Source organism: Perna viridis, chromosome 7 (genome assembly GCF_037379345.1).
Source record: "Perna viridis isolate PV_CMFRI_1.1 ecotype Kerala chromosome 7, ASM3737934v1, whole genome shotgun sequence".
In the NCBI taxonomy this organism is placed as follows: Eukaryota; Metazoa; Mollusca; class Bivalvia; order Mytilida; family Mytilidae; genus Perna; species Perna viridis.
The window spans coordinates 10,665,213-10,737,301 of NC_142451.1; the positions used below are offsets into that span (position 1 = coordinate 10,665,213).

Sequence of the window (72,089 nt, forward strand, 5' to 3'; positions counted from 1 at the left end):
AGCACTATATTGCAGGAGAGACAGAAAAGATAACCATCATGCTGCCAATCTGCATTTACCAAATTCTAAGAGTACAAGCAATATGATTTTTTAGTTAGAAGAAGATTTTTTTCAAGAACCTGTTATCATAAAACAACGTCAAAATTATGTAAGTTGTAAATAGTATATTACGCCAAAATATATCGCTTTTTCCATTCAAACTATTTACGTTATCTGTTGTGAGTTATTTAACCGACTAAATAGTTATGCAACGAAACAAATGGAATATGTCAAATGCTAAATGTATTGAAATAAAAGAATATCTTTTGGATGGGTTGAAATTTGTTATGAAAAACAATTTATAACGTTCTAAATAAATTGCAGTAGATTTTGTTTAGAGTTTTGTCAATAAAAGCAATTGTTTGCAATTTAAATAGCATCTATTTATATGTTTATCTGTTTATTATTTTATAAATATTTGAGTCTTCATGGAAATGTCTGGTAACTGGAACTAATGTCAGTATGATACGACATTAAATATTTAATCTCAGTTTCATTTTTTGTCAATACTAGATAATAGAATCTGAAACAAAACTTAGAATTTGTATTGCCGATTCCTTACTTTTATATAAATCTGCACTCAGGTATCCGAAGAAAAAAACTAAATTAACTAAATTATTGTTAAAAAAACTCAGAATGCCTTTGATACTGATTTTTGCTTTCATATTTTTGTGATTAACCTTTTCCTTTGCAACAATCTTTTGAATGAGGTATTCACTGTTGTTTTTATTACATCTCCTTATTAAAGGTGTCAGCTCCTGACATTTATTTCAATGTATAAATGTGTATTGATTAGAATTTAATTTGCTAAAACCAAACGCAAGGAAGTCAGGGTTATAAAGACAACTAGATCTGAAAACCAGACGCTGTTGAAAATGTGGAAACCCGAAACTGTCAGTTATGGATAAACAAAAAAGCAGGCATTATCGTGAAGGCAACAAACACAGCACAACCTAATAATAACAAAAAATACTTGTGATGTGTTAGGATAATTGCATTCATATGCTTTGAATTTAAAAAGCATGGAAACTAATCGGTTAAAGTAGGTCGTGGGTCAAAGGTACATTTCAACATTTTTATTACAAGCATAACATATCTTTTTACGGAGATGCATTTGTCTTTATCATGATATAAGGACGGTTTAAAGCGTCGGTTATCATGTTACACACATTATGATTCAAAGCATGTAATGGCAGTTTCCTTGAAAACATTTTTTATAAGATCTGAACGTCCTGGTTGCAATATTTTTAAATGGTTTATTTTCTCATCTAATGAAACTGCCATATTTTTTCGTTATATTTCCAAAATCAAATCAAACTCGCAGTTATCAATGAAAGAGTAATCAAGGGAACCAAGGTTATAGCGGTAATTAAAAGAATGTAATCCAGGACAAAGACCAGACATGGAAAACAGACATACACAACAAAGAACATACAGTAACTAAAATCATACATACAAAGTAACAAAAGCAAATGAGCAACTCGGACTCCACTAAAAACTGGGAGCATGGACCAGGTGCTCCAGTAGAGTAAGCGTCCTCTGCTTTTCTAGAAACACCCGCCGAGTTGCTCATAAAAAGTCATGTCCGGGGTAGACAAACGAGGAAATGAGAACTATGACCCGTTGAATAAATCAGTGTTCATGGTGCAGATGGATACACCATAACGATCCACGAGTTCATGATGACAAACCCTTGAAAGTTTTATTATTTGATGATGAAAAAATCTTTCAAAAGTGCAGACTATTTTATAACTGTATTGAAAACAAAATAGTGCATAAATTCCAAAATGGTTTTTTTTATAAAAATAATGAATTTGTAAACGATTAAATCTAAGTAATGTGCACGATGTGTTATTGTATCAAATGCGCCTCCCATTAAATTTAGATTAAATTTATGAACAATACATTATAGCATTTTTTTTCTGTTTGTACAACGCGTTTAATATCTGTTCATGGAACCGACATAATTTGACAAATATTTAGCATATTGAAGAATATATTACAAAGTTGTTAGCATATTTTATTACAGTGACACTTTTGATTTTGAACGGCAAATAGACGAATAAAAAAATCAGTAATATAACTATGTATGAAGCAAATTGTCTTTTGGTTAAATATTTAAGTCAAAAGTTTAAATTATACATGTAAAAGAAATTCGTGTATACATTGTAGAAGCAAAACAGTAAGAACAGTAAGAATAAGGAACAGGATATTCATTTATTTTATTTTATTTAACCTCTATATTGATTTTGACCAAAATCTAAAACACAATTTACACAATGGAAACAATTAATAAAGATTTTGTGAAATTTTCATTCAATTCCATTCAGTGCTACCCTACCGGTGCACCTGGTCCATGCTCCCAGTTTTTAGTGGAGTCCGAGTTGCTCATTTACTTTTGTTACTTTGTATGTATGATTTTAGTTACTTTGTGTTCTTTGTTGTGTATGTCTGTTTTCCATGTCTGGTCTTTGTCCCTGGATTACATTCTTTTGATTACCGCTATAACCTTGGTTCCCTTGATTACTCTTAAGGAGGAGTAGCGGATAAGTTATACCCCGATGTCCCCATATTTACAAATGTCAGCGTCCATGTTTTGCTATGTGAAATCCCAAATAGGATCGGATCTAAATCTTAAATATAAGGTGCACAATGGGAATATGTAATAATGATTCTGTGAAAGTTTCAGCTAATTCAATTCAGTGGTGTTGGATGTGTAATGGATAAGAGATGGGTCCCCCTTTTTAACGGAAGGAAGTACAGACGCCCCTTTCACTATATATCCCCATTTTTTACAGAGACTAAAGAAGTTAGTAATCCTGAGTCAATACTGCCAATAGACAAGGTGCACAAGTAGGGTAAAAAATAACGTTGGTTTCAACGCAACAATAAATACAACAAAACGTCTGATCAATGAAGAGATTAAAACATAATATAAGTTTTAAGTGTTTATAAAGTCTAGAGCAAGCCAAATGTACACGTAGTGAAACATTAAGCCTTTCATGTTGTTTTGTTTTCGTGGAGACAGAAACAAAATAGAAAGACATATTGATGTCATATATATATTTCAAAACACAGAACACGGAAAAGACGAAATATAACAATAGTTGAAAAAGTATTGTAAAAGAAGGAAGGCATTAAATATACACATCCGTATTTAGAGCCATTTCCTTCTTTTTATAGTTTATATTACGTAAATATGGTTGACAATTTAAAACAACGGCGATGTCGTTTATATCTTTTATGCATATATTATGGAATCTTTATCACTGTATTATAGATATATATTTAAGGCCATTGAAGGATTGATAAGTTTTGTACATGTATTATATTACTTGATGAATTGGTGGTATTTAATGTTTTAATAGCTCTTTATTTTGGTAAATTGCGTTTATTTGATCGCGTAAATTTTAAATGCATCTATGGATATAATTTAAACGTCTGTTTATTTCAATGTATTTAGAGGTCTATTGGAAAAACGTTTCGTTGAGGTGGTTGTATTTGTGGTGCATTACTGACAACAAAATCAAAAATAACAGCAGCAGAAAAAAGTCATTCGTCTTCATAATGTTTTGAACAGATTTCATTTTTCAACCGATTTATTTTTGTATTGCGAAACTGTGATTAAGTCTTTCCCTTAGTTTTCGTCATTTTTCATGTAAATTCATATTTCAATTTCTTCCCAGATATATAAATTATTTTATAGTGTCCAGTTGATTTCCTTCAGACTGGAAATCATGTAACTTTAATTCCTTCTTTATGGAAACACAATCAACATATATACATGTCAGTATCCATATGCATGGAACACATGAGCAAACGACCTAAAGCATAAAATGGGCATCTATTTAGGTTTTATACAATCCGACAAATAAAACCTCGAAAGTAACGACCAAAACATATCTGTCTCCAGGGAAGAGAATGACATTATTGAGAAGCGGGTTTTATGTAAATCGGTTATTAAGTCTGCCTAAATGATACTTGCATATTATGCACATATTAAAAGATCATTAAACAACAACTTGTATATTTATTTAATATGTATATAAATAATGCCCTGTTATTTAAATGTTAAATGAAAACAGCGTACTTTTAGTTTATTTCGTATGGATTTAATAATTTACAGAAATTTGTATTTATGATTACACTAGTCCAGCATCCTTCGCCATGGAGTAAAAAATTCCATCCCTATTTTGAAGCAGTTTGTCTGGCTCGTCAAACTCGGCAATCATGCCCTTGTCCATAACCATTATCCTGAAATTTAGTAAATATCACAATTAATCAGAGCAAAACCAACAAAATATTACACTGCATCAGTTTTTATTATTATTAATTAGTAAATGTTGAATCTAAAATCTCTCTTTATTCGATTAAATCTTTTAATTATAGTGCAACACTTAAAAAATAACAGTGGTAATGTACAGTGCATAGTGTTAAAAGTACAATTTTAAAGTTTTATCAATAAATACCATGTGACATAGAATTGATAGTTCCGAAGGACATTTTTTGATATCATCAAAATTAATGACATTGAAATTAATGAAACTTTTATTAAAATTCGCCCTGGTAATTAGATAATTTGTAGGTGAATAATTGATTTGATACTATATTTCAAAATCAATGGACCCAAACAATATGTTCGTTAAATATACAAACAGTATGCAATGTAATTACTGACAAAGCGCAGACGGGAAATCTACATAGCTAATATTATCCACTTGAACTCCCTCCTCTCATTAGTAAAACGTAAAAAAGCCAAGGTAAGCTAAGACTAGCGTCAAATTTAGGATGTCAAGAACACGAATAAAGTAGAAAACAGTAACACACACACACTTTTGACTTAAACGAACTTAAACTTTCTCTTCTAGAAATCATGATCTACTATTCCGTACCCCGTGCATGTCCGGGTGTCAAAATACTAGGCCTGCAGCAGCGCTAAGCTTGTCGTAAAAGGCGACTAAATAGTGCTCAGAACCTTAGCCGGGGGGCTAGGACGCTCTGCTCACAAAGCAACTGGGTTGTGTGCCCCAGGTGGTGGAATGGGGTACCCCTGGTGTGTAACATGGTTGTCAGGCTATAATACGGATAACCTGACCGCAAACCATAGTGGTGCACCGTGTTGGGAAAGATGCCACGTTCCTCGCACGTTAAAAACCCTACTGTGGTATTCTCCCGGAGTAGGAACCATAGGGCTCCGCCACAGGAGGCTTAATTGCCCCACCCTACCCACCTCTACCTATTTCCAGTGGCAATCAAAATTTGTCGATCCCATTATCCTTGTGTCCAATCCCATTTTTCATTTCATTGTTCATTTTACCATCCACCTCATGTTCATCGCCTGAATATAGCTGAAATATTGCTGCTCGGGCGTTAAACCCCAACAAACAAACAAAACAAATCTACTATTCCGAGAACAAACATCAAGTTGTCAGTGTAATGACCCGTTGCATATAAATTTTACAATTATAGCTCCAAATAACAAACAAAAACTTAACAGTAGAGCACGACGCACTCGACAAAAACACAACGGAACACGGGACCCCTGACACCGTCAGTTGACGCTCCACCCCCGCTTACCATTTGTGGTGAAGAATTACTCTACTAATGTATCTAAAGTCTCCTACGTATGAGTGGTATCGAAACGATAATATACCTGTCGTAATCCATCACAGTATTCAGCCGGTGAGCAATTGACAAAATGGTACAATCTGAAAATTGCTGAGATATCGTCTGTTGAATCAGTTCATCTGTTTCCATGTCAACAGCCGCAGTTGCTTCATCCAAAATCAAAATATTTGTTTTATGAAGCAGTGTCCGTGCAAGGCATACAAGCTGCCGTTGACCAACACTTAAAGAATAAAAATACGATTATTAACATATATTTGTTTTGAAAAACTAATATTCAGAGCACACAACTTTTGTTACTTTGTATGTATGATTTTAGTTGCTCTATGTTCTTTGTTGTGTATGTCTGTTTTCCACGTCTGGTCTTTGTCCCTGGATTACATTCTTTTGATTACCGCTCTAACCTTGGTTCCTTTGATTACTCTTTCTTTATTACTGTAATATAAATGGATATAATAAGATAGGCAAGACAAAAAATATTCTTATTGCAATACTTTTTTTACATAAACATCAGTTTCGGAATAATAAATATATGTTATTATGATGCATTGAAGTATTACCTTAAATTATTCCCCCCTTCTCCTAGTTCTGCCAATAGCTGCCCATTCTGATTCATAGCAAAGTCTTTTAAATGTGCATATTCTAAAGCCTTCCAAATTTCTTGGTCGGAGAATTTCCCAAGTGGATCAAGATTGACCCTCAGTGAATCAGAAAATAAAACAGGATCCTATTTAACGAAAAAAAGTATTCCGGACAGAGGCAAATATTTACAACTGACATGACATTGCAGTAAATAATAAATATATAAATCATACAAAATTTGATCGATGAAAATGGCCTTTTTATGAAGATTTTCTAATTATAGGCTGATATACATAAAAGCCCATGCTTCTGAAACTACTAATCATATTTTTATGAATATTTAATACAAGTTAAACACTTTTACTGATGTTTGAAAAAAAACCATTTAGGTCTTCTATATGGATGTTCCAATTAAGTGCAAATCAAAAATTACCTGTGGTAGAATAGTTATTTTACAACGAACATCATGCAGGCCTACTGCTGTAGTAGCTATATCATCAATGGAAATAGATCCTTCAGCAGGTTCAATCAACCTAAATAGAGCCTGTGTTAAGGAAGATTTTCCTGCTCCAGTTCTACCTACAATTCCAATCTGTAATTTAAACGAATACAATTTGGCTTTAGAGGGTACCTCATTTCTGCAGAAATTAGCAAATTAACGAAAACAACATTTACTTGTCTTGGCTTTTGCAACAGCCTTCCAAAGAGGATTTATATTGTTCTACTAATATATAGCTTAGTAATAAAACAAGTCTTAATGTCTTTTGTTTTATACCTCCAACGTTCTATCCGTCCTTCTTTACAGTAGCGAAACTTGGAAAATGAACAAGAAAGATGAACACCTAGTGGACACTTTTCTTCACAAGAGTATCAGGAAAAAACTAAAGATCTACTTGCCACAGAAAGTGACAAATGAGGAGAGCAGGAAAAGAGCAGGAATGGAATCGATTAGCATCCAAATTAAACGAAGAAGATGGACATGGTTGGGCTGTGTGCTAAGAATGGAAAACCCCAGGCATGCAAAACTAGCTATTTCATGGACACCTGAAGGAAGCAGAAAGAGAGGACAACCCAAACAGACATAGAGAAGAACAATAGAAAGAGAGAGACAAGATCTTGGCTTCCAATCATGGACTGACGTAACCACTGTAGCGAGATAGACATTGATGGAGAGGGCTTGTTAGCGACCCGATTTTCCTAACGGGGATACGGAATTAAGAAGAAGAAGATTGTCTTTAGTTTAACTGTTTATCTTTTTTTTCATTAAAAACTACACACAAGGCGTACGTTATAATGACTCCTCAGAGTGCACATTGCTCTTAATGCTTATATAACTTCTTTCATATATACCATCTTACCACTAAATATGCATGTAAAGCAGATAAATTAAGTCTAAGATTATATAAGGTATAAGTTCATATACCTTATCTTGCAATAACGTAGAAAACAGCTTGTGACATGTAAGACTAGTAGATCTGGCCACTGAGGATATCGAGAAGTGTAGTAACCCTCTAGCCATTACGAAAAAAAATAGTGGGTTACCTGTAACTCTCATACCTACCCTCCCGCCACTACAACTGGTATCCTATAACACAAGTTCACCATGTGTACCTACCCTCTCACCACTACGTATAAAACAATTGATGCCGTGTAGCACCAGATCAAGCTCTTGACGGTACCGGGTTTTATAATTGTCAAACTTTATTTTTCCCTTCTGTGGCCAGTCAATTGGAGGTCGATTTTGGTGTATCCAATCAGCCTAAAAGTAAAGAATTGCTCTAGAATCCAATAAAAATTATTTCCAAAATCTCTTCGGGATCATTGGGTGTTGTGCTTTCAGAAATTGAAATGTAAATTTAAGTCTTGTTTGGTGTACTCATGAGCGATTTTGGGGGTTTTGCACTAACAATAAGATATAAAATGTATAAAATATGCAGCTCGATCTTAGTAGGAATTATCAGTGGTGTAGCGTACAACGAGTGTATAATTTTCCATTAAAGATTTCATACATTAATAACTTGTCTATACCTCAGAAGGTAAGTACATGTATTCCTCACAACGTTCAATAGACACTACATTCATCTGCATTTCACTGACACCTCGGACTACTACATTCATAGCAATTATTATCTAAGGAATAGAAAATATAAAATCAACAATTACCAAAATGTATTTCAATTAAAGAAATAATTCTTGAAACTGTCCACTTTTATTCGTAAAAGCATAAAAGATGCTTTTTTATTTTCTACTCAAAATGGCAATTACAAGTTCAAGATAGCCTAAAACAACTTCTGCAGCAATAGTAGCATTTATCCACGTATAGTGTAGAAAGAATTAAATGTATTGTTATGGCAAATGTCTTGCTTACAAGTTTTACGTGCAGTCAAGTTAGAATAAATGATATCCAAGAATAAAAACCAATTCAATATCGTGCACTATATCGACAAATATCTCAAAATATTGTTAACAAAGTATTTATCCGGAACTGAACTGTATTTTCGATCGAAGGATAATGGCTGAAAATATATTCACTCGATAATCATTTTCTTAAATATGATGCAAATTATCATTTCTTCATACATGGCTTATGAAACATTTAATGTACAATGACTGTATTGTTGTTCAAAGGGAAACAATCACTATTTTTACCTGAAAAGAATATGACAATGCTAGACCTATCCCTTCACCTGTGGTACTTGTTGATAGAACACCAATCAAAGCCACGGCCAATAAAATTAGATTTCCAAGGGATTCGATGTATATACCAACCCATCTATAAGAAGTAATGAGTAAGATCATATGAAGAGCAAAAATGAAGAGGTTTCGTTGTAAAGTCAATAGAGAAAGGAAATCTTATTACACTTATTTGTGGTTAATATTAAAGAAAAAATACGTAGGATAGTTTGTATTCTATTTTGACCAAACATTATAGTTCTTCCATTATTCTGATTTCCATTGACTTTTTCACTAAGGCTAGCTTTAAGATCAAGGTAAATAAATTGAAATAAATGAAAATAATGCATGCTAATATTTTTTTTTACAACTGAAACAAAATGCTTGTGTTCAAGACCGCAATGATATTTTGAACAGAAGCGTACCGTATGTGTATCTTAATTATAATTAATTATTATTATTTTATAAGATAACGTAAGCATATATATGGTCTATGCAACCAACCGATCTTCAATGTCAATTACAAGTTCCTTTAGATGTCATCCATATTGAAAAATCTGATTTTTGTGTGTAGAATAGGTATTACAAAAAGAAAATTACATTATACATAAAAAAAATGTACATTGAACATTTACAACACCTCATTTTGCTTGCATAAATACTGGGTTTCATTCCAGATATCGAATATATAATTTATTTTTTAATTTTAAAATTGTGCCAATATTTCATAAATAATATCAACATGTTGTTAAAATTCCGAGTCAATGTACAATTTCTTCCAAATATATTCCAAACACCAATTCGACCATATAGGTCATCGCATGCGGTCCTGACTATACGCGTGCGGTCCAAATATTGTATGGTCTATAACACTTTCTTTTAAAAAGTTAAGTTATGCTGAGTCCACTGATTGGTTTTACTTCAAATACACGAATTGATAAAGCACAATTACCGTGATAATTATCATTAAGGGGTGTCACAAACTACAATTACTGTTGTTTACTATTTTAATTGTCTTGTTACCAGGCTTAAAAATAACATAAAATATTGTAGTAGTAAGATTGTATAAGACCTACCCCATTCCAATATTGGCAGCATAATAAAAGGCAGCATTCAGATCTACACGATTATACAATTCTTCCGTAAATCTATCAACAGCTCTGTATGCTCGTATGATACTTGAGCCCGTTATAGATTCACTGAAATGATTGAACACTGGGGATCTTGTAACAGATTCTATTCGTTTTAATTGTCTAGCAGATGGCAAGTATAGTTTCTGAAAACAAAAATGCACATCATTAATCCTCAGTATTTAATGTTGCTACTAAGTAAAGTTTAAAGAAATGAAACATCTTTTCAAGTGATCTGCCTAATTTCCGGTTATATCCGTTCTTATATTTTTTCTGCGTGAATTATATCTTCGAAAGTTTCAACTATGCTGCAAAACCTTTGATGTGTTATTTAGTAGTTTGTTCTTGTGTGTTTCTTATATTGATATTTATTTTTTTAACATTTTTTATGAATAATATCACAAATATTTGATCACTTACTATGGTCACTGCGTATAACACAAAAAGAGGTAAAATTGCAAAAACAGAAATAGGAGTGGTCACAAGAAGAACAATCAGAGTTCCTAAAAGTACAGATCCCATCATAGCAATCATTCGGAATGTCCTAGGAAATCTATCATCGATAACATCAATATCGCTACTGAATCTGTTCATAATTCGTCCAACTGGCGTCGTATCAAAGAAAGACATCGGTGATCTAAATATACAGTGGAGCCCTCTATCATGAATACTTCCGGTCGCCTTGACAAATCGGGTGAATGTTAATATTCCGAAGAACAGTAAAATAATACCTATAAAATTATAGATTTTATTCTACATAACAAAGAAGTTAAGAGCAAACAAAAGATGAAAAAATCCTTTTCGAAACCCATTTAAAAGCAGCATTGAATATAAAAAAATAGTATTTCTAAAAATAAAGAGAGTCGGTAACATGATTAATTAGATTTGGGTACATTAATCAACATTGGTTGGTCCTAATGATAAAAGAAATTGTGTTAATCTTAAATAGAAAGACCAAAGTACAATACCAATTGAAATGTGACTTTCTTAATATGACTTAACCTAAGTACAGGTTAGAAATTGAAATTATAAAACTAGTACACCTATGACTAAGTACCTAACGATAAAGAACTTTTCATATTAACTGTAGGATAGTCGATGAGCAAGCTTAATATTCTGTTCCGTGAGGAAAAATCTTTTGTTCTACCCATTGCTCTACCCTGCAGTTACCACGAAATGGTCTATACGGATTGAAATGATCATGCAAGTCATTTAAAAGATACGGAGAAAGGTTTATTACCATCATCTCCATTCAACTTACCTTGAACAATTCCTATCAGGCCATACATTCCTAAGTAGTAATATTTCAAATCGTCATATTTTTCTGTATTAACCAGAGTTACATTTTTTAAATATGAATCCTCTGTCCAGAATGTTATCCAAAAATTAGAAAATACATTAAGTCCCTGGTTGGATACTAATGTTATTGTTGATATAAATACTGCAACCAAACCCATTGATTTTATGTATTCTGTTATGGTGGATATGCTGACCTATAAGAACCAAAAACATATGGAACCAAAAACGAACTTTGCATTTTGTTTTAATGAGGTTCAGAAGAAAATATATTATAGGTATTATTGTTCTTCATTAGTTTTTCGACATCGTGTATTTTTCAAATTTGGTTTAAAGGGTACTGTGGTATTTAATAAACCATACTATTGTAAGCGCCGATGACGTAGGGGTTTGTTCAAATATAAAAAGCAGACGTCTCAAAGGGAATGCTTAAAACTAATGGAACCTTGTCAAATTATTTGATTAATTCATAGAAATAGAGGCTCCTATGAGACTTTTGTAGGCCTCATCATAAGGGGCATTTCATCTATAAAAAGATTTTTTGTATCTATTTAAAATTTACAGGTATTGGCTAAAACAGCAAAAAACGTCATTTTCCGCCTTTCAAGAGCAATAATTTTACAAGAAGTCAACCGACGACATCGACCAAAATAAGACCTTGGGGCTTACTATAAAGATCATTTCATCAACAAAAAAGGTTTGTTCTATATTTTGTGGTTTTCAAGATATTGGCTAAAAACTGTAAAAACACCATATTTCGATATATCCACGGACGCCAAGTTACGGAAATAGCTCACATGGCCTTTGGCCAGGTGAAGAAAAACACCTAAAAGCAAATTTCCTCGTAATGAAGGGCAATTTGCCAACATTCACATCATTTGTAGAGTGAACTGATATGTTAGATACCGTATTTGAATTTAAATTGCTATATGTATATATTCAATGGAAATATCATTAACAGTGCAAACAGAGAATATTACAAGCAAATGAAAGATGAAGAGGCAAAATAAATAAGTCAGCAAACAGTATGTATGTTTATGAAATAAAACCCGTATGTCTAATCAAAAGTATGACCTTTGTTTTATTGAAATCAGTTTCTTTCTCAATTTTAAAGAGAATAAATCATTTGAACGTTCTATCTATTTGTCCTTACCGATCCTTCTGCCGTTGTCTCCTCATGTATTAACTGTCCCTCGGGGTTTAAATCAGGTGCTTTATTATCAAAAACAGACATTGCTCTTTTAATGTGAGGTATGGGTTCGAGTGTTGTCAAGGATGTTCTTGAGTTCCTACTTGACAGGAGCCTAGTAGACACATTCGACAGCAATGTTTGCTGTCTATCCATTTGTATCTTGAGCGTTGCAGCAGATAAACTTTGGTCTAATTGTTCTATGCTGCTTTGTCTTGACAAAAGTCTACAGAATTTAAACAACGCTAATATATTTGAACAAAAAAAAATATGAGGTTGTTCCGGTACATTTGTATGAATCTTTTCTGCCATAAAGTTTTTTTTCAATGCAACATTGTTTTGTTTGTTTTTTTAGATGCAACACACTTTTGTTTGTTTTTTAAACTACAACTACTGTGAGCAAGGCTCTGAAACATACCCCATCTACATATTGTCTTCACAAAGTTTCTACCTTTAAATATTAATTTGTTCACTGCTTTCAATATAAGATGGAAAAAATCACAACAAAAGTCCATCAATGGCGGTAAAGCTGAACCTATATTCATTCAAGTGATTTCGGTTACAGAAAACACAGACACAAATTGGGCAAAGAGTAAATCTGTGGCATCTTAAATAATTTTGTATCATAATTTTTGTATTCAAAATTTTCGAAAGACCATTTGTAAAACACACATTGAACATTAACGTTGACTGTGGTGTGATATCATCAAAGAGTAATCAAGGCAACCAATGTTCGAAAGAAAAATGAAAAGATATATATATTCCAAGGATAAAGAATAGACGATGAAAAAAGACACGAACAACAAAAAATATGAAATAACCAAACAAATAACACGTACAAAGAAATAAAAAATGAGCTACCTGGACTCCTCTAAAACCTGGGAGCATGGACCAGGTGCACCGGTAGGGTGACCTCCTCAGCTTTTCTAGAAATACCGAGTGCTCATGGTGTAGATGGATATACCATATAGATCCACAAGTTCTTGATGGCGACCATAAAACTATTTTAATCCTGTAGCAACATAATACTATCCTAGAAGCCTAATTGTAAGAATTCTAGCACAGTACAAAAAACCCGCATAGTTTCGGCAAGCTCTGGCATAACATATGAATTTATATGAAAATTCCATATGCAGGTGCTGAAGGGGTACGACCACAATTTTAAGGAAAATTGTCAATTCATCGCGTTAGCCGTATAATTTGGTCATAAATTTTCCCTTTTGATCGATATCTAAGTGTAGGTCAAGTTATAAGTCTGACTTCATATGTCTATATATCCATGATTTATTCCATTTCGTCCATGGGTGGACATAGGGCGACTACAGTTTCTCTCCATTCGCTTCGGTTTTGGGTGATGGTGTTACAATTCTTCCACGTTAGTCCTACTCTCTTCAGTTCAGAGTTCAAACCCCTCCTCCAGGTGTTCTTTGGTCTTCCTCTTTTTCTTTGCCCTTGGGGATTCCAATCTAAAGCTTGCTTTGTAGTGTTTTTATTGTTCTTTCTTAAAGTATGACCAATCCATTTCCATTTTCGGGTTCGAATGGTGTTTTCTATTGGTTGTTGTTTTGTTCTTTGCCAGAGTTTCTTGTTTGTTATTTTTTCTGGCCATCTGATATTCAGTATATTTCTTAGGCACTTGTTAACAAAGACTTGTATAGATTTCATGGTGTTTTCTGTTTCTCTCCAGGTCTCGCAACCATATAACAGGACAGACTTAACATTGCTGTTGAAAATTTTGATCTTAGTAGTCGTTCTCAGAGTTCTACTTTTCCATACTGGCTTTAGAATGGAAAAAGCCTGTAATGCTTTCATCTTTCTGGCTTGTACATCTTCGTCAGTGCCTCCAGTTGTACTCATGACACTTCCAAGGTACGTAAATTTATCTACATTCTCTATCTGTTGGTTATTTACCAATATTGGATCCATCTGGTTTTGTTGGATTCTCATGGCTTTGGTTTTGGAGTTCTATATATCCATAAATGAGATAAAAGAATCTGGCAAAACGATGTTCTTCTATGGGATCAGAGTATAATTATATGGAAGATGATTTGATTTTTTTTTCTATTAAAATAAAAAGACTCTTTGCCAAATACAACATATTTGTATATAGATGTTCCGTCTTTTTTCGAGGAACGATGCTACATAATGCTGTGGAGTCAGGATTTCAATTGAGTATAGGAAATGATAATATAAAGGATTGAAAAATCATAGGTCACAATGCTATTAAGCTATAAACAATGTAGGAGATTTCAAAGACAAGAAATCATTACGGACAACCTCATCAGTTCAAACCATTTCGATATAATATAAGGGGTATAATACACTGTATTTCTAGTATCTTGCCTATTCTTAACTGTGTATTTTGTTTATTATTCAAAGTATCAAAATTGAACTTACATCAGAGATTGTCTTCTAGACATACCACCGTGGATATATAAGTCGTCAGCCGATGTAACACTGCCTGATGTTACTTCGTCAATCTGATCCCACATGTCATCCTTCATTTTGGTAACTGGAATGTTTCAATGACATGATTCATGTTAAGTTTGTCAGGAATAACAAATTAAAAATCGAATTAAGGTGTACTATATTACTAAAAGTAACATGGTACAAATTGCGTACCATTGATATCAAGATATAATTCTCTATCATAAATCATATAGAAGAACAAGTCTGGTCATTTTTCTGGTGTTTTAACACAACGTTTATATTGTAAACTACATATTGTGAGCACATACTTCATACCAATACACACCCAAAGTTAAAAAAAAATTTACTAATAATCATTAGTAATATTAGTAATAAACATCTACATAACACAATAACATAAACCAAACAAGACATCTTACTCTCTGGATCGGTGTGTTCCATCTCATCATCTTGTAAAAGGTACAGCCGTAAGAACTGTGCAAAATTGCCATCATATCGTATCAATTCTTCAAACGTGCCATGTTCAGATATCTTCCCTTCGTTAAGAACTATAATTTCATCAACCTTGGGCAACCAATGAACACCATGAGTAACCAAAATTCTTGTCTGTAAAACATTAATAAACATCTAAAGATTTATTTCCAGTATATATATATAACATTGATGCGCAAATTATCGATGAAATATCCAAAGTCTCAAAAGGCAATACCGCAGACAAAATGCGGGAATTATGGATAGTGGATATTTCGAAGGAAGAAGAAAAATCGCACAAGTTTTGGAAACCAAAAACGACATTTCTCAACAAGTACGTACAAAATTATGGCGAGGAGCCGACTGAACCTAAACAAAGAGTAAGGAAGCAAAATCAACAAACTCAGCGCAAAGTGCCTACGCACCCGAGAAGCAGACAACGCCAACCAAATACCTTTAATGGTAAAAAGAATATAAAAAAGAGAGGAAATCAAATTTTTAATGAAAACAAACAATCGAATCCGATGACGCAGAACAGATCACGCTCAAGAAGTCAGAAAATATCCTACTCAGATGCCGTGAAAAATGGCATTCAACGACAAAGAAGTCAAAGTGCAAAACGAAAGCGTCAAAATAATGGCACAAGCCAAAGAACACGTCCGCAACGAAGTAACCAGAATAAGGCAAAATCTGGGGACAACTTCCAAACTAAGAAGAGAACCGAAAATAGATTCAGAGGAGCAGTCTATAGGAATCGCAATAACTATCGTGAAACTAGTGGACAAAATACAAATGAAAAATTCATTCATTTTTTAGAGGTGGACCAAAAAACCTGGAAAGGGACAAAGAAACAGAGCAAACAGAACCGAAAGAGATAGACAAATAGATCCCAAAATCATAAATTTATCTAACAGAGATCTTGATAACAATGAATTGAATCTACTGTTGAAGGGATTTAAATTTACTCCTACACCTACACCAAATATTGAAGAACTTGAGGAGGACATACAAATATTTCGTAGAAAATTAAGGTTAGTGGAATTTTTTGCAGACAAGGAGAGCGAAGCTGATTATTCTCTTATAAGGAATAAGTCTAACTTCACTCCAAAAAGAAATCGAAATAATTGTTAGAACAATACATTGATAGCATTGTAAAATTTCCACTCATTTCGAGTCAAAACGTTCGACAAAACATATCGAAACCGGAAAAATTAGCCCTGAAATGATTACAAAACGATAAATATATTATTATAAAACAAGCGGATAAAGGCGGCGCCATTGTCATTGTGGACTCGGATTACTACCGCGCTCTAGCGGAAGAGCAATTGTCCGATATTTCGTTTTATTCCGAAATTCCGGAAAACATAGATACCCGCATAATGAGGAGACTTAAAAATCTTGTGTCACGCCATGAAGACTCATTAACAGAAAAGGAAGCTGATGCATTAATAAATTTTTCGCATCAGACCAGCAATTTCTACGGTCTTCCCAAAATTCACAAATCCGTGGAAATTCAAAACGCAGTGAATTTACAAAACACAGAATATATTAAAGTAACCCCTACCACTGATTTAAAACTTCGGCCAATTATAGCCGGTCCAATATGTCCTACACATCGTCTTAGCAACATGGTCGATATTTTACTTCAGCCACTGTGTACATATGTTCCGAGCTTCATTCGGAATGATATTGACTTTTTATCACATATACCCGATAGAACAGAACCAAATTCACTCTTGGTTAGTTACGACGTTATAAGTCTTTATACCAACATTACGCATGATCTCGGAATAGAAGTCGTAAAATTTTGGATTGAAAAACACAGAGGAGCTATTCCAGATAGATTCGATAATGACTTTATTTTAGAATCAGTCAGACAGTTATCTTAGAAAACAATTCATTCTTCTTTGGTGGTAAAAATTATATACAAATAAAAAGAACAGCGATGGGCACTAAGTTTGCTCCCACTTATGCCACGTTAGTCATGGGTTATTTAGAACAAAAATATGGACTAGATTTCACAAGAGATTTTGAAAAATCATGGAAAAGATTTCTTGACGATTGTTTTATAATCTGGACCCATGGCAATGACACACTAACCGAATTAACGGAAATGCTTAACAACCTACATCCATGCATTAAATTTACTCAAGAAGTCAGTAATACAAAATTACCATTTTTGAATATCTCAGTGCTACTTAAGGATGGCAAACTAACCATAGATATTTACTATAAGAATACAGACACCCATCAATATCTAAATTTTAAATCATGCCACCCATCTCACACGAAACGGAATATCCCGTACTACCTGGCACTAAAAATATGTACTGTAATTGAAGATTCAAACATCAGAAATCAAAGACTTGAAGAATTATCACAATTTCTTCTAAAACAGAAATATCCACAAAATATTATACAAAATGGAATCGAACGTGCGAAGCAAATACCAATAGAATCTTTACGGACTACAAACAACAGGACACCAACATATGGAAATAACGATTGTATAATCCCTTTTGTCGTAACGCACAACCCTGCAAATCCGAAATTTTCAATGTAGCGAAACTTAACCTACCAATTTTTACACAAAGTGAAAAATTGAAAGATTTAATCACTCCTAATACTCTTATCCAAAGTAAGCGACAGCCATCGAATTTATAACTTTTATTAACAAAAGCGAGGTTTGATCCATAAGGAGATGAATATCCCGTAGTGTCACCATGCGAAGATAAACGTTGCGGCACCTGCAAATACATATATTCCGGTCCCGAAATTTCTTCTAGGGATGGAACATAATTTTTTTGCGAATGCAAACATGAACTGCAAAAGTGCCAATTTAATATTATTGATATATATCGGCCAGACTGGAAATGCATTATCGGAACGAATGAGGGTACACTGTCAACAAGTCAGAGATTCCGCATATAGACCAATACTGCTGAGTGCACACATTGAAACTTGTGGCGGTGGAAAATTTTTTATCTTTCCATTTTATAAAATGAAATCTCCGAGAGACACTTTAAGGGAGTTGAAAGAACGAAAGTTTATTGAAAAATTTAAACCTATCTTAAACGGACGTTAAATTTAATTTTTATTATATGTATTAGCTTACACTTTCAGTTTCGTTTAACACTATAACGTTGAATTATTTATAAAGTTACTAAGTCGTTCTATATCTGTAACCTCACTATTGCAGTTTTTCACCTGAAGATCGTTTATGAAGACGTGAAAGTACTAGTGAATTATAAATATGGAACTTCTGGTTGTGTTGGATCTTTATTTGACAAATATATTTCGATCATAGAGATGGTTACAATGACTTACTTTGTGTCTAAGCAATCCTTCGGGACCTATAACCTTCCTAAACAAGTCCTTCCCTACATGTGAATCCACTGCACTAAGCGGGTCGTCCAATAGGTAGACATCACAGTTACTGTATACAGCACGAGCAAGGTTAATTCTCTGTTTCTGTCCACCACTCACATTTATTCCCTGAAATACAAATCATGTCACAACGTATGTTAACTAAATTTTTAGATGATTTTTTTTATCATTTTGAATCTGATCAAATTGATCGAGTATGAGATACACGATATATAAAAAGTATAAAAATATAATTTAAAAGAAAACAAGACATAACTGTCATCAATTACCCAACGATGTATACCAACACTGCAAACAAATAAAGACGACATGAATGGTAAAAAGAACATGGGAAGTGTATGTTAGACGGCAACAAACTAAGCAATCCTAGTAAAAATGAATATACATCTATGAAATCATTATTTCTAACAACGAATCATGACCAAGTAAAAAAAGTTTATTTGAATAAGCTGTTTTCACGATCCAATATTATATTATGGTGTTCTATTTAGTTGATTAATAAATAAATCTGATTGAATTGATTGGGGTTCGAGTTTTACTACATTGTACTACCAAGACAGCAAGCAACGAAGCAATAGCAATTATGTAAAAATAAAAAGATTATCTAAAATATGGTACTATAATCATACCCTTTCTCCTATTTCTGTCATATCACCAGCCGACAAAATCTTAAGATCTGACAGCAGACAACAGCTATCAAGAATTCTGTGATATTTACTGTCATTATATGAATGACCAAACAGTATGTTCTCCTTGACCGTCATATTTTGTATCCAGGCTTCCTGTGAAACATAGGCCACAGATCCCTGCAAAGTGTAAACTACAGTAAAAATTTTGCAATTATACTAAGTTTTCATTTCAATATTTTGCCTAAAATTCACATGAATAAAAGTTTTCCTTTCCTTTTTCGTCTATCTGGACTTGACTTTTTATGAGCAACCCAGCAGGTGTTCCTAGAAAAGCAGAGGACACTTACCCTACGGGTGCACCTGGTTTTTAGTGGAGTCCGAGTTGCTCATTTGATTCTGTCACTTTGTATGTATGATTTTAGTTACTTTATGTTCTTTGTTTTGTATGTCTGTTTTCCATGTCTGGTCTTTGTCCCTGCGTTACAACCTTTTGATTACCGCTATAACCTTGGTTCCCTTGGTTAGCTTAAAACCACCACTGATAACATGTATTGAGCAAACGTGAGAATATTCATATAAGTGCATGTTGATTTGAGCACAATGCAGATTCTCGAGGGAATATATAAAAGAGAAGGAATAATAATTTCAGGAGTAAGCAATTAACTTACTTGTATTTTTACATCTCCTTCAAGTTTCTCCATTTCTCCAAGGATGCTGGCGATCAAAGACGATTTTCCTGATCCTACATGACCAACAACTGCAATAAGTTTTCCTTCTTCAACGTGAACATTAAGCCTATATTGATTAAAAAATATCAGTTTTATAAATTGCAAATTTCGATATGTTGTACACGTGTTTCAATGAGTAACCTCTAATTTGCAGCATTAAAATCAATTAGGTAGGAAGATTACAATCAACATATTAGTTGTATACAAGAAGTACTAAATACCAAAACCATCGAAAGAGGAAGCCAAATCCATCACCGAGGGGGTCAACCATATGCAATGCAAGGAATGAAGCCTCAGTGTTTTACTTATTTATAAAATTTTTGAATACTGCAAGATTTCATAAATAGGGTAGATAAAATATGATATATATTGAAAAAATGAATTACCTTTAATATGTTTACATAAAAATTTAATCATTTACAGTCAAATATGGTAAACCATACAACCATACAAACGAAGGCTAGTACAAATAACTAAAAAAACGAATGATGAACGATTTGAAGGTAGATCAGACGGAGTTACAAATTTAAACAAACAAAACGATGATTTATTGATGTGCAACTAACAAAAACCAACCTGACACACAGTTTTGAATGCATAGATTACTAATTCAAGACAAAATATTACTCCATCTATTCATTTCCTTTCTTTGCTTCAAAATGCTTCACAAATACTATATTCTTTGAAATATCAAAACAAAAGATACCAATTGGCATAGTTCAACACTTTGAAACACAAGAACGATTAAACAAAAGAATGTGTGGTTATCGTCCGGGAATAAATACCACCGAATTCCCGACAGTATATCAACATTTTAATCAACAAGATCATTCAATGTCCTTTATGAACAGCCCCGTTCTAAGTAAGAACTATCGTACGGAAAGAGAGGAGTACTGGATACGCAGACTAGGTACTGCAATACCCTTACGGATGCAAAGACAACATCAAAAGTATAGGAAACCTTTCAAGCCAATATAACAATAGCATAAATGTGATGAAATTATTTGACAAAAATCCTAGACGGGAAAGGAGTCATGGCCATCGCCACTATACGTCACCAAAGTTACATGATGTCTCCATAGATGGTCTCCTTCCTTTCATACAAAAACCTCTTGGACATCATCACATTAGAACCAAACTCTATTCTATACCTCTCACTCTACTACACTCCCTTTACAAAACAAGTATTGACACTCATGTTTGTGACCCTACCTCATCATTATACAGACTTCTTGTCATCATTTTAGATATTGGTTTCCACAGATTCTTTAAACCAGTTTGTGTGAAAAGTCAAGATGAAGAAAAAAGATCATTTCTTCCACTACCGTTTGTCAACAAAGGTGTATTTGCAATTAATTTGGCTGACATCCTCCATCACAAAAACGTTACCAACAAAATCCCCCTACATTTCAAAGACAAATCTTTACCAATTACTTCATATTCCTATACTTCACTCATTGCATCCAAAATTTTCAATTATAAAAGGCTATTGCAGAACCTCGAGATGGAAGACTTCAAGACTAAACCACCTGACTGTTCTTACAAAAACTCTCCATTCAAATATGGTCCTTCCGTGAGGTTTTTAATTTTGAAACGAATGAAATGTTTAAGTAGGTCAATGAGTGCCAATGCTACATCAGTTTTCAAAGACCTGATGTTGCAAAAATACTGTCTACTATATATGATTATATGTTGTCGTACCAGCAGACAAAGCCCAAAACAACATTGTTTTTGTCTGCAAAACGTTTTACATCCAATGTTTATTATCAAAGGTAGACGTAGAAAATAATAGCAGTGATAAGACCTATACTATTACCACACTCCCCAAAGAAGAGATTGTGGAAAACCATTAATCTGTGGTATTATCTTTTGGTCTCTCTTCCAGGGATAATTATTGTGATTTACCGTCTATGTACTGGATTCCTAAAATCCACAAGAATCAATACAAACAACTTTATAGCTAATCTGATCCGAAAGAAAGAATATTGTTTAGCTAGATCCTTTAATCTCAGTTTCCGCTATATAGATGACGTATTATCTTTAAACAATCCTAATTTCGGGGATTTGATACATCGCATCTACCCCAAAGAACTTGAGATAAAGGATACTACAGACACTGCGAAGTCAGCCTCATATCTTGACCTACACTTAGAAATCGACGGTAAAGGAAAACTTTACGACAAACGTGATGACTTTTCATTCAGAATTATCAACTTTCCTTTCATCTGTGGAAACATCCCTTCAGCACCTGCGTATGGCGTGTTCATATCACAACTCATACGTTATGATAGAGCTTGCCGACACAACGCAGACTTTTTATATCGCACTAGAATTCTAACAAATAGGCTTCTGAAACAGGGTTATGTTGCTGCAAGATTGAAGTCATCACTACAAGATTTATGGTCGTCATCATGAACTCGTGGATCGTTAAAATGTAAATATCTGTGCTATGAAAACTTATTTGTTCAACGTGTCATAGTTTTCCTTTCCTCTTTCGACTACCCCGGACTTGAACTTTCATGAGCAACTCGCCGGGTGTTTCTAGAAAAGCAGAGAACGCTTACCCTACCGGTGCACCTGGTCCATGCTCCCATTTTTTTAGTGGAGTCCGGGTTGCTCATTTGCTTTTGTTACTTTGGATATATGATTTTAGTTATTTTATGTTCCTTGTTGTGTATGTTTCCCATGTCTGGTCTTCGTCTCTTGATTACATTCTTTTGATTACCGCTATAACCTTGGTTCCCTTGATTACTCTTTGACAATTCTAAAACGACAGTTACACGTTCAGTTAATCGCTACTGTGCTGCTGCGTCACTTGAGTGATCGGTAAAACATCATTTGATAACAAACAAGTCTTAAAAAATACTGAATAAACAGTACTTTAAGTAAAAATTATAGTTTTATCATACCTACCCACCTAAAGTTGGTCTGTTCGTGTTCTTCTCCCAGGTAAAACTACCGTTGTCAATTGATATGGCATAGTCTAAAAGAAGTGATAAGACTAAATTTTCTTTGTAGCCGGGAAAAGAGAAGTGCTATCAACAGTTCATAACCCAAGGGACTGTAACACAGCCATTAAATAACGGGCATAAAAAAAAAATAAAAACACATAAAGCTAGTATTAAATAAGATATCCGGGCTCCATCAACAAAGTTCTTTATCATTGTACTTTCATAACAACTAACTTTTACCTGCTTGCCTCACACTCTGTGTGTTCTTATGATTGACATCATCTGTCATAAGAAACTTCTGGATGCGTTCAATGGACACGTAAGCCTAAAAACAGCAATGATTTTTTTACATAATGTCATAATAACTAGAATTCCTATTGTTTTTTGCGTGTACAATTTTCGTGGTGGTGGTTGTTCGGTTTTATCACGAAATATTATTATCAACAAAATATAAGGTATAAGTAAAAATGGTCTAATGACTGCAGACAACACGAATTTAAAGAATCTACGAAATAACAAAATTTTAAAAACCACGAAAAACAAAAGCTACGAAATAACATACATTAACAGTATGCCGAATATGAACTGAAAGGAAATTATAACGCTCACTAAATTTTATGGACGGGGAACACTTGATTACATCAGCTACTGCTATGCTTACATATTATTCGTAATTGGGACATTATATCTGCCTTCCATTCTAATTTAAATATACCATTACTTCTCAACGTTTTCAAAGACATTGTTAATAAGTAATGAATGAGTAGAGCAACAAACCATAGAGTAGAGCCAGGAAGAATTTAAAAAATAGATGTTATACCAAAGATTCGGAATTTTTCTGCATGGAAAAAATGATTGGAAGTAAAACTCATCTTCAATAGAACGTACATACGAAAAGCTTTTAGAAAGAAATATATTTAAACCAGACAAGTTGAAACTTTCGTAAATAAAACGACTGTGACCTTACCTGAATAAGACCAGTAAGTACAAATGGAATCATAGTCAATGGAAACCTGAGTATATTGACAACAGAAAGTGCCAAAAATGCTGTACCAGCATCAAAAGGCGTTGTTGTTGCCATCAGTGCGTATATTAACAAAATGGCAAAATTCATCTACAATTAAACATTTGTTCATCGTTTATATGATCTAACGGTTCGTAGATTAAAGAATTGTTATATATGCAGTCTGAATATATAAATCAATTAACATAAGTATTCCGGATATAAAACTTAATATAAAACATTAATTTGAAAGAGATAGTAAGATTTAAATGCGAGGCAGAACGGTTAACTGTAATAAACTTCTGTAAAATTGATTCATTCTTTAACTACAAAAAATATTCTTTAACCTTGCAAAGGTGGTTACCCTTGATTTTACATTCCTTGTAAATTACCTAAGCACATCTTATACAGTTGTCTTCAATAAACGCTTAATGAGTTTATATAGCCTACTCTAACTGGTACCTAGACTATTAATGTACAATGCACCAACCATAAATGGACTATGAGTAGCACACACAATGGAATATGCTGTTACACGTGCAATTTTCTTGAGAATAATCATTTCTTGTTCCCTAATACTTTTTATCTTCTTAGCAAAGTATGGTTCCCATGCATACATTTTGATAACCTGTAAAATAGAATGTAGATATCTTCTAGTTGAAGGAATTTCTACAATTCAACTAACTTAACGATAAAAAATAAGTTTTCTTTATTTTTGTTAAGCCTCCCATGGACCACATCATGGAATGGAGCAAATAAAAACCTTGTTTTTGTTGGGTTCTTTGTTGTGATTTTGTATACAACTGCTCTCTGCGTTTTTGTAATGAAAAGATATGCTTTGTTTGCATTAAAGATATTTTGTTTCCGCTGACAGTAATATGAATAATAGTTTTTGTAATTGTTTACTTCAGGCGATGGCATAAAATTTGGATCAGTACCTTGATCCCACAGATGATTTCATTCAGCAACTTGCATCGCTTTCCTTTGTAATATAATATCTCTTGTAAATACTTTTGCTGCAGTTTCCCGAAGAGAACATTCAAAAATCCTAGAACAACAATAACAATAAGACAACCGAGAGTAGCAAAGCCCATCACATCCCACAGTTCATATAGTGCAGCTGTGATGATAAAGAAGAAGGATAACATTTCATGTGAAAATGTAAATGCATCTTGTATTCGTTGACAGTCTACAGAAACTAAATTTACAACTTCTCCAACTGTATACTCCTTCTTAACACTGTGACTAGCTTTCAATGTCTGAAATTAAAACAAAAAAAGGCTTGTTGCTCATAGCGAAATTTTGTGATTAGATGAAGGCGATAAAGGCACAGGGAGCTATCCAGGCAGAATGCAATGTTTGTTAAAACTAAAAACGGATAAGTTAAAAATAAGTGTACAACTACTGAGAAAATCATGGAATTAAATCAGAAATCAGATAAAATACGTTTTGAGTTTTATACAAAGCACTCTTTATGAAATTCAACATTATAAAATAGTTACGATAAATCTTTTTAAAAAATCATAATAATACGGGGATTTCCTTTTTTCCCTTTTAGACAAACTACTCAATTGTTAAAACGAAAGAAGTTGTTTACCTTTCGATAGATGACGCCGATCAATGCAGTTTTAATTTTGAGGCCTAAAAATACCATGAGTTGAGATGAGTGTACATAACATGTAGCATTCAGTTGTCCAGCTAAGAAAATCACAAATGCCAGTACAACGCCATACCATATCACACGGTCACTGCTTGCTTTCTCTGTTTCAGCCACAATTAACCTCCATAAATAGAAAAAATATTAATTAGGTCACCTAAGAATATTATTGGATTTTTGCCTTAGTCTGTAACTTACGTAATTATAATTCTATAAATTTTTAGATGTAATAATTAATATACCGTCCTTTGAACAAAATGAGTTGTATTCAAACGATCTGAACAAACATGTCTTAAAAATAGCATAGCAATACCTTAATATTAACGGTTGGATTAGTGTTGAAACGTCACAAGCAAGTTTCATAAATGCTGCTTTAAACCATGTGAATGCATAGAGCTTAAAACAACATTTGTATAGGGACGGGTGTAAATCAATGTTGTCCACTTCATCCCGCACTATTTCATGCTGTAGTAAAGGCGTCTCTTCGTCGTTATTTGACCTTGGAATCGTTCCATTTGTGTTGTTGAGTGGTATGTTATTCTTGAGTAACCTACATTAAATGGGTTGAAATAAAAAATAACAGGCTATAAAATGGAGTCGTCATTGTATAATATTGATTGAATTAATCACAGAAAATCGTGTTTATGCGCATGGTGGTAGTTTAATGGTATATAAAGAACAGGCTGGCAATATTACTTTTACCTTTTTCTTCGAGCTTTGTCTTCTTCTTCAGTCCATGATGACTGCAGTTCATTTATAACATATTTAGCTTGTAATTGCGGATGCTGATCCCAAAGATCATCCTTTGTTATTGTTTTCTTGTAGCAATTTTTAACAACTCTACGGAAAAAAAAAGAGATATATTATTAGAATTGCTTATGTGTAAGTGTTTAATCTAAATGGAATGGGTTTTTTTCGATAGGAACAGCAGTCAATGTGACTTAACCTATATGTACGATGCACTGCTTTTTAAATTTCGTATGATGTGTTTGTTAACTCCAAAAATATTCCTATGCGTTATTGGATAATCTGGACTCATTGATGTGCATAAGACACTATCATCATCTCTTCGCCAAGTATAATATTCGCCTACCTACTTTGTTTGTCCTCGGCGAGATCAAAATTAATATGTGGATTTATCTACCGATTCTAAGGCTTTATTTTTCACCCATTTTCATGTCTTGTCAATTTTTTTTGATTGATCGTTTTGACTATTTTGTGCAAATGTGCAATAGAAACCGGGTCAAAATGCATAATCGCGACTTATAATGACTTTCCACGAAATTTAAGCAAATCAAACAAATCCATTAACTATTGTCGGTAGTTTCTTATGTTTCCAAAACACGATGTTATAATCAAATTGATCATACTCACGGGTTAAACCACCAGAAAAATAGTCTAGATAACAAAGATGCATGTGGCCTTGGGCATGGAGGCTGCAATAAACGATAATGTTGGTCTAGACATCCAATTGAGTTTAATGCAGGACAAAAATCAATTTTCTAATATTTCAATATTTGTTTAAATGGTGCCTGTCACATATGACGGTTTTTGTTTTGCTTATTTTGGATTTCTTGGATCTCATGAATAATTGCACATTTGATTTTTTATTTCATACGTTGCTCATTCTAAATATCCAAAACAAAAGTCGAAAATATGATACTTAACTCTCGATATGTATCAAATGACATTGCACAGATTTGACTTGTTTACTCTTAAGAATTCTTTAGTATTGTGTTGTGTTTTCTTTATTTTGGTCTGGGTACGTTTATATCCAGTTAATGCAGTATCAAAATTAAAATTTCAACATGGTTTCGTTGACCTTCATATTGATTACGTATAAGCTCTTTATTTACATACGCATCCTGCTTTAGTATATATATCAATTAGTTCAAGATTTGTTAGCGTAAAGACTGTCATGTTATATACCTTTAAATGAACCTTTAGTGCTATGATTATATATTGGCACGTACGTTTGCATAAATTGACATATAATTAGCACCTTTAGTATGATTTAATAATATTCCAAAGCATCTCGGAGGTTGAGCGTGAATTTTCTATACGATTATATGTCAAGATAGAAAGGGTGAAGGCTATCATTAGAATAAATAGCTTTATATAGGACTGCTTCTTGGCTCATAAACTTATTTTTTTCGTTAATGCACTAGCTGACCATATTTTACCAACCTTCCCCATCCTCTGATATCCATCATGGCTAGGACTCTCTGATAAACTGTACAGTATCACTTGTATACAGGATAACCCAAAGCTGATGTACTGTAAAATACTTCCTAAACATGTTGGCTAAAATGTAATCAAAAACGATGCTTACAAACTGTAACCCTTGATAAAATCACAAGGGGTCGTTTGGGGCCATTTGGTGGGTTTTACTTTGGTCTTGGAAAGTATCACTGCAATAGCAGTATAACCGTCAAATTACTCTAAACGAAATCCTATGCTAAAACTGCACGTTCAGAAATATTGCTTTGGTTTATTTCTCATTGCAAAAAAAAATACCGTATTACAGCGAATCTCCTTGCGCTCCTATATATTGACAAAAACAAAATCATTAAAACAAAAGGACATGCAACTTAAATTCATCAACATCAAATAAATTACATAACCAAAACGTGAAAACAGGAAACACGATCTACGTACTATGTTGCGAACAGAATAAAAAAGACCAATTACGTATGAAAACAGCAGATAGGAAAAACAAGATAGCACACATAAAACGGATGATAGGAAAAACAAGAGAGCACACATAAAACGGGTGATAGGAAAAACAAGAGAGCACGCATAAAACTGAAGATAGAAAAAACAAGAGAGTACACATAAAACTGGGGAAAGGAAAACCAAGACAGCGTACATAAAACTGAAGACAGGAAAAACAAAGACAGCACACATAAAATGGAAGATAGAAAAACCAAGACAGCGTACATAAAACTGAAGACAGGAAAAACAAAGAGAGCACACATAAAACGGAAGATAGGAAAACCAAGACAGTGTACATAAAACTTAAGACAGGAAAAACAAGAGAGCATACATAAAACTGAAGAAAGAAAAACTATGACAGCGTACATAAAGCTAAATATCTATGCGTTTTATCAAATTCTGGAATTTGACAATAGCTATAGAAAAGGTCTGAAATGCCAGGTTCAAAATTTTAATAAAGCATATGTATTCAGTTTAAGAAGAAATTGCCCTTATAGTGCATGATATATGGATGGATGTAACCTAAAGATAGGCATTGAAATTTCTTAATATAGACTTATAAAGCATTTAATAAGCGCTTCCGAATCCATCTTCCTCATGCAGATTATTAGCCGTAACAGTCATTCATGATAAAACATTCGGATACCAATTTAAATTTATTGAAAACTTAAAAAAAATTCACATTTTGTTCCAAAACTTCTGTACTTACTTGGTACATGATGTTGTCTTGGAGAGGCACAATTCCACAAATCACAACAAAGAGCCAGAAAAACCACAAATTCCAGGACGTAACAACTCCTTTCCTTCTGTTGATCTGAGATACTATGGCAACATAAATCTGGCAGAAAATCACCATTTTTAATACATTTTTTTTTCATTAGCTGGTTAGCTGGTCTTTCTCGTTCAGTTTCTTTTCTTTAACTTATTTACTGTTTAGAACCAACACTTGTAAGAAGATCTCTATTATAAAGAAGTTTTCTGGGATAAGTAACAAGAAAACTACTTAAAACTGTTTATTTAATGTTTTCCTCATTGTGTGATTAGTTTTGCCTCAAATATTGAAGAGAGAAATTGTAAATATATATGCAGGAACAATTGCAACATATGTTTTTCATATATTAAGGACCAACATGAAAAACATATGGAGAACATATATTCAGGACAAATACTTCATAAAAAGGTAGATAAAAATAAAATGGTAATTATATGTCTTCCATAGGATTTAATGTATGAAAAAGACACGATTTTCATATAGTTCAAACATTTTTTTGTTTTGATTTTATAGGCACAAAAACATAAATTTCCATATTGGTCCTCAACATATGTTTCCATATGGTTTAAAACATGTGAAAACTTATGGTGGAATTTTTCCTGTGTATATTTAGTATCGCCTGTTTTACGCAACAATATGGCGTGTCAATTTCCATATATTAGACGAATTAGTTAATCTTGGTGGATTAACACCGGTTTTTACCACCATAGTACACCAAAGGAGGGTTTTCCCGTCGAATCCTTCCAATTTATGTTCCCGACATGCTGCTGTTTATGCTTTATAAGTTGTTGATTCTATAAGACTGTAAGTTTTCTTTTTTGATATTTGACCAATGACTTCAGATGTTAACAAACGTTTCAATCTAAATGACAAATAATTTATAACGTACTTACATATAGTAGTATCAATAATGAGGTACTAAGAACATATGATGATGGCATCTTCAGATTATCATGGCAATTGTAACCGTAATGATGATTGGTGTACGTTGTAAAACCAGATAGCAGTGCGAGTACAATACAAAGCGCCTGAATAAAATCAAACCATTCGAATATACTTTCAAACTTTTGTTAAACAATTAATGCAGAAAAATAAGTAAGTGGGTTTTATACTAATATAGTATTTTACTACTGAATGTCAGCTTTTAAGAGAAAAACATACCAGAAAATAGTGAAAAAAGAACATCAGTGATAATTTAAAGACCTTTCAATAACGATTAGTAGCTTTTTTCATATTTTATTTTGAGTGGGGCACTCAGAGATCGAGCAGGATTCATACTAACTAAAGCACGTTATTTGACTCTTAGAAATGTTCCAATATTTAGTTTTAACAATAGCTTAAATACTTACAGTTTTGAACAAACTGAGAGTGTGCAGTTGAATAGGGGATGACGATTTTGCAGAGCATATTCCACCAATATAACAGAGAAACGTGAGTACGACCCAAACCACTGGTCCTATAGCAGGTATGACGGACACAAAACATTCAGTAAACTTAGGCTGGTCTCTGGTAAAGACTTCGTTATTCTGAAGAAAATGTTGATTCAATGGTGAAATAAAAAGCATTGCCATACCGTCCACTTTCCTGTATTTTGTGCATGCATTTGGTTACGACATTAAATAGTTGATTCAAATAAGTTTTAGACAAAATAAAGAAAAAAGAAAATCAGAAGTGATCTTTCTAATAGGGTAATATAGTTGGATTACTATGCGTAATGTATTTAAATACCGTTTAACCAGATCTTTTTGTTTTGAACTCATCTATCCAAATATTCTAACAAGTATTTAAGTTAGAACACATCTGACTTGCAATAAGTGTAAAAGAAAGATGTAGGACTAGTTATTTTATTATATATGCAAGAAAGGTCAACATAAATCCAATTTCTTTAATAATTCCGTCGCTAAAGAAAATTCCAACCTGGCAAGTTTTTGTTCTTCCCCATTTAAACCTTCTCAAGTAAAGCCAAAAGATTTAGTTCTAACATTACACACTGTTTAAGTACCACGAGTAAAGAGAACAAAGAAGGTGAAAGAAAACATAGAAAACAAGACTTGAAGTAGAGATGCCAATGCGACCATATATGGCCGCCATTTCGTTTTCTGGTAAAGAATTTGACTTAGTATTTACGTTACCAAAATCCTTCTATTTCGGAGGTTACATTAGCTATGACTTTTTTTAATAAATAAATAATTAATAAAATACTTTTTGTAGTGAATATAAGTCTTGTTGTTTATATTTCTCGGAACGGGAATAAATTATCGTCATTTTTGTAATGGTACCAATACGGATTTAACGTCGCGCGGTACGTTTTTTTCAGCGGAGTATACGTTTTTCAAACTTAAAAATAAATATGTTCCTGACGTCATATTGAAATAAAAATAACACCCAATGAGAGCTTAGGATTTAAATCTTTAGAATGGAAGTCGATTCCGATACACTTCCCAAATCGACCTTGAAATTTTGTTTTCAATACTTCGAAGAGAAAAAAATAAGGTAAATATAGGGAGTACGGCTTAACGACATGCACATTCGAATTCTTCAAGTTTTTTTCTTTAAATTTAATTGTCTTTGCTCTCGATTTGTAATCAGGAACATATTCATTTTAAGCGTTGGAATAGGCGGCTATAGAAAGTTCGAGACACTTTTACCGTCATGGCTTATCCTGACCTAACGGAATCGCACTGTGTAGCTAATTCTGGAAAAAAAATATCCAATAAAATTCCAAATTTATATGTAACATCCTTTATAGAAGTCCTTGACCTTTCAAAACCACATAACCATATTTTATTTTACAGTGACTGTGCTTGTAAGTAAATTTGGAGTTTCTACATAGGATTTATGTCAATCATAATTTATTATTTAAAGAATAATGGGATTTAAAATCTCTGTTTTTCTCTTCTGCCACGAATATGATTGATTTACTACCGAATACGACATTTAGGAAAAGGGGGGTGTTTGTTTACTTTTTTCCAACATTATCAATGCTCTTAAAGTTTTCAAGCAGTATTAAGTAAGTGTTTAGCATTTTGATAGGGAAAGTAATTCCGTCCTTAGTTGTTACTTGTACATTTTAGTGCATGTACATGTATTTAATTTTTTCAACTACTATATTCTGAACAGTATATGGTGTTTTGATATATTATTATATAATTTAATTTGCTGGCTATGGTTAATGAATATTGTGAGTTATACTAATTGTTATAAACAAACCGTCATTGATCTGTAATTGTTTTATTAGCCACTGTTGAGTCAAGAACTACATGCATTACACTTGGAGAATTGCTAAAGGATGTATCAACAAGTCCTCAATTGGACAATATTACTAATGAGTACTTGTTGGCAAATGGGATCACCAAGGGGGATAGAGTTATTTTAGAATTATTGAGCAATATTGAATTTGAAAGCAGTTTGTAAATTTTAATTTTTAAATTAGCTTTTTAATAATAATTCATTAAAGTTTAAGTAGAATTGTATTTTTGACAACATTTTTTACTACTAATTGAATCTTTTTGCTTGTTGAGCCTGGTTCTTTGTGGTCCCTTTTTGTTTCTTTCAGTTAACTGATGTCAATTCTTAATTCCTTTATGATGCTAATGAGTTCGCAAGACAATTTTGGATCTCCAAATGTGGATTGCTACCTGCTGCTGGACATCAGATTCATTTTTGTAACATTGTCGCTGGCTGACTTGAAGTGAAAGCACGTTATGGAGGAAATGCATATTTCATGTAGATGAGGATACACAAATAAATATTGCCAAGAGTTAGGGTATAATTACATGCTGAATGGTATATATTGTAACACTAATACTAATTTCACAGTTTTGTAATGTTTTAGTTTCAGGTTGATGTTGCTGGTCAATGTCTAACCTTAAGAAAAATGTCTTCAAATGGCCCAACAAAGATGACATTAGTGTTGTTGAAAATTTTTTTATCTTTTATTCAGATTTTGAGATCAACCCCAAGGACACCAGTCGTAGAACCTGGTTTTTAACACAATTTGAATCTATTTGTTCTGAATATAAAAAGTATTATGATGAATATTTTTCCTAGGTCTTTGTGTATGACATGTATACTTATTCAAGACAATTAATATCTGTTATACTTTCAGTAGTACAATGACTTTACCAATTTTTATCTATTTATAGCATCTAGTACACATACTAGATTAATGATCTTTTCTTGTAGAGAATCCTTGGACTTTCCATATAGATGTAATTGCTGTTTTTTTGGAAAATCTTAAGTTATGTTGTTGGGAAATTGACCTCATGCATCATATCTGCTATCATAAAATGCATCTATTATTCTTAATTAAGGCACCTAAAAAAATTAGATATTTTTTATGTCTTGACATAACTGTTCTAGTGGTTTTATCAGATTAATATTTTGAAAATTAAATATCTTTTCTGTTAAAATATCACACCATTTAAAAAAAACATACGGTCAGTTTCACTGCAAAAGTACTGCATTGACTCAATTTTTTATCTTGTCATGTTGTATTTACATTCTTACATGTGTACACTGATTTTTCTTGTAATTATTTCTTGCAATTATGACAAATATTCTTACTAACTGATATTTAAATAGATTTGTATATTTCTTTTTCATTAGATTTGGTTTGTCTTGACTCACTGTATGATCATGATGGCAGTTATATTTAAATACATTTGTATTGTCTTGATCAAGAAAAACTATAAATGAAGTAAAATCAACATTTCACTTTGCTTATTACTGCCTGAAGATGTAAAAACTTCACATACACACAAAAGAGAACCTTACAGTGCACAAATACAGTTGCTTACCGAAATAACATATATGATTATAGTGTAAAGCTATTATGGCAGAATCATGATATTTTGATTTAACAACTATTTTAAATCAATTCAGTCAGTAACCTTACAAAACTTGGTCAATTTTACATGAAAGCATCTGAAGCATTGGATAAAACAAGAAGTAAACATTAAAAAAAATAACCAGTTTGAAACTCACCATTTAAAAGTTCCTCACTTATCTTAGGATTTTTATAGTGTCTATTATAAAAATCCTTGGTTTATCAAATCTATACATGTACATGTACTTTTACAACATTCAATTTAAAGTTAAACATGTAGTTTTAGAAAGAAAGATAAGAATGAGACCATGAAAATGATACCAAGATTGTAAAAATAGGTTGATTTTTAAGAAAGTTATTGCTGAAAATAAACTTTTCGGTTGTGAAATGGATATCAATGAGAGCAGCGGCCATTTTTATTCAAAATGGCTGCCTTTCCTTTCGTCTCTCATGTAATATACTACAGTACACAAGTAAATAATGTCATAATACAGGAAATAAAAAACATGAAAGGACTAGCTTAAAAAATCTGGACTAAGTGAAAGAAACCAACTGTTGTCATAATTTGGCAGCCATCTTGATTCAAAATGGCTGCCATTTCTCCATGACGACACTCAAAACCAAAATAAAAATTTTGCTTACTCTATAACGACAATGCATGCCAATTTTCTTGATCATATCTTTACTACTTTTAAAGATATGATACATTAAGTGATATGGGTTATTAGTCTTATACTGAATTGGTTGCACTGCACTACAGATCCTATAGTGCCATTTTGCCATTACAGGCTTAAATGGTAGAAGTGGGATATAAAGTCGTTGATCAATCTTAAATTTTATGTTTGGATTGATTATTAACACTTCTATCTTGAAGAATTCTTGTAGTTCTCTTATGAATTAAGCCAAGAAACAAGTTTGTAGTAAGCATTTTTATTTTTTGGCAGGGGAAAAATGGTCATGGAGGCTGTTTTGACCCCGTCAAAGCAGACTTGCCGTAGTACTTGGCTTGGTTCTATTCCTAAAAGAGGAAAAGGCTGGATCATAATACTAGTAATTTCAATAAAAATACTCCATTCTTTGAGAAAATAAATGTTGAATGATGTCATTTCAATAATGGCTTCAGTATTTGCCTTCAAAAAATGGCTTAAAGTCATTTTCTGATTTCATTGCGAGTGGAAAAAGGGGGGATGATTTTGGGACTTTAAAAATGTCATAACGTTGCAACCCCTTGTTCGATTTCAGTAAACGAGGGCTCAAAATGCTGGTCTAAAGAAGTTCTATCTATTACACATAATATAATCACCACATTCCTTACAAATATAGATACATGGACTCTCTAAACAAGAATCAAATTAAAGAAACTTGTGTTATGGACATGTACCGGTAGGATGAGCTTCTTCAGCTTCAGCCGAGTTAGGCATGACATGACATATCCAATAATAAATGTTTCCATATATGATGGAGATGGACTGTTATGTTCATGATTGCGACCTAAATAGGCGATAATTTACGTATCTTCTGGTGCTGACATTCAGGGCTACCACGATCACAAACCCAGAAAAAAAAATCAGAATAGGTACCTATACGGAATTAAACTCGGAAGGTTTTATAAAGAATGCCCGGTTATTACTTAAAAAAAAAGTGTCAGATACTTGTTTTACAAGGAAAGGGTAGTCACTTGTTTAGTATGAGGTTTGTGAGGACATAAGCTAAGTAAGTGCTTAAAGAGTAATCAAGAGAACCAAGGTTATAGCGGTAATCAAAAGAATGCAATCCAGGGACAACGGCCAGATATGGAAAACAGACATACACAACAAAGAACATAGAGTAACTAAAATCATACATACAAAGTAACAAAAGCAAATGAGCAACTCGGACTCCATTAGCATGGACCAGGTGCACCGGTCGGGTAAGCGTCCTCTGCTTTTCTAGAAACACCCGCCGAGTTGCTCATAAAAAGTCAAGTCCGGGGTAGACAAAAGAGGAATTTCTTCATACAAATGATAGTAGACTCTTTGACTAGTATTTGTTTGATGTAATAACATGTGTATAATCAAAGTGCTGTTAGTACTTAGTACTGGGGTTGGGGGTGATTCTTGTGAAAATTGTAGTATGAACAAAATTTTAAAGATTATATAATGTAAATTTAAACTTCATGTATAATTATACATTTGCATTTAAAACTGTTTTTCTTAATATGTATATACTGAATGTCAATCAGTACTTGATAGTTAAACAGTATCCGACTTCACTCACATTAACAATTATTTTTTCTGTTTTACCTTTTCCCCAATTTTTTTTTAACCTGACTGAAAGTTAGTTCGCTATCACATTCAAAAGTATTTCAACAGAGTATTATCGTACACTGTAATTGTAATCAAATGGAACACATTTTAGCTGAAGAAAATAATTTCCTTGATCAAAACTAGAAACTTTTTATATTATATATTATTATATTTGTAGGGAAGTTCTAGGCATAAACCGGCGACATAAGGTAAATCAAAACCCCAAAATCAATATTACGTTAAAAACAAATACGAAAGGCTTTAATTGTCAACAATGTGCTCAAAATATTACGTTTCATATATTAGAAGCCTTCACCTTCACTTAATCATTCACGGCTTGGTCTACACAAAGATAAAGGTAAATTTAATACTACCAATAACATACCCAGAATGTAGAATTTCCACAAAATTCCTCGAATGTCATCGTGTGTGTATTTACAAAATATATATATATGTATATCCACTATACGAAGTACATGTTATATCATCAACTTTTATCCATGGATATCTTAACTTTAGGTCCTTTATACCTTTCAAAGATGATTTATCAGCTTGCATTGAAAGCTTGTAACAGAAAGACAAACTAAACGGTCACCATAGCATGACATGTATACAAGATAATGTTGTTATACTGGAAGACCGCTGGGTTATTAGGTAAAAGTTTACCTGGACCATATAAATGGACCGTGACATGATGTCCATCATTTAAAAGTTTACCTGGACCATATAATGACCGAGACATGACACAGATCTTTCCGTTTTTAGCAACTTATCATCATCCCCATGGTAGTAGCCTAAAGCATGTTGCCCTTTCTTGTAAATTATAGTAATATTGACGCTCGAATTTTCTTTTAAATTTGGATAATCCCACATATCAGTATAAAAATAAAAAAAAAAAAAATAAAAAATAAAAAAAAAAAAAAAAAAAAAAAAAAAACGAAATATGAATGGGCTAGACCCACGAAATCTTTACTAAAATTAAAACAAGAGGCTCCCAGGAGCCTAAATCGCTAACCTGGTTAATTAAGAAATAATTCGTGGAGAGGGTAGATTTCTACTCATTTTAGCATGGGTACGGCATTTAACACCGAGCGACAGGGAGTTTTTGAATGAGGATATAAATGCCAATCCCATGTTAAAATGAATACAAATCTACCCTACGGACGGAATTATTCCTTTTCTAATATGACAAATACGGTAATCTTTGTGAAAATTTCCCTAGGCGTAGCCAAAATAATGGTTGTTCCGCTTAACCTCCTCGTATGGAAGTTGTATTAAATTTGTATATTTATGTCATCGCATGTGTTAAATATGTGTGTTTATTTAATTGATTTCAATTAGATAACCTCTCAGCCGTTAAATTATCGCGTAAACGGTTTTAAATGAGTGTTTTGTCTCGAAGCGACAGCGAAAGAAGAGAGTGCACAGGTGCTAAAGGTGGGGTAATAATACAATAACTATATTAAACACAAGAACAATATTTTACAATATCAAAACAGACAGACAGATAGCTGGGTGGACAACATAAACCCTATATACATCCAGCTTTCAGTAAGAGGAATGATATAGAATTTTTTATCAACCTAAATCAAGTAGTTCACAATGGCGATAAATCTCTTTCACGAATCCATGCTAATAATACATTTTTGGTTTGTAGTCAAAGGTTGGACTGGAAAGAAGAAAGTGATCGAAACACCGTGTTGACTATTAAAATAACCCAAAAATATTCTCCAAAACTTTATTCAACAAAAGTACGACTTCCAATTAATCAGTTTGTTCTAAAATCTTGTTTTTATACCAAAGTCATAACCACTCAAGTCCATGGACCAAGAACACCCATTTAGCAGACTTTTAGTTGGCTTTGGTATTAATAAGAGGCTCCCATGCATGAGCCTGAATCGCTCATCTGGTTAAAGTTTCTTCTTTCACCTTTCAATGGCAATAAATTTAACAAGGAGTTGTCCAACAATTTTGACTCAAGAAGACTTTGGTAGGACTTATCAAAAGGACCATTTCAGCAATTGAAAGTTTCTTTCCATCATAGCGAGCACCGCGAAGCGGTGTGAACTCTACGGTTATTACATGTACTATCTAAATTTCCCTTAAGGTTCCCCAATATACTAACGAAAAAAAGTCATGTCCCTGTAATCCCTTTTAGGATTCGGCGGTGGAGATATTTTTTGTTTTGATCACCACCGAATCCCTTAAAACGCCCTATATGTACTGTAGTATTCGGGAAAATTTTACAACACGACCTCGACTCGAACCGGGACTGATTGCGCCAACAGCAGCACGCCAAGGATCCGGAACGGTGGATGATTTGAAAGTAGACATATTTTGCTATGTAAGTATATCAATTTGAATACCAAAGTCCACCTTATTCGTTAGCTACAGCACGTTTTTCTCGAACGACCGCTTCAAATTGTCGGGAGGCCGCCATCTTTGTGTATATTTAAACTGATCACGTGACACACATTCTCATAATTTAAATACTATAGTCTGTTTCATTTTGACATTTTTCTACTATCAAAGAGCTAGAAAAAAAATGGAAATGGCTTTTACGCTTTACTGAAGACTAAAATTAAACGAATATAATTAATTTAATGCTCCTAAATTAGTATTAGAAAGAGGGGGTTGCATGACATATACGATTAATAAAACACGAAACTACATATGAGAATAATTTCTCTTTTTTTGGTGGGATATTAACTTGGACACATCACGTTTTTTTTAAATCCTTGTTATAATTGACTGGTGTCAGAGTTTTAACTGTCATATCTAGGAAACCGGAGCAAATGTCAACACAGAGACCCTTCCAAAGGGGGGTTGTCAAGAAATTTTTAAACAGAAAGGGGATGTTCCCATCCGAAAAAAAAAAATAAAAATTGTGTTGTTCAGGCTACAGTGCGCTGTTTTACGGTGCCTATGTTTTCCACCCATACCCCATACTCTGCCACTGCATGTCCAGCTTTAGTCCAATTTCTTGGAATATAAGTCCCTGTGCGCAACAAAACCTACATCAACAATTTTTAAATACACATCAAATCAAGCTGTCTTTCCCGAAGTATTCTGTCAGTGTAACTCTGGTAAACGGTTCTATGCCATAATGGTGTAAGTCAATAACCAAATTCGGGACATTTTTTTACAAGTAGTACAGACTATCAGTTATGATCTTAAACTTACCCGAAAGTGTGCAAACTGCATCTTCCTTTGAAGTACATTAAACAAAAAAACAAAAAAATATATATAACGTCAAAATGGGTATTTACGAAGGTCAGTTTATCGCTTTCAGTACCTCCGTTAGACCAGAACTTGATTCATGGACTTTTTTTTACCGTGTAAGCCTTCTGAGATAAGATCTTGTTGCTGCAAGATGTCATCACTACGAAAGCTGTGCTGTAGTCACCATGGAACATGGGTATATCCAAGTGCATGATAAAAAACGATTTGTTCATCGTGTTTTCCTTCCTCTTTCATCTACCCGGGGCGTGAAATTTTATGCTCGAGTAGTTCGTCGGGTGTTTCTAGAAAGAACTGTGAACGCTTACCCTACCAGTGCACCTGGTCAATACTCCAAGATTTAGTGAAGTTCATGTTACTCATTATACCCCTGCAAACGAAGTTATAGGATGTACAGATTTTACTCTGTCTGTCTGTCTGTCCACTATTTTTTAAGCAGCTTCCCTCTTTGTTATTAACCTTTGGAGATGTGAATACTGTCAGGAATTTATGTTTTGACAAAAATTGTAGAAATGAATTATGTGAAGACAGGATTTTTTTTTCAGCAAAACTTTGTCTCGTGTTGTCCACAACTCCTCATTAACGACTTGCAGGATTGTTATGAAACTCAATGGAATGCTAGATTACCATATGGAGATGTGTATATTGCTAGAAACTTATGTTTGGGAAATTGTGTTTCAAAAGTGCTGAGTTTATCCGCCATAAATAATATGTCCAATAAGAAACGTACATGTACGTTCACAATGGTCCCAAAATGTACAGTGTTAAACTGGCTGATAGAGTAATATTCCTGTTAAGGGCAATGTCTAGTTTGTATACTTTTGTTTCTTGTGTATTATTTTGGTTATTTTAGGTTCTTTGTTGTATGCGTTTATTTTCTTTGACTATAGTCATCCTCTCTAGATTATGATCTTTTTGTTAACCTTTATTATCCTGGTTCCTTTGTACCAAATTGGACAAAAAAGTGCTGCATGTATGACTACATCAAGGTGGTCATGACGTATTTCTGTTAAAGTGTAGTCTAATTAAAACTAGTCAACTACGGAACGAAGAGCTAGTTTTAATTAGATTCTTTCAAATGCTCCCTACCCTATATATGTATTCACAGATCAAAAGTCACCCCTTTATGATATGTACCGTTGTGGCTGAGATGTGTACCTTCATATAAACCGAAACGCTATCTCTCATTTATTGCTCACCGTTCACAAGCGATGAGCGTATAGGATTATCTTGAACTTTCGATCAAGTTAGGAAAACAATGAGGAGAAATAAATTTTGTAGAAAAAAATTGTCAATATAAATGACAGCTAAAAAAATCATCATTTGTAAACACGCATCATGCAAAATATCTCACAGTATATAATGAACAATCATACGGTTGAAAAGGTCAACTTTTAGTAATGAGAATATAGAATACATGTCGTATATCAGCTAAATATTGCCAGGTAAAGAAATTTCCAATGGAAATACGCACTAATACAGTGTAAGTTCACTATTTTGCATGTTTAAGCATGGAAATACATAACAATATGACAATCTATATATATTGCATTATACATTGTAGAAAAAACTATTTCCATGATCTAGTGTGATAATTATTTAAACTTCCTTTACTTGTTCAAATATACTTAAAGTTAGTGAAATAATCATTTTGGAGTTTCATAATCTTACATGTATTTCTACCTACATTTTTGTAAGGTAGACTCCTCGTTTAACTTCGTTCAAAAGGAAGAAAAGGTTAACTAGTTAAAAATAAGAGTTTACCTTCAATATAAAATACTATAGAGGCATTAATACAAATTGAAACTATACGAAATGTCCACCATAAGATTGGTTTCAACATTTGAACAATTAAACCCCCAACAAAAATATATTACCGGTGAGCAAGTTTCTTTTGTAAAGAAATCAAATACATGTACTTGTGTTGCACACGTTGTTTGTTTGTTTTTTGGGGGGTGCGATTCTATTTCACATAGAAATTGACTTGCCATGAAGCTGCGTAGGCTTTTTATGAACAGTTAAATCATATATGTAATGGTCAAAGGCACTTTCCATCATCAAATAGGAAGGGGTACCAATTAAAGAATTTAGTGGTCATTTTTGTAGTTAAAACAATAAATTACCATATTTGAGCTAAAAAAACTACTGTCTGACCAATATAAACTATTTTTAGTAATGGCAGCCATGTTTTTCGACGGATCAAAAATTCCCACATCAGTTCTATGCAAGATACCCTAAGGAACATTCATACCAAGTTTGGTCCCAATTTTTCAAGTAGTGTCAGAGGAGAAGATTTTTGCAAGAAATAACATTTAAAAATATCAAAAAAAAAAAAAAACAAAAACAAAAACAAAAACAAAAAAACAAGAGGCTACATCGCTCACCTGCTTAAAGTTTGTCCTTCAAGGGCAATTAATTTAACAAGGAGTTGTCCAACAATTTTGACTCAAGAAGACTTTGGTTGGAATTGTCATAAGGATCATTTCAGCAAGTTACTTTCAATCTATTATAGTTTTCAAGGTATTGGCAGAAAACGGTAAAAAAATACATTTTTTCACCTTTCAAGGGCAATAACTCTTACAAGGAATCGTCTGACAACTTTGATCCCTGAAGACTTTTGAAGGCCTTATAATAAGGATCATTTCAGCGATTGAAAGAGTTTGGCTAAACCTAACAGTTTTGGAGATGTATGCGAAAAACTACTGTCTGACCCCTTTGTTGTATGTTTAGTAACAACGGCTGTTTTTCGACTGATCAAAAACCCCCACATCAGTTCTATGCAGGATACCGCAAAGGAACATTCATACCAAATTTGGTTCCAATTGGTCAAGTAGTGTAAGAGAAAATTTTTGAAAGAAATAACATTAAAATTAGCAACAACAAAAAAAAAATGCCGAAAAGGGGCAATAACTCCAACATGGCTTAACAGATCAAAATGAAAATTAGACCGCAGATAAATCTCACCATGCTGAACACTTTTATTCAGTCAGAATTTGGCTAAACCGAACGGTTTTCGAGATACATGCGATAAACTTTAGTCTGACCCCCTATGATCTTTTTAGTAAGGGCGGCCATGTTTTTCGACAGATCAAAACCCCCACGTCAGATCTATGCAGGACATCCCAAGGAACATTAATACCAAGTTCGGTACCAATTGGTCAAGTAGTGTCAGGGGAGAAGAGTTTTGAAAAATTGTTACCAACGACGACGATGGACGCCAAGTGATGGCAATAGCTCACTCGGCCTTTGGCTGAATTAGCTAAAAATTGTTGATGACAATGACATGATGGACGCCAGGTTATGGCAACAGCTCACTTGTCTTTGGATAGGTGAGCTAAAAATGATAATTTACTCAAATTTAATTTGTTGTGACAGTAAATAAACTCTTGTGTGAACTATAGGGTAGTTGATTACACTTCCATGATCGAGGAAAATTCATTTGTTCTCGAAGTTACACACAAAAGGGCATATTATCCTGTCACTTTCTTTGTAATGTAAGGTTTTCTTCCTGTTTCAGCTGTCCAGACTGGGAGAGTATACTACGGTCCAGATAATAGGAGTGAAGTACTAAAAAAATTATAAGTACACAAGTCAAAGAACTGTAACAACATTTATTCTATGCATAACTACAAATTTTGTTCTAGAATAACCGTGACTTAAAAAACAGAAAATGTGTTAAATAATACAAGCACGTCAAAATATATGTACAAGCTAACTGAAATTGTTATATACCTTAAGATTTTTTAAAGATTTTCAGTTTATAAACAAACTGTAAACAAGTTAAATGGATTTCTCTGAAATGTGTAAATAACCTTGTTCTACAGAGAACATTATAGATGTATCAAAACATAGAACAAATATGGCAGACTATGAGAGTACCTTCAGTTATAGAAGGAAGTGACTTATCTTTATTCATCCTTTGTGAAAGGTGTTTTTATATAATTTGCCTAACAAGCTGTCATATCTTCTGTGATAAAGCATCTTCTTCAAACACTGCACATTAGTTTGTAAGCTTCAAAACTGTAAATACCAAAATGTATATACTGCATATGTCTTAATATATGTACTTAAAGAGTAATCAAGGGAACCAAGATTCTAAAGGTAATCAAAAGAATGTAATCCAGGGACAAAGACCAGACATGGAAAACAGAAAAACACAACAAAGAACATAAAATGAAGTAACTAAAATGATACATACAAAGAAACAAACGTAAATGAGCAACCAAGACCACTAAAAACTGGGAGCATGGACCAGGTGCACCGGTAGGGTATTAAAAACAATATAAAAAATTTAAATGTATGAATAAATGTACAAAAAGGAATGTATTTAAAAAGTCAATCATCATTGTAATATAACTTTGAAAAAAAAATATTGTGATTTACAATTTTATTGATATTCTCAAAATCCTGTCATTTTGTAAATACATGATTACTTCTGCAGCTTTATATAAATGTACTTACTTTTTTAAATGCAAGGTGAACTATTTTGACAGCTAAATTTACAAAGTGCACTAAAGTGCATATATATATATATATATGTGTGTGTGTGTGTGTGTGTGCATATACATGTATAAACATTTTTTCATTTTAAAAATTGAGGTTATTGACCTCATAGCAATACATATTGTATAAGAGAACTAGCATTTTATTTCTTACAAAACAAATTAAATTTTGAACTTTGAAATGAAATTCACAAGAAACAAAAGGCTCCCGGGAGCCTGAATTGCTCGCCTGGTTAAATTTTTCCTTTCAAAAAGACATAACTTTTTGCCTTTCAAGAGCAAAAACTCTAACAAGGCTTTGTCTCAAAACTTTGATCCCCTCAAATTTTTCTAGGCCTTATCATAAGGATCATTTCAGCAACTGAAAGAAGTTTCATTCTATCTATCATAGTTTTCATGATATTAGCTGAAAATGGTAAAAAAAAAACAAACATTTTTTTTTCACCTTTCAAGGGCATTACCTCTTACATGGAGTTGTCAAGACAACTTTGATCCCTTTGAGACTTTTGTGGGCCTTATGATAATAATCATTTCAGCAACTGAAAGAATTTGGCTAAACCTAACAATTTTGGAGATATATGTAAAAAACTACTGTCTGACCCCTATGTTCTTTTTTCAGTAACAGTGGCCATTATTTCGATGGATCAAAAATCCCCACATCTGTTCTATGTTGGAAAGCCCAAGGAACATTCTTACCAAGTTTGGTTCCAATTGGTCAAGTAGTGTCAGAGGAGAAGAGTTTTGAAAAAATTGTTTACAAGGACGACAACAACAGATGCCAAGTGATGGCAGTAGCTCACATGGCCTATGGCCAGGTGAGCTAACAAAAAAGGCAGGACAGGCCATAAGAGCAAATAACTAAGGATAACTGAAATTCAAGCCAATAGATACTTATGTTGGCCTCATTGTAAAGATCATTTTATCAATTGAAAGTTTTTTTTCTATCTACGGAAGTTTCCAAGATATTGCTTAAACACTGTTAAAAAGCCTTATTCACCTTTCTAGGGTAAGAAACTCTTAACAATGAGTGACCCAATTGAGACTTTGCCAGAGCTCTCCAAACTGCAAGAATGCTCTTTGATTTTTTCAGTATCTCTTATAGTTTTTGAGATGTAACAGTGGACATGTTTTCCCCTTGATCTATATAATTGACACAATTCTTAAATATAATATCCTAAGCATGCTGATGATCGAAGTTGGTAATAATCCACTAAAAAAGTTAATGATGACAGACAACGTTTGCCAAGTGATGGTAATAGCTCATATGACCTTTGGCCAGGTTAGCTTAAAAGGCAAGATCTTATATTGTCAGAATATTGTTTAATTATAATTTTAAAAAATTCATACTTTCTCAAAAAAAAAAAAAAAGGGCAAGATAGGAAATTTTATCCTAGCACCCCCCAATAAAAATCAAAATGGTCGGTCCATTAATATTTTTACTACAATTACATTGCACTTGCACAACTTATAATACACAACCCAACATCGTGTGAAGACGTAAGTTTCAACATGCTTGTGATAAGCATACAAATTAGGCTTCATATCAAACTGAAAAAGTGTTCTGACATTTGGCTTGAAATAAAAATAATTTCCTACTGACATCTACAGATTAACTAAAATGTTGAATAGAGATTGTCCCTAAAACTACAAAATTTAAACTTTCACTTCCTAATACAACTACATATATCAGTAACTAATGAACATAAACTTACAGAAATCTACAAAAAAAGAGTTCTTACAGAAGATATATACAATTATGGTTGAAAACATTAATATCTAAAACTAAAAACTAAAAAGTAAGAAAAGTACAACCGAGACAAAACTGAACGGAGGAATTGAAATTGGATTTCTCTCATTTGTTTGTTCTTGTTTTAACAAAGATAAAAAGTTATTGATTATTACTATTCATTCAGAGTTTTACTGGTAGGAGTGCTGTTTGATTTCTACAATGCAACTGATGTGCACAGTTCTTTGTAAATCTGGGCCTCTATTTGCTAATTGTATAACCCATTTCAGAAAAAGATTTGAAACTACCAACTTATGAAAAAGCAAAGCAGATTTTTCATAGGTTAAGCTCATTACTCATGATTCAGCCATAAGGTTCTTCCAAAGTCAAGATCTAGGACACACATAAGAATGTCAATATATGTGCATGATTTTAATACATTATATGGTGTAACATTTCGGAAAAGTCATACTTCATAATGCATTCCTTTACTTTCTTAAAACATGAGTGAAAATGTGATCTTATAATGCAGATAGTTTTTTTGTAATTTTTTTTAAAAGAAAATACACAAGTAAGGGAAGTAGGTGTTTCACAAATCAGACAAATATTATTGTTTTGTGACCTATTTAGATGGCTAACTATAGCATAAAACTGCTGTTACTGTGAAAGACAACCGAGAATAAAATTAATCATTCTCTATCAGGCTATGTCATGGCCTGGGTTCCATTTTATGAGCAGGTACACGTTCTGTGTATCAATGCATGGATGATCTTCCACAGCTCAAATAGTAATTTACTACAAAGGGAGACTTGACCTTTCATTGGAAAATTTTGTTAATTTCATGCAAAATTAAGACAAAAATGTGCTAATACTGAGAAAGTACTTTTATTCATGGATTCCAATTTTCATGAATTTAGGTAGAAACATAAGTTCATGGATTCTTGAATTTGTGGTTTTGAGATTTTCAAGATACACATCAATGGGAATTCCCTTTTCCTTGGGTGCCAAATTTTGTGTTTTTGTCCTACCCACAAAAACTGGTACCCCACGAACAGGAGTTCTTTCACGATAATAACCTGGAAGTCCTTTCCAAATTTCCTGGATCAACTGTAATTGTACACTAAAAAGTGACTGATGCAGTGTTGGAGTCTACAAGCCTATACATATTTTTGAAAAAAAATTGAAAAAAGATACTATTTAACAAGGCTAGACAAAGCATATGATGAATTGATGTAAAGTTGAGATTGCTGTGAGACATATTAAGGTTATGTAGTTCATTAGACACTTGGTGTCTATAACAAACTGTAGTCTTTACAAAAAGAGTATTTCAGAATTTTTTTTATAAAATAAAACTTACCGGTAAGGCATTTACGATCACCCCTGATCATAGAAATTCACACTATGATTATTATGCACCATTTGTCATGGTAGAAATAATTTGCATTTAGCTTATGTGTGAAAGGCATTATACATAATGTATGTATATTATCAATTTCAAATGCAGATATGTTACTTAACAAATAAAACTTTCGAAAAAATACAGATATCTACAAAACAACATTACATGTACATGTACAAGGCATACAACATTACATGTACATGTACAAGGCAAACAACATTACATGTACAAGGTAAACAAGAAGCCAAATAAGCATAAAAAAAATAAATATACATAAAAAACCCTGTATTTCACTAATTCAACACAATTTAATACATGATTATCTTTTATAGATAGAAGTGTAAACAATGAATTCTTCCATCTTTTGTGATACTATCTTTTAATTGTTTCTCCTTTCATGGTTTATCATGACAACTGCCAAGCAGTAATTTCAGATAGGAATAGAGTATATGTATAAATATACCAACAGTTTGACTTTGGCAAATAATCAAATATTGTGATGTTGACAATTTCATGAGCAAGAGTGTATGCCCACTTAATTACCATCCTTCAGTTATTGAGAAAGGGTCTGTCCCCAAGTGCCCACTATGACTTTTTGTAACCCTACAGCCCTACAGAAATTAAGAAAGGATCGGCCTGACATGCCCACTAAATTTCAACCCTTCAACCCTGCAGTTATTAAAAAAAAGGGTCTGTAGTGATGGTATATGGTTCAAAGATAACAATTTCGTACTACAAATTTAGCCAGTAAAATACATGTAATATTTTTGTGATAATGACCATAGTATTGAAACAAAGAGGTTTATTGGTAATCTGCAATTTTTTCTACTGATATTTTTCTATCTCTTGTACATGACAAAGTATTAGAAAATATCTGCTAAAATATTTTAGGTGATTGTGACTTTATCAGAGCATCTTTAGATTTGTGTATATAAACATCATGCATCAACAGTTTCTATTAACACATTATTTTTAATTAAAGGTATATCAAAATGATCAAAATACAATTATTAACTACTGATAAACAGAATCAAAGTAACTATTCTACTAATCTCATGTACAATAATATTTCACAAGAACAAAACAGAAATATTTGAGATTCTATAAGTACAGACTCTCAGCATTATTATGATATAAGGAACAGATCTACAATTTTCTTTTAAAAGATGTTAAATTTTTACGACTTAAACTATAAAGCTTCTGAGCATTTTATTTCAGCAGAATTTTAAATAATAACTTAAAAATTTTATCAGTAGCTAGTATAAATATATAATAAAATCTTTTACAATTACAACATGTTAGAAAATGTAATTATTTATTCACTTTGTTGAATGCAGAACTTGAACAATAGCTGAGATACTGAATGTTGTTAACAGTTTAAAGAATATCTTTCATGTCTTGTTCAAACACCGCTATGATTAACATAATACCACCTCCAATTAACATTCCAACTATCTGTAAAAGGAGATGACACAGTGGGTGCTCTCCCTTCTTTGTGTCAACACCTGACACTTGAGGCAGCTGAAATGACAATATGTATATATATCAAACTATACATGTTTTGGTAGAAACTATTGATAAGAAAAAAAGTCATGCACTGATTTTAAGCTTCAGTGTTTTTTTTTTTTTTAAATTAAATATTTTACATGAAACTCACAAATTAAATCTAATTTGTGATAACAGTGGATAATGCAGACTTTAAAATGGAGAATTATTTAAGTCTGATCCAAAAAATGTTTAAAACCAAGAATTTTGTCGTTCTTTAAATGTAAATTGAACAATCCAGAAAACAAGAATGCTTTTGATTTGACAGACACTTCAGAGGTTTTCAAAGATAAAAGGGATGAGTTCAAGAGTTAACCAACCAAGTCTATTTCCTTTATGCAAAATACCTGGCAAAGACATATGGACTTAACCCTTTTATTGCCAACTATATATACATAAATATTCACCATGTCTACTAAAGCAATGTAGAGAAACATTCCAGCCACAGTCACAAAGATCCAGGAGCTTGCACCATCAATGTTGCCCAAAAATATACCAATAATCATTCCTAGGAAGGCAAGAATAGAGGAGACACAGTTGTAGACTAGAGCCTGTTTCACTTTCATACCAGCTCTTAACAAAACCGCAAAATCACCTAAAACAAATAATTATTCATACATGCACCTGTTTATAAGAAATCAATTTTTATTTTAGACCTGATTTTATGAGGTCAACAAAACAAGAGGTTTCCAGGAGCCTGAATCACTCACCTTGTTAAGTATCAGTCTTTCTAAAAATCAGACAGAAGGTGATTCATGCACGTCAAAAACCCACCAAATACGGTTTTATTTCTTGTTCAAAAACAATAACTGATCATGTAACCAGTCTTAGTTTTTCATTTGGTTGTTGCGCTTATGAGATAAAAATTGTATAGATTGTACATGAAATTTGCACTTTGCAAGAGTTATTGTTCTTGATTTGGCTTCATTTGGTTGCTTTTAGTGGGAGATAAATGTATGATTTTCTAAAGAGTGCAAATCTGAATGCATAAAAGGTTGTTGTTATGTGAAAGTATAGCATATGTAGACTAAAAAAGCACTGTTTGTTTGGTGGGTTTTTCTTGACCATGAATCACTTTACCATTGGTAGTGTCTGAATTTTATGTGGACTGGTACTTAATTATTGCTCTTTCAAGGGCAAAAACTCTAACAAGGAGCTGTCTGACAATTTTGACTCAATGAAGACTTTGGTAGGAATTATCATGAGGATCATTTCATCGATTGAAATTTATCATAGTTTTCAAGATATTGGTTGGAAACTGCTAAGACATAATTTTTTGCCCTTCAAGGGCAATAACTCTAACAAGGAGTCGTCTGACAAGTCTGATCCCCACTAACTTTAGTAGGCCTTATCGTAAGGATCATTTCAGCAATTGCAAGTTTCATTCTATCTATCATAGTTTTCAAGATATTGGCTGTAAAAAAAATCCATTATTTTTCGCCTTTCAAAGGCAATAACTCTTACAAGGAGTCGTCTGACAACTTTGATCTCTGGAGACTTTTTTAGACCTTATAAAAAGCATTAAAAAGAATTCACAAAACCTAACCGTTTTGGAGATATATAAAAACAACTTCTGACTGACACCTTTGTTTTATTTTTAATTACATAGGCCATTCGTTTCCAGAAATCAAAAAGGCCTACATCAGTTCTACGAAAATACCCTAAGGAACATTCATACCAAATCTGGTTCCAATCGCACAAGTAGTGTCAGAGGAGAAGATTTTTGAAAAAAATAACATTAAAAATAGCAAAAAACTTTGAAACTGGGCAAAAACTCCAAACACGACTTCACAGATTATAACAAAAATTTTAACACAGATCTCATTATGCTGAACACTTTTCCCCTTCGTCAGAATTTGGTTAAACCCAACACTTTTGGAGTTTTGTATAAGCAAAAAAGTGCTGTCTGATCCCTATGTTTTACTTTCAATAACAGCCACCATGTTTTTTATGAATCAAAAATCCCCACATCAGTTCAATGCAGGATACCCAAAGGAACACTTATACCAAGTTTGGAAGCAGTTGGTCAAGTAGTGTCAGAGGAGAAAAGTTTTGAAAAATTGTTAACGACGATAATAACTACGGATGCCAAGTGATGGTGAGCTAAAAATCAGAAATTTCAAAAACCGAATGTAAATGTACATTGAAAAAAAATCATATCAGCAAAATCAGAAGATGAAAGAATTCTGCTTCAAAGCTGAAAAAAAAAATCAGGTCTATTTATATTAAATATTTACCTTAAAACTTTGACTTCACTATTACAATAATTGAAATATTTATTTGAATCTATAACTATTCTGTAATTTTGACTTTTATGCAATCTTCCAATAATATTAAGACTTAGTGATTCCCTACCCACTTTCTTACACTATTTCGAATTATTGATAGTGATTAGGTATAACTGAAATAATGTACAGCTGTTAATTTTTGTGGGGGTGATAATTTTGGCCTATTTCAGTGGTCCAAATTAATTCTGCAAAATATCGACTCTGGGCTGAAGTAACTTAGTGTACCAATTAGCTATCACCAAATTTTTTTGTCTAATTTTTTGCCTCAAAATTGTCACATTTTACACCTGCCATAAGATATTTCCTGAGTTTTTTTCTGAAATTTTATTTAAAAAAAAACATGATATTTTAAACATAACTACATTCTTAAAAATTAAAGAGGTAGACCTAGGGAAAGAGACATAACTCTTGAAAGCAGTGATATGTTTGTATCATAAGAGTTGTGTCCCTTACCTTAAGTCCACCTCCTTAAATGACTATGATAATCATACCTATTTCATGTGGAAGTTCATGACAAAAGATTGCGATAGAAGTACTGATTCCACCAGTAATACTGCTAGCAAAAGCAGCCCCAATGGCAAGACCATCAGAGAAGTTGTGGATGCCATCGCCAAATATAACCATCCAAGCAATGGCAGAGACCGTCTTTGGAACATTGTGGCAGTGACTGTGCCCATGTCCACCATGTGAGTGACTAATGACTAGATGGGGCTCTTCCTGTTCAGGGTCTTTATTACAATTGTCATGATCTTGATCTTCGTTTAGCTTGTGACAATCTTTATTGTGCGTTTCTTCAGCATAGCTTTTCAAAGCTGGAATAAATGTATGAGAGTCATTCAATGATAATTATTAAAAAAAGAAACCAGAGGCTCAAGAGAGCCTGAATTGCTCACCTGGTTAACCATTTGCTTATTTGAAAAACTTGAGGAATGAGACAGGCTAAGTTAAAATCAACAGAATTGTCAAATGCAGGAAATGCTTACAATAGCATTTTCACGACCTGAACCAGGCTAAAGGCAATAATTTTTTAATTATTTCAAAAAAACTGTCATGGGACCCCTACGTTCCATTTTTAATACAGGCAGCCATATCTATTCACAGATTAAAAACCACAACATTCATTTTGAGCACAATACACTAAAGAACTAATATACTTATTTTCATTACATGATCTTAAATGGTTATAGAGAAGATTTTCAAAGTTGTACATGTGAAAAAAAAACCCAAGAAATCTGTTTCAGGGGCCACAACTCCTACATCAATGAATGGTTTTGAAAATTTCTGCATAGGTCCTTCTCATGATGCTGAACAACATTAACCAGCAGAAATTTGCTAAAGGCAACCATTTTTGACTTATTTGCAAAAAAACTGCCTGCTGACCCCTATGTTCTATTTTTAGTAATGGCGGCCATGTTTTTTCACGAATCAAAAATCTCAAAATCTATTTTGTGTTGGATACCCTAAGAAACAAATATCACAACTTTCATTGCATTCTGTAGAATGGATTTTGAGCAGAAGATTTTCAAAGCTGTACATGTGAAAAATGAAAAAAAAACTGTTTCAGGGGCTGTAACTCCTACATCAGTTGACAAATTGTTTTGAACATATCTGCATAGGTCTGTCTCATGATGCTGAACAATATCACTCCTGCCATAAATTTGCTAAATGCGATGGTTTTTTTTTTTTTAGTTATTTGCAAAAATCTGCCTCCTGACTCCTATGTTTTATTTTTACTAATGGCGGCCATGTTTTTTCATGGATCAAAAATCCTAAGTCATTTTGTGCAGAACACCCTATGAAACAATCATGCTAAGTTTGAAACCTGTCGGTCAAGTAGTTTCAGAGGAGAAGATTTTTGAACGACGACTGATGCCAAGTGATGGCATAAGCTCACTTGGCCAGGTGTACTAAAAAAGTTAAATTTAATTAATATTTCGAATTATGCAATTAAAGTAATTTCTCAGACTGGTACCTATACAATGACTGGGATGTATTCCAATTATCACAACTTTACATACAAAGCCATTTCTTAGATTCATTTCAAACCCCAGCCAAAAAGCTTAAAACTGGAACAGACTTATTATTTATGTCCTTTTTATCTTTCACCAGGCCCCTCAGCTCAACAATACATACCTTTATGGCCAGGATGTATTCCCATGACCATATCTTCACAATCAGGTTCATCTTTTAAAGCTGACCCACCAAGACTGATAAAAGTAGAATCTTCATTGTAAACTGATCTGTTATTTGAATACTTTGCCTTTCCCTGTTAAAAGATTATGGTAAAAAATACATAAATGAGTAGCGTCAAAGATCCATTTAACTATCTGTATCTACAATATATAATTTTTTTTTCTATTTTTAACTAAAAATTTCACTACTACATCTTCTTTCAGTTTTGTATTCTTAAGAAATAGCTATATATTTATAATGGAATATTGTCACATTCCTGATTAATTGACTGATTAAGACTAATGTCCAACTGCAAGTGTTTTGTATTTCATACATCACATGACAGGAACATTTGATCAATCAAACCTTTCTACTAGTCTGACACAGTGAGTCAAAACAACTTGCAGAACTTAGTCTACATTCAAGTAATGTAAGTATTAATTAAATACCATCTTTCTTTTCCTTTTCTGTTCTGTGTGAATTGTTAATAATCTTTCCACCAGAAAGAAGAGGTAAATTCCACCAAGACCACACAGACCTTTCATAGTAGAAGTCATGTGATTACTTTTATCATGTGACTCATGATCATGTGATCCCTGGAATGCCTTAAAAGAGAAAAAGTAAATGTATCAATCATCAGCAAAGTCTTAATTTTGGGCAATAGCTTTCAAAATTATTGTAAAGAATAATAGTACAGTGTAATGGGGACGTAGCACCAGTGTCATCCTATAGATCTATAAAATATTTGGTTGTTCCCTCCATGGAACTCGGACTTGTACCCCTGTGACATCTATGCCAACACGGCCTAAACAAAGGCCAGCATCCTAGACCACTCCGCCAGCTAGGCTATATAAATATATAGCTTTTGCTGGCCAGGTCATTCCACCTCATAGGATTAATCTAGGGCTGTAACTAAGTACACAATATATGGTAGTATGGGACAGCTCATTTAGGTGTTATTTATATATATACAGATGCTTTGAAACATGAATGGCTCAAAGTTGTTCAGAAGTGACATATTTTTGAAATCATGTAAGCATTTAAGAGTAGTTGTTTGAAATTATAAATCGGACACGCAATGTGTTATAAAAAGTCTAGCATATTTCTGTTGGTCATGACATCAGCAATATAGCAATACATGTATGGCTGTGCATTATCAACAAGGGGATCTGTTATTCGAATAGAAATAACTCTCTCCCTCTTAGGCAAAGCTTTAAACTATTGTATAATTGAAAAAAAAATGAAATTTAATTCTTTACAGGTAGCATATTACATGGCTGAAAACATCACTTCCTAAAGTCTATGTATCCATAAAAAAAGGAGACAATTCTTCCGTTACTTTGTAAAACATAAAATTACATTCCCTTTTAAGTTTGGCAAGAAGCAGATAGTGATTCAACAATAGGTATCTAAAAGACAACAACCCAAAAGGAATAAAAATGTCAACAAAGGCCACCAATTGGTCTTCAATGAACAACGAGAAAATCTACATACCATAGGGCAGGCTTCAGCTGGCCCCTTAACATCATAAAACACAGGTACAGCTAAAGAGTTGCCCCAATATACTCAACATAAAAATAAGCAAAATGTGAAAATGAAACAAGGCATACAGAGGCCAGGATTCCAGATTTGGGACAGCCACAAAAAATGCAGCGGGGTAAAGTACTTCGACATGATCACAGCTCTCTCCTTTAAAATCAGGTCACTGTGGAAAAAATATTACACATTATTTAAATACACCTAAAAATCAGCTAAAAAAGGTCTGAGTCCCTTGTTACAATGGAAATTAAAAAGCAGAATATTAATTACACAAATGTACAAACTAACAGTTAACTGATATGCCAGCTCCAGACCATTTTAAAACTATAAGTAAGGTTACATTCTAAACAAAAACAGGTTCAGAGGGCCTGCTTTTTCATTCTATATTTTTTGGCAAAGGTTCCACCTTTACTTCAACCAAATAATTAGTCTTGGAGTAAAATATTACAATCCACTGCCATGTGGTACTGTTTCTATACATCTGTGTTTATTACATGTCAATTAGGAACAATTCAGACCAAAAATAACAAATTTGATTTTTTTTTTACAAGGTCCAATTTCTTACCCCTTCAATTCCAGACCATTCAAGATAAGCCTAACTTGTAAAAACTCTTGAAACATAATTTCAAAAGGAACACATTGACATCTGAATCTTCAAAACTGCTGTAATAACTGACTTCTTGTCCAACCGGAAACATTTATTACAATGCTGGTGGACATGGCCTTTGCCATGCTGACTTTTTGTTTATGAATTGGTGGAAGACACAGATTAATGAGAAAATGCCCTGTCAACTCAAATGCAGGAATGATTGAGCTGAAATTTACTTTCATTTAAAACAGATATTACAATTTTTTAACTATCATTTTGCAGATAAAATGACAGGATTTGGGATAAAATAGTGTTAGTTGGGTTACTATAAACAGACATACAATTTTTTATAGTCTAATAATATGTTTCAGAGAGCTGTAGGTAAAATGGTAAAAACAAACCCTTCCCTTACCTTATTTTTTTTAATAAGACAATGAACAATGAAGATTCTCATTATTATAAGTACTTTGCTTTTAATCATAAGAATGCAAGGCAGACTTTTAATTTTAGGATCCAAATTAACTTTCAAAAATTGGATGGTCGTAGACATTTTCAAGTTTAAAACCAACAATCCACTTTAAGAAAACCAAAAGTCCTCTATAAAGTGTCAATGAATACAGTTGAAAGATCTGGACCTAGGTAAATGAAACTTCAAAGATCCTAGGTCAATAACATACAACCCCAGTGTGTTGAACTCTGTACCCTAAGGACAAGTGTGGACACAATATTTGTTTTTGACACACTTAAACATAGGTTCACAACAACTGGTTTGGACACAATATAGCGCCAAAATTTGTATTTCAAATAAAAACTGAAAAAATTCAGCTTGGAGGGTGCAAATCAAAGACTTTATCCTCCAATCCCTTTCAGGGATTTTCATTGGGAATCCAATTAAAATTTCCTTCAACTCCAGACCGTTTAAAATAAGTCTAACCTGTAAAAAACTCTTAAAACAGAAGTTCAAAAGGAACACATTGACATCTGAAACTTCGAAATTGAATTGACAATAAATTATCTATACTACCGTAATTCTAATGATAATACTCAAGTCCCCCAATTGAGCCCCTGATTTTCAAAATGGGTGGAGAAAAAACTATAGGATCCTCTGTCATGTCCCTTGTAAGGTTGCGTTAAATACCCGGTATTTTTTAAAAGATCAGATAAGTAACACTCAAGTTAATCAAAATTAAACAAAAGTTAATAGACACGACAACAACATGGTGATACCATTATACAATTAAAATGTGGTCGTATAAAAATTGAGGGACCTAGTCCTTGGACCATCATTAATCTGAACCCCTGTTTAGAAGGGTAAGGGATGTAACTCTTGAAATCAGTGATATGTTTGTATCGTATTCAATTTCAACAAAGCTTATCAAGCTTTTATTTGAAACAGAATGAATGAGCCCAAGTTACTTTGATGCTTACATGAGATTGATGTAAAATGCTGATTACAAATGTTTCAATGATTTGTAAGAGTTGTGTCCCTTACCCTAGGTCTATCTTCCTAAATGTTAAATGCTTCCATTAACAAGCATTAACAATCTAACTGATTAAATGACTGTTGATCTTTAACACCCAGCAGCAATATTTCAGCAGCTGAAATTCAGCTATATCCAGGCAATGAACATGAAATGGATGATAAAATGAACATGAAATGATGATACGATGTAAAATGGGATGGGACACAAGGATTATAGAGTCAACTAACTTTGAATGCCACTGGAAATAGGGAGAAGTAGGTATGGTTGAACAATTAAGCCTTCTGCAACTGAGCTCAAAGGTTCATACTCCTAACGAATACCACAGCAGGGTTCTTTAACATGCGAGGGACATGGCATTTTTTCCAACACACGGCAGCACTATGTTATGTGGTCAGGTTTTCTGTATTATGGCCTGACAATCCCATCATGTAGCATGTCAAGATTACCCCATTCCACAGCCTGGTGCATACAACCCAGTTGCTCTGCCGGCAAAGCGTCCTAGCCCTGTCCAGGATTCTGAGAGCTATTTAGTCGCCTACTACGACAAGCATAGCGCTGCTATGGGTCTATTTCTTTGGCACCCGGACACGCATAGGCTATTTACAATGTGAGTAAGCATACCAAAATACTAACTTAAGCAGAACAGAGTTTCACAGACAATTCTGTCTTCATCATTTTAAGATGGATTATCACAATATCAAACCATTAAACCATTCTTTCAAAAGTAAATTTAATGTTTTCTTACTCACAAACTTGGATGCATAATATAATTTTAAAAGGAATTAAAATAAGATGAAAAAAATTCTGAAAAGAAGAAAAAAAAACATTTTGAATAGGCAAACATTATTAGTCAATGAACAGCAAACCCAGATTTTTTTTAAATGTCTTGTGTCACATCTGTGTAGAAAACGTGCTGTTACATATTTTCTTTACTTTTTTACAAAATACTCAGTGTCGAAAGATATTTCTACTTTAAAGTTGCAATATTCAGATGCTATCCATGGCAGAAACCAGGCAAATCCTATATGGGTGGCACAGGGTAAATTTTATCCAACCAATTCGTTTGTTCCAATGTAATGTTTGACTCTTTATGAAAACCAACAGAACAGGCATTTTTCTGTATCAAAAGCGGACAACTCAGAATAAACATATTCTAAGTTCCCTAGCAAATCAACTAAATTATGAACAGATCAATGAGTTATTTACTTTTGTTTCAAGTTTGTCATGCTCTCAATGTATTTTATTTCATTCTTACCATTCAATTAATTACCAAACTACATTCATTTCTTAGAAAACACAAGTTTATGACCTCAAATGGATGACACTGTTTTGAAAACAGAAACTGGCACTGCTTGGGTTTCCCATGGACACCCTCTTAATTCTTCAGTTACTTTATATACCAAATTAAAGCTTCTTTTTTACCTACAAAAATGTACATCTTCCCCTGTTCCAAAGAGGTGTAACCCTCACAAAATTCAGTGGACAATAAATTCCTTGTAATGTCCTAACTACATGTACCTACAAAGTGTCATGAAATTTGGTGAATTAGGTTTTGAGCAGTTGTGCTTAAAAAGTGTGACAGACTGACAGACAGACATACACTGATGATGATACAGGGTAAAAACAATGTCTCCCCATCAAAGTTGGGGGGGGACATAAATTTTATATTCTTTGTCACTACAATACTTACATGTGGAATTAGATGCAACATGGCATCCCCTGATAATGCTCCTACAGCAAGTGCCACTAAAAACTGTAGTAAGTGGTTATAGAAGACTTTCTGCATAATAGGTATGACAGCTACACCCAGTAGTCCAACCAAGCTGATGATGATTACTGCTAGAATGCTGAGTCCCCACACTGAAACAGCCAAATACATGAACAAATACTAAAAATAAATTATCTGTCATTTCAACATACCTGATTTCATAATGAATGTTCTTCAATACTTCCAATATCAGGTGACAGACCATTTTGGTTCATTTGATCAATGGTTTCAATACAGTTTAGTTTTAATTTTTGCAGAAAATATCACCATACCACATTTTACCTGTCTGGGATTACAACAGTTATGATATTAATTTCTGTCTAACCATCAAAAACTAGCTAACTTAATATTTTTTAACATCATCTGCTGTTTTCTCCACACTGAATACAATGAGATACTGTTTGATATACCTTCATAACTGATACATGATGAATTGAAACAAGTCCAAAGAACTTCTCTTTTCTAATTTTCATGGATTCGCTAAGAATTATGAAGGTTAGTGCACTAAGAGCTTGGGTCCTAAAGATCCATGACTGTCTACAATGTATTTTATCATATATTGTAAAATACTTTTCTTTTTCCTTACATACCTTCAGGTGGGGGATAAGTACTAATAGCTGTCTGTGGAGGGTCCATTTGATGGTCATGGTTTTCGTGGTCTAGTCCCAGCAACATATAGAGAAACCCTGGACACAAATTGATAAATTGGGCCCGACTGATCTGGTCTGTGAATCCGTAATCACGAAGCAAACTATTTAATGTCAAATTCTTCTGAATAACAAAAAAAATTATATAACTTATATAAAAATATTGCAGGTGATAAAAATGTTAGGTTTAAGAATATCACTGTTATCATTGAATACATAATTATGTTAATTATAATAATAATTTCCCTTTATCAATAGGGTGTACAAACATATTCATTAATTAGTTCACACTATTGTCCTACATGTCTACATGTACATTTTGTACATACATGTAATTACATGTACATCAAACATTTAAAAAGTAAAGGTATAAAAACTATAAAATTAATTTCAATACGAATTTTACTGGTACAATGTATGTATAGGTACAGAGTGTAAGCAACGTCCTTCATATGTGCAATGTAGATTATTTGTCGAAACATAAATGGCTCAAAATCTTTGTCAGAAGTGACATTTTCTGGAAGTGATGTAAGCAGTAAGGATATGTCTTAATTGTTTGAACTTTAAACCCAGATGCACAGCATGCAGTACAGTTACACAGACTCCAGCAATGCAACAACATAATAGTGAATTACCAACAAAGTCATCTGAGTATTGTAAAAATAGCTCTGTCACTCACACCCTAACTTCATATTAAGTAGCTGTCTTTGTAAGAATCATGCAAAATCTGAAAAATGTGATACACCCCAAAAAAAGGCTACATATTTTTATTTTTGTAATTAAGTTGTTTTATGGGTCTATATTATGAAATGTGTAATTATTCATTCAAATCTACCTGCTCTTAAGAGATAATCAACATTAAAAATGTAATAGATTCTATTGTATTTGAGTGTCATTTACACAGTTATCTCCCTTAATTTTGAATTTTACAGTGCATTCTATACGATTTTTATCTCCTAGGAGCACAGTTTATACGAAAAACCAAATGTTAATTTCTGTTTACAGAAGCATTTTAAACAAAATATCAAAAATAAAAATATGTAGGCTTTTCACCCATGAATCACTTTTTGCATGATTTTTAACTGGAATGCTACTTAATCTTTTGTTTAAATCAACATTTACTGTTTTCTTAACATTCATAGTTATTTTTTTTTACCAATCCAATGCAATGAGTTAAAAAGATCACATCTACTTTAGTTTTATCTGCATAACTTCAGGGTTTCAAAATAACAGTGGTCATAGGTCCAGGGCCCTGAACCTTCAATCTCTAAAACAGACACTTCACTGAGGACCTATCTTTCTCCTCAAGTGAACCTTTCATTAGAAAAAGTTCCTGAACCAATCACTATTGAAAGTTCATTTCAACCACTGAATCAGTAGCAAATTGATATGTTAAACACATTGGATAGTCTTTCAATAACATCAGAATAATTCTAATTTTTAAATATATATATTTTTACATTCGTTAATCTTACCTTTTACAAATGCTTTAAGTACATGCACTGAATATGGAAAATTACACTATGTACACAGTCAAATACATAATCCTATATACAAGCAACAACTGATGTTTTTCTCTCTGATCCAGTCATCAAATGACTTCCCCAGGAGACAAAAACAAATTTACATCATTTTGCAGCAAGATTAACATAAATTTAAGTATTTTATGCCTATTAGCCAACCCATAAATGCATCTTCAGATATATATCTCTAAATATTAACAGTTCAAATACCCACACAATAAGTAAAACTTGAAATTCTCAGGTCAACTAAGTGTTACCCAAAGCAATTTCGCGCAAAAATGTATATCATAAGTGATGTCTATCGTAAATGTCAAAATAAAACAGATTTCAGGAAATGCTTTTGAAACAAAAACTGTCAAAGTTATGTGTACAGAAATAAGTACAGGTATATCAGGTATTATAGACACAACTAGTTTGGACACCATATTGCACAAAATTAGATATTCAAATACAAATTTACGAAATCAGACCAAAATAAAAACAATTATGTTTTGGGATGTGGTCTCTTTGACCACTTATAACTGGAAAATGGTTCAAAACCCATCAAATTTGCTGATACATTTATTTACCAGAATAAAATAAGGAACGCAATAAAAAAAAAGAATGATCAAAATTTGAAGAAAAACAAACATTCTAAATTGGTTTTAATAATAAACGTATTTTAAACTTTTTTGCCCCCTTTTCTAAAACGGTAGGGGTCACAAAGTCAAAATTATATAAGAACCTTCCTTAAGTGGTTAGTTAAGTTATAACAAAATTTAAAAACAATTGATCAACCACAACTAAAGTTATCAAAAGAAAACCAAGGGGGTCCATGGAAATACCCAAGAATACCCCAAAACATTACAGAATAATCGTGATAATTATAGAAAAGATATATTTTCTATTGAGACGCGATATATTTAATGGTAATTTTTTAAAAAATATATTAAAACAGTTAAACTGGTGAGTTCCGACAGACCGATTGTCAATACGACAGACGGGTTAAATGCATCCAGCACGGATTCGCTTGACCGAACATTGTAAACCTGACTATGACATCAAAGGATAATGCAGCACATGGCCAGCGCTAAACTTATTTATTTAAATTGCAAACATTTTCTTGAATACTTTGATTTATTGATACATTACCATGATCTAAGTCAACATACAAATGTACATCAAAGAAAACAAATCAATTGTCATTCATAATTAGCATTGTGTGACTGGTCACATTGATAAATTCCGGGTGTTTGTCAGGAAAAGAAAATCCAGCAAAAACTGAATAATAACATTATCATTCATCAAATAAAACATATTTCAATCAAATTGGAGGTTTAAATGTATATTTTGAGGTATTCTTGGGTATTCTGGGGAATTCTTGGGTATTTCTATGGTCCGAACCAAGGGTCTATGAAAGACGACAGTTCATCATGTAAAAGCAATATATTACAGTACACTCAGAGAGGGAGAATTCTCTTACTTTTATTTTGGTGTCATGTGGATCACATAGTTTTACAATGTCCACTCCTAAAATCCGCCAAGTGATTTCTCCTATCTGGGAGTATTTTATTTTCTTTTGGGGAGTATTTTGGAGTCACTCCAAGTATTTTATTACCTTGTGTATTGTAATCATGTTCACCTCATAGGTAAGACAGAATGTAGGTAGTACTTCATAGTATAATCAGGGCAATAAAAAAACTCCCAGCTGGGAGTATTTTATTGCCTTTTGGATGAAGTGCACTAAGATCACTCCAGGATTTTTATGGCATTTTGGGGAATTTCATGGAGTCACTCTGAAAAAGTGACATCAAAATGGGAGTTTGAGAATATATACTCTCAAGGTGTACTGTAAATATATAAGCAATCCCTCCAATTATAGTGGAGAAATCAGCAACAAAAAAGTGTAATGGACAGACGGACTGACAGACAAGGTGATTGCAATATCATTGCCCTACTCTGATAAATGAGGTACATATGTATAATATGCCCTTTATCAGACCAATGTGTCCTACTAAATTACTTAATTACTAGATTGTAGATTTCAAACTAGAAAGCTATTTCAATATAAATTACTACTCAGCAGCCTAACTAGATTTCTAATGAATATGTGGTACCCCACTTCTGCAAAGTGATATAATACTGAAAAATGAATGTAGGAAAAAAAGTCCCAGGAAAAAAGTCACGGAAAAAAAGTCACGGATAAAAAGACACAATAATCATTAAACAAATAACAGCAACTGCATATAAAAGATTACTTTAAATATGGAATAACTTACTTTTTCCAAGCTAATATTCTGTAAAGATCTTTCATGGACGTGATTGTGAGGCATTTCATTATCATGATCATGATTATCATGATCATGTTTTTCATTATCAGTACTATTGTTATTGTCATGTTCATTATATTCACTGTGATTGTGTAAATCATGATTTTTATGTTCATGATCATGATCATCATTAAAACCAAGTTGATGCAACAGTTTATCCAAACCTTCATAATTTATGTAACCTTGCTTATTGCCAAAACGTTCAATTAATTTAGAGATGAAGACGTCACGCTTAGCAATACTAGTTGCATCAGAAGAATTTGATTCGGGAATAATTTGCTTGAAATAGTCTTCCTTAGGTGTGACTTTCCCCTTTGAATGGTCATACTGGTCTGGTTCTGTTTGTGTACAGTCACTGGATCCAGGGAAAAGTGACAAAATAAACAGCCCTAAACATATCAGGCACAATCTAGAAGAGCACATCTGAAATTGGAAAAAAATCTACTTCAATGGATAAAAATGTATAACTATTTTTGAAATTGGTTTTCCAGGAAAATACAGGTACATGTACAATATAATATCAATCAGGAAATTTTCATGTAAAACTTTTTCTAACATTTTTCTTTCAATTGTAACACTTACCCCAGAAATAAAGCATTGCAGACTTGTTATAAGAGCATTTTATTTTATTAAGTATAGACTAAAACTCAAAATCAAATGTGTTTTGAAAAAATCAAGCCATGGAATAGATACATGTACAAGAGTAAAGTTATTAAATACTGAAGTGTGCTATGATTCGAAAAATATCTTTTTCAAACACATCCACTTCAAATAGAGGACAAAATCAATCTGATCACTCCAGGGCATCTAAACTTTAATAATATCTTTAGATTAATTTATACGCACTCTCTGGATAGCAATGTGATTAAAAATTCTAACAGTAAAAGTCAAAGGCAAATAACGACATGAAGACTCATTAATGACCCTCCTGACTGTGGACAGGCGCATGTCTTTGGTGAAACGACATGAAGACTCATTAATAATTAACATCTCCCGACTGTGGACAGGCACATGTCTTCAAAGGCAAATAACGACATGAAGACTCATTAATGACCAACATCTGACTGTGGACAGGCCCATGTTTTGGTCGGGTTAAACTAGTTATAAGGCCTTAAACATCCCCCTTTTAATGTAAGATCAAAAATGAACTGAAGCAACATACTCACAGTTACTGAAAGCTAGGTCAGGACATACTGAAGTATGATATTTACATCCAAATTACAGGCATTAGAAATAATCGGTCACTACAATTCCAGTAGATTGGATTTGGAGTAATAACGTCAAGTACTAAACAGGCAAGATTAGATGTAGTGCAATACTTGAAAATAACTCAGTTTTCATGTAGCATTATATATCTGTATTTTTGATTGATTGATTGTTGGGGTTTAATACCCAAGTAGCAATATTTCAGCTATATTCAGGCAATGAACATGAAATGGATAATAAAATGAACATGAAACGATGATGAAATGAAAAATGGGATGGGACACAAGGCTAATAGTGTCAACAAATTTTGGTTGCCACTGGAGAAAGGGAGAGGTTGGTAGGGTCAGGCAATTTAGCCTTTTGCAGCCGAGCCAAATGGTTCCTACTCCGATAGAATACCACAAAAGGGTTCTTTAAAGTGTGATGAATGTGGCATCAAACCCAACAAGTTGCACCACTATGGTTAATGGTCAGGTTTTCGATATTATGGCCTGACGACCCCAGCATGTAACATGCCTGGGGACCCCATTCCACAACCTGGGGCCTATTCCTTTGATAACCAGACCTGCATGGAGCTGTACTTTTGAAAACAAGGTTCAAAGAATAGACGATGATTTGAAAATCTTATCCTTTACAAATAAATCTATTTACTGATAAATCCAATGAATTTTGTTTAACATAATGCATATGTGCTTTAGACTAAATTTCCATAAAAAAAAACTAGGTGAGCAACACCGTATTCAATTAAGAATCTGCATGTTGTATTACATTTGTTTACGGTATCAAACTTTGTAACAGTGAAAAAATTTATTAATATGGTCAGAAGCTTGGACAGCCCTAATACAAATGTATATGATTCAGTAAAGGGAAAAAGGTCAACATTTGGAATGGCAAAAAATGAAAATATAAACTAACAATTTACATTACAATGACAAATGAAATTAATGAGACACGTAACCAGTACAAATTTGAATCCAAACCTAAAAAGTTAATTTACTCAGTAATAAGCGGGAAAATTTATGAAAAAGTACACAGTGTGCTGCAAAGCTGCAAAGGAAACCAGTTTAAACAGAAACTACATGTACATGTACTTAGCCAAGATTACTAATAAAGTAATGAAGAAAGTCAAACAAACAAGAACTGAAGAATAAACATACAAAACCAAAAGAGTTTTCAGTTTTTTTTTTTAAGAAGTGACAACAGTACAACAATACTGAATAAAAAAGATGTCAAAAACGGTGCTGTAGACAAATTCTATGAATCACATACAAACAAAGATCTACTTAATTGTCAACAGCTTGGACAGCCTTATAGTAAGATTCAGTAGAGGGAATAGGGTTGACATTGGGAATGGCAAAAAGAAAATTAACCTTGTCAAAGTGGAATTGAGCAAACAGGACTTCCTAGATAAAGTAGGTCAGTTGCGTCAACATGTTTCAGGAACATACCAAAATGGTAAACAAACCAGTTCACAAAAAAGACTAAAAGAAATCTTACCAGATAGCCATGTCAAAGCATAGCTTGACTTTGATGGGAATTATACTTGTTCCTCAAATGATGAGGTTCAATCAGCTAATTGGAACAAAACTATGACAACAATTCACCCTATTATAATTTTATAGAAAATTCAATAATAATAATAATAATAATAAAATCTTTATTTCAAGAGGGTTACACAGTTACATTGTAGTTTACACTTAGCTACATGTAATCTTCCCTGAGACCCTCACACACAAAAAACTACAACTTAACTAAAACACACACAATTATAAAACAAAACTTTGAGTCCTTTAAAATAATATATAACATTAAAAACTGTAAAAAGGGACAGTTTTATCGTTTATGATACTTTATCAAATTAGTAGAGTTTTGAATGAATACTAAAGTAGAAATTGCTTGTTAATCATTTGCAATGGTTACTGCATGACAAATTTTAACACACTGCTGCAGTATTCGTTTTCTTGACATGTTTAAAAAACTTATACCAAAATTACAAGAACTTCTTCCGAACATGTCATTCATACACTACACGTCAGTAACAGTCCTATGTTGCAATATCGTAATTAAATACATTTTCCATGTTATTGCAGAAAACAGAGAAATGTTCAATGCTGGGAATGGGAAAGGCAAGTTATACATGCTGTATCTAAATAAATAGCTGATAATGCCGTAAAGAGAAATAGATGTGTTATTCAAGATGCTAATTTTTTTTAAGCAGGTGTCAACCTCAGAATCGTCTATTCATTATATTCAGGTAGCTGCAGATACCATTGGAGAAGCACTAAGACAAAGAAACTTTATTTAAAGTCGGTACATATAAACAATATATCAAGCAGAAATCACATCTCTTGAGTCTGCAAGCCTATGAAAGGAACAATGGCTCTTTATTCAGTTAATGCACTTGATGCCAAATTGGTTACTCGGAATGGGTCCTGTTTGTTGTAAAAGTGTTTTAACAATGGGAAATTTTCATTAAGTGAGAGCTGTGATCGCTGGATTACACATGAAATAAAAAATACTGCTAGTTCAGGGTAAAATGAGACTATAAATTATATGAACATTGTACCTATTCCCCATGCTAAAGGATAAGCTGCCGAAGATTGGATTGCAGCAACATATCAAAGTGGTACATCAGCATAATTTTCATATGGAAAATATGTTAATTACAAGTTATCAAGAAATTTTATGCAATTAAAATGGACATTTGAATAAACCAGTTTAATTAAGATTTAAAGTAATACACAGTGTAAACAAATTATTAAAGAATAACAAACATGGAAAGTTCCTGTAATTTAAGATTTTCAAAACTTTTTTTAATGCAAAAGTGAAGCATATTTTTTCGTTTTTAAAAACCAGTTTAAATGAATACAAATATATGCTTCAAGTAATTTATTGCAAGGTAAAACATCAATGGATGATAGCTTTATTTGTCAGACATTCAAATTGAGACAATTCCAATGTTTCTACAAGAGTAATCAAGGGAACCAAGGCCATAGCGGTAATCAAAAGAACGTAATCCAGGGACAAAGACCAGAAATGGAAACAGACATACACAACAAAGAACATAAAGTAACTAAAATCATACATACAAAGTAACAAAAGTAAATGAGCAACTCGGACCACTAAAAACTGGGAGCATGGACCAGGTGCACCGGTAGGGTAAGCGTCCTCTGCTTTTCTAGAAACACCCGCCGAGTTGCTCATAAAAAGTCAAGTCCGGGGTAGACAATCGAGGGAAGGAAAACTATGACAAGCATTCAAATTTTAATTCTTTTGCTATGGATGAATCAATACCACAAAACATGAAAAAAGTACCAAGAATCTGGATGCACACTAAAAATTCACCATTTCAGATTTGATTGACATTTTTTTGTGAAATGAAACTGATATTGCATCATTAAATCCCAACACATTACAAACTAATTAAACAAGGCTTATATTTCTAAATGACAGGACTCAAGTGAAACAAGATTAGCCGTAAAATGGAATGGTTATATATATTACACCAAACCTATTATATTGAACAACAGACAAGACACGAAAACCTAAACAAATAAGGGGAAGGCTAAACATGTACATTTAAACAAAATCTTAAGAAAAAAAGAAGAATGACGCAGATTTCACAAAAACCATGGAGTAATGACCAGGATCACTTGTTGAATTGTCCTGATGATGTTAATTTCATGATAGAACTGAACAAGGGAAATGTGACATGTGAACAAATATGCTTTGGTTTAAAATGTGAAATAAGCTTTAAAGTGCAATTAAATCGGGAAGTCATTAATAGTCGTACATTTGCAGATAAGTTCAAGAATATTTCAGTAAAGAATCTGGCCTTTCTGTCACGGTTCCTTATGTTATTGTGTGGATGATTAGCCTGAAGAGGCTCCCATCCACTAATGTAAAAAATTAATAAAAACTCTAGTCTATACAGACAAAAACACAGAACCATAGTAGAGCTTCACGTTTGTACACAATGTATAGCAGAATATAACAAATCTTCTGCAATCATTAGGTGCATTGCATCAGATCTGAAAATGAGATAATTTGGGTTAACAGGAATGTGATGCACTTGTGAAATATCTCTCATATTCTCTGTACAGGTCAGATGTTGAAATTCACCATTTTTCAACCACGACCAGTTACAAATTAGTGCTTTTGTCTAAATCAAGTGCAAATAGTGGTGAAAACATGTTCATTGTATTTTATTTACTACAAGTCGCGGGTTGTGGTTAATAAATGGCAAAAAAAACAAGGGAAAAAGCACAACAGCAAAAACTCGCGTTAGGCCTTCCCGTTCCAAAAATACTCACAATTTTGGTGCCGTGTGCAGTCTTTTCCATGTGAAACAACTATGGCGGAAATGGGAATGTTCGAATGTTCGAGTTCCTCGGGTTTATCTCATTGATGACAGGCTTATTTTGCTCTACGCATGTCAGCACTGAATGAACTTTCGGGCTGAGAGAATTTATGATGCAACCTTTAAATTAATCAAAGTACTCATGTACTGAATCATTTTAAATCGACTGTTTGAATTTTTATGCCTCAAATAAAATGGTATAAAAGAATGTATGAAGTTGATAAATATTACAGAAGTACTTTATAACGAAATATAGCCAACTCGGGCGTACTTTCTGATTTTTTTTTTTAAATTTTACTTCACATGGCCAAATAAAAAGCTTCGCCGAGCACAGCAAGATACAACCGCAACGGTCAAATCCTAGTACTTTTCAATTTAACTTTACAATTCATTATGGACAGGGACACAACAACTAGTTTGGATACAATACAGCACAAAACTTGAAATTCAATTAAAAAAATTCGAAATCGAACAAAAAATAAAAAAGGTCATTTTTAAGTGGGGTGGCGCATTATACCCCTACTAACTAAAAAATGGTAAGAGATATCTGAAATTAGATTGACAAATGCAGGCAGCGTATTTTCATAAGGCAGCAAAAAAAAATCTAGAAATCGGACCAAAAATTTAAAAAGGTCATTTTAAGGCCCATTTAACCCTTCTAACTAAAAATAGTAAGAGATATCTGAAATCAGATTGACAAGTGCAGGCAGGAATTTTTATAAGAAAGCCAATACAAAAATTTCAAAATCGGACCAAAAATAAAAAAAAGTTGATTTCTGGGTGTGTGGATCCTTTGACCCATTGTCATTGTAACTCAAAAATCGTAAAAAAAATGCCTGGAATCTGATTGAAATATGGAGGCAGAGGTTTCATATGGACTCCAATAAAAAATCTCGAAATCGGACAAAAAATAAACAACTTATAATTATTGTCTTAACATAAGTAAAATGCATGTTTCTGTCTCCATTTTTGGACCTTAATATCTGAAAAGCCTAAGTCTTTACCCCCAAAATCAGTTCAAGTCTGACCATTGTGGTATAGGATATTGTAAAACAATATCATTGACATTCCTCTGCTTTTACTAGAGTTCTTTGGTTGAATTCTTTGAAATGCTTGTTTAAGGCAACCTTTTGACCCCTAATTCTAAAACGGTTGGTGCTATTACCCCCAAAATCAATACCAACCTTCCTTTTCTGGTTTGAAACCTTGTCATAATTTTTTTTTATTAAGATCAACAAATACTCAAGTAAGTGAATTTCAAAAAGTCGTCAAATTGACATTTGAGTAGCATTAATTGACAAGGTACTTCTGCCCAATTCATCGCAACGGAGTAAGTTAACATAAGTAAATTCTACAAAGTAAATATTGAAGAACGTCATAAATCCACTTCCGCGAGGAAAATTCTTTTGTTCTACCCAAGCCGCCCTACCTCGCGGAAGTGTTTTTTGAGCATGCTCACCAACTTACCACAAAAGGGTCTATTAGTACTAGACGTGAACTACCCTAGATTTGTATATAGTGAACACTTCTAATATATTTAATGCTGGTAGATTTGATGGTATTATCATTCTTTGTTACCGTAAACGTATTAATTTTCGCGGTGTACTTAATTTTGCTATTTTCGCTGTTGCCTGAAGAACGCGGAAAATTGTACCCGCGAAATTATATATTTACATTACTAAGTCCTTTGACTGAACATTATTATGATGGTTTCGGCAATTTTGAATAGAAACATTGTTTTGTGTAAGGACCGTATCATCCTCAAGGCAATCGAGTATGAATTCATAATAAGTCTATTATAAAAACGTACACGGTAAAAGCATGTGGGTTATAATTTCTAAATTCATGACCTTGTTTACATAATGATCTGTATCAATGGCCATAGAGTACTTGTCACATCGAAGAATAGAAATAGATACAATGAAACATTCCATTCACAAAAAGAACCAAATGTAAGTGTCAAATACACACTACAGGTAATCACCGATAAAAGGTTGCCGTTAATTATGCACGCTGAGGACTGTCAATAAGAAGTTTTTTCAGTAAACATGCAATTCAAGTGTCAAAAGGGCTTGTTCCCATTTCGCCTTAGCTGTCAAATTCGATACATATAATTATTCCCATTTCGCCTTAGTAAAATTTGGAGTAAACTAAGACGAAATGGGAACTTGTGTAAACATGTGATTTTAAGTGCAAGTTTTGTTTTTATAGCATTTAAACCTAATTAACACATTTATATGTAAATCTTTATATTGTCGGTTGGTATTTTTGGTTAATTATTTTATTTTTATTTTGTGAAGTGTTTAAATGTTATTAGTTGGGTTTTTGTCTTAATATTTTTATGAATAGCCTTTTCATTTTCTGATTTTAATCACCTGTTTTTATGGATTCTGTTAAAGAACAAAATTAAAATAAATATGATATGACTGACTCCTTTGATAGAAACTTAACCTGCAGAGGCACATTTTCGAATTTAATTTGTTTTTTTAATAGTTCCTGAATTGTATGTGTACTAAAATATGAAACAAATTATATATATACACTGTATATTTCATTAGTATCTATTTAAAATGAATTTTCATCAAAACAAATCATAACTGGAAAAAGTATTCAAATATTTTAAATTAGTGGCTTAAAAAGAAAAATAAATTAAAAAAATTGAATGCATAAATATTTTGCCTTAATCATTGTGACAACACCACATTAGTTTAGTGTTTTGTTTTTACAACATAAAAATATAAAAATTCCCATTTCACCTTTGTACCTTTTTACTTGTTTTACCTGTAATTCACAGCTAAGGCGAAATGGGAACACACCGTCAAAAGTTATCCCTACAATTAGCTACGGCTTAGGCAATTGAGCGAGTTCTTCTTAGTTTTAGATAAGAATATACACTCTGTTCGATTAAAATGGCAATAGGAAACTATATATGTGGACTTGTCAATTTGTCAATTTTGTAATAAGGACCGTCATTAATTTATTGAGAATTTAACGGTAAAATAACTGATAAAAACAGGAATCACACAATGCCGAGAGTCTTTTTAAAAAAAACTTTATTTTCTTCACCCTTGAAAATCGCGAAAATTAGCTACCGCGAAAATTAATACGTTTACTGAGAACTTTACTGTAAACTTTATAGTATACGTTCTGAGTAAGCTTCTCATTAAAGCGAGCATTCTCATTTTGCCTATATATGGTGTTTGTTCAGATATTTTCATGGAGAAAATTTTGTCTTATTGAGTGAATGTGATGGTTTGTTTGTTGTTTCAGTTCCAGGCGTATGGTTAAGACCTAAAAAAAAAATAGCATAAACCCATTGGCGATATTGGTCATTGATGTTTCGGATTTCCTGTTCTGTATGCCAGTATTGCGATCGCCAAGTACAGTAGATCTGATGTTTAT

General features: G+C 33.0%; 2 protein-coding genes and 1 long non-coding RNA gene across 7 annotated transcripts; 1 reads left to right on the plus strand and 2 right to left on the minus strand.

Moving 5' to 3' along the window:
- Window positions 1–4,056: 4,056 nt before the first annotated feature.
- LOC148611289 (ATP-binding cassette sub-family C member 1-like) lies at window positions 4,057–37,022 on the minus strand. Of its 4 annotated transcripts, none has more exons than XM_088591687.1 (30): window positions 36,921–37,022; window positions 30,627–30,803; window positions 30,171–30,305; window positions 29,215–29,343; window positions 27,978–28,094; window positions 27,165–27,226; window positions 26,493–26,630; window positions 26,104–26,340; window positions 25,731–25,914; window positions 25,072–25,392; window positions 24,624–24,761; window positions 24,098–24,244; window positions 23,371–23,455; window positions 23,093–23,162; window positions 20,120–20,246; window positions 19,452–19,628; window positions 18,763–18,930; window positions 15,384–15,570; window positions 14,932–15,046; window positions 12,499–12,760; window positions 11,311–11,542; window positions 10,470–10,780; window positions 9,996–10,195; window positions 8,896–9,019; window positions 8,275–8,376; window positions 7,862–8,005; window positions 6,680–6,838; window positions 6,225–6,391; window positions 5,693–5,887; window positions 4,057–4,293 (listed from the first exon to the last, which is right to left on the minus strand). In XM_088591687.1, the coding sequence occupies exons 3-30, from the start codon at window positions 30,216–30,218 to the stop codon at window positions 4,182–4,184; spliced, it is 4,458 nt and encodes a 1,485-aa protein (XP_088447813.1). In that variant the 5' UTR covers window positions 30,219–30,305; window positions 30,627–30,803; window positions 36,921–37,022; the 3' UTR covers window positions 4,057–4,181. The 4 variants fall into 4 exon arrangements, 3 of the variants coding, with proteins under 3 accessions (XP_088447813.1, XP_088447812.1, XP_088447814.1); XM_088591686.1 differs by having other exon boundaries at window positions 36,776–36,971; XM_088591688.1 differs by lacking the exons at window positions 30,627–30,803; window positions 36,921–37,022 and having other exon boundaries at window positions 29,215–29,465; window positions 30,171–30,292.
- Window positions 31,680–33,986, plus strand: LOC148611290 (uncharacterized). The gene is made up of 2 exons (XR_015924101.1): window positions 31,680–31,770; window positions 32,516–33,986. It is a non-coding gene; the product is annotated as an uncharacterized LOC148611290 (long non-coding RNA).
- A 6,202-nt stretch (window positions 37,023–43,224) lies between the features above and the next one.
- LOC148611291 (zinc transporter ZIP6-like) lies at window positions 43,225–68,733 on the minus strand. 2 transcript variants are annotated; one of them, XM_088591690.1, is made up of 9 exons: window positions 68,641–68,733; window positions 63,071–63,544; window positions 59,233–59,413; window positions 58,565–58,734; window positions 53,712–53,867; window positions 53,224–53,356; window positions 51,582–51,902; window positions 49,210–49,397; window positions 43,225–48,778 (listed from the first exon to the last, which is right to left on the minus strand). In XM_088591690.1, exons 1-9 carry the CDS (start codon window positions 68,668–68,670, stop codon window positions 48,635–48,637), a joined length of 1,797 nt encoding a protein of 598 aa, XP_088447816.1. In that variant the 5' UTR covers window positions 68,671–68,733; the 3' UTR covers window positions 43,225–48,634. The 2 variants fall into 2 exon arrangements, with proteins under 2 accessions (XP_088447816.1, XP_088447815.1); XM_088591689.1 differs by lacking the exon at window positions 68,641–68,733 and adding an exon at window positions 68,121–68,341.
- Between the last annotated feature and the right edge of the window lie 3,356 nt (window positions 68,734–72,089).

Excerpts from the sequence above, each read along its gene's own strand:
- LOC148611289 (XM_088591686.1), bottom strand. The coding sequence starts at position 36,814 with ATGACATTCGAGGAATTTTGTGGAAATTCTACATTCTGG. Across the intron at positions 9,020-9,995 it reads GCTGCCAATATTGGAATGGG|ATGGGTTGGTATATACATCG; the intron begins GTAGGTCTTATA and ends TACTTCTTATAG. Across the intron at positions 5,888-6,224 it reads GAAGGGGGGAATAATTTAAG|TGTTGGTCAACGGCAGCTTG; the intron begins GTAATACTTCAA and ends TTATTCTTTAAG.
- LOC148611291 (XM_088591689.1), bottom strand. The coding sequence starts at position 68,279 with ATGGTTCTGTGTTTTTGTCTGTATAGACTAGAGTTTTTATTAATTTTT. Across the intron at positions 63,545-68,120 it reads TCTTGAACTTATCTGCAAAT|ATGTGCTCTTCTAGATTGTG; the intron begins GTACGACTATTA and ends TTCCAATTTCAG. Across the intron at positions 58,735-59,232 it reads TACTTATCCCCCACCTGAAG|TGTGGGGACTCAGCATTCTA; the intron begins GTATGTAAGGAA and ends TGGCTGTTTCAG.